Raw genomic sequence first — 72089 nt, forward strand, 5'->3', positions numbered from 1 at the left:
TTTCAATCCGTTATATGCAGTGAGGTTAAGAGGATGGCGACATGTTTCTGATTTGTCAGTCTGATGGGCTGTGGCTTGTTGCCAGGCACAGCAAATATCTTACACCCCCCAAATCTTCTCCACCTGCAACCCTTTAACCCAGATGCATGAAAATGTTTCACTCTTCAAACATTATGTATTAACTGATGTCTTTAGTAGGCTACTAAACAAACCAAATATAATTGAACAGTATTAACTTTCACTATGGAAATCAATTGATTAATTGTGTTCTTTATCATTTTGAAGGCATATATCCATATATTAAAAAATAAACCAAGGCAAACCATTTGGTAATGAACGACATGCCAACTCAACATGTCAGTATACAACCGATATAAAAACCATGAACTTAAAACTAAGACAGCCATCCTAGCACTGGATTATAAATCCCTTTATTGGATAAATCAAAATGCAGCATCTGTATTAAACAAAAGTATGGGCTTTGTTCCAAAGTATACAGTCACACCTCCCAAATATATCTTCTTACAGGGATCTTTCATTATGCGTGATGATCATGGAACCCCATCGGCTTCAAAACAGTCATGTGAAAAATAATGAAAGGCTCTAGGATTTCAAACCTATTTGATAAACAATAAGAGGAAAAAGTAAGCGTACGCCCTACCCAACAATTGCAGTTGTGGCATGGGACAAAAATTGTGAAAGATCAGCACAAACAGGCTGACCGGAAATGTGAAGGCTCACAGCAAGCCTCACTTTAAACAAGACCATGGCTTTCCTGTTACCAAAGCTCTCTAATGGATATTTGTTTGTTTATTAAGTACTGTTTCTAATATAGTTATATGTTGTTTGCAGTGCCTGCACAGATTGACATTTCCTTCCTTTTTTTTATATTTTCAGATATTTAGTCAAAAGGACTGAAATCCCTCTCAAGGTTTTCAGACTCGTCGTCATCAGAGAAGAAGTCATCCTCGTCTATGTCATCTTCGTCATCTTCATGCCATTCGAGGACTTCCTCATCGTCATACTCATCATCCTCCTCTGCCTCATCTCCACCTTCCTCCTCATTGTTGTTGTTGTTGTCAGAGTCACCAGACTCAGAGGCCCCAGCCCTGCAGAGAGAACACCAGTCTCATCGTGAGCACAGAAAATCAGGAAAAACATGCTACTAGATCCAGGTGGTAATGTGGAGATCCACTTCTCAAAATGTTCTGTACTCACGCTTTGTTGGCATCTGTGGTCTTAGAGAGATTTGAAGCTTGAGCAGATTCCTGTTCCTGTCCCGTTTTGGAGTTGTAGCCCACTCGAAAGTCCTGTGTTTGGAGAGACCAGACAGGAGGAAACCCTAATGATTTGCTGTTGATTGGACCACAATGCATCCAGTAAGTATTACCACCACACTTTGTGTTCTGCTCTTCAGAGTGTGTGCGCGCGTAAGTCCCTACCTGGGTCGAGTGTTGTAGAATGGCCACCAGACGCTCCTGAATGCGGCGGATGAGTTCCAAGCCAGTGTTGAGGTGCTCAGGCTTCAGGAGACGTACGCAGGACGCTAGATCAGTGCACTGCAACAGGGTCTCCTCTGGGGGGGGGGGGGGGACACCGACAATAACCTATCCATGATGCTTGAAACATCCTCAATAGCAATCTGCCTTGAAAAAAATCTTACTATGATTATCCTAGAATTCATTAAGGTCTTACCCAGCAGGATCTGTAGGGCATTGGTGTGAAGCTCCAGGGCTTCCATTTGCTGCTCCATCACATCCATCTTCTCGGTGTCCTGGTTGTAGTAGCTGTACACACACGAGTAGGCCAGCACCTACATGGCAGTCAGGCAAGAGGTCCATATTAGTCATATGGCTATTTACATTTACATATTTATATATATATATATATATATATATATATATATATATATATATATATATATATATATATATATATATATATATATATATATATATATATATATATATATATATTTTATACTACAGAAATTTGCAGCATGTGCTGCCCACATTGCGGGTCCTTTCGACTGTAGGCTATGCAATATTAAAACAAACAAAAAAATAACAAAAAAAACGACAGCTTTTATATTTTTTAGTAGCTAATTATTCTCTATGGCCAAATCATGATTTCTGGTGTAGTAGCCTATTTAGAATGATTTTATTGATTTCTTTCTAGACTGGAATATGCAATTCAATTTACTTTAGGGAAAGCTCATCTTCCCCTAGCCTTATGGACACGCCACCTATGCCTTTTAATGTGGTAGAAACACAACCAGTCATTGTGTTTCATTCGATTGTTAAACAATCACTTAACAAAGGCCTTCCTGTAGGCTACGCGCACATTCATCCACTTACAAAATAATTTCAGCATCCAAACCAACAGTGCACCCGCAATTTGATGAATTCAAAGAGACATCAGTTCCAAAACACCTACGTGTATTGTAATAACATTCTACGATTGTCAATGGGCCTACACTTGTAGCCTGAATTGCTGCATCCACTGTTGTCCACGCGCACCTCGGTCTCGGCCACTCATCTCCACTTTCCCAAAATGTAACTGTTCTCCTCAAACCACAACACATTTTGGAGCGTATACCACTCGGTTTCCAGTCAATTTGCTAATTTGTCATGCGGTTGACCTGCAGTAAGGTTAAATAATGGTGTAATAGCCTATAGTTTTTTGGGCATGTTTGTATGAATTGTGATAGGCTCACGTTTTACCGGTACGACTTATCCCCACTATTTATTTTCCCAGGACGCAGTACCGGACCACCTTACTTTCACCCAGGCTTGTATGTGAAATCACATGCTGATTGATTTTTCCAAAATGCTCTTTAACACAAGAGACACTGTATTGCTTCAATGTCGCTACAGATTAGTTGGTTATTTTCCTATTCGTTTACTTCCTCTTACCTTGCGAGCTTGAGCGAGTACTTTGCAGGCATCAATAACAAACGTCAATGATTTCATTTGCAGGGCTTCATTGATGGAGGAGACTTTGCTCTCCAGATTGATGGCGAAGTCCTTGGCCTGGTTGTGGAAAGTGCATCTCTCGTTGTAGTCTTGGAACTTCTTTTCCTGCCTTGCTGCTTTACTCACCTGCAGACAGAAAAATAAAGTATCACTGCATTGGAAATCAACAGAGCTTTTGTTTATTACAGAGTTTTGTATTAAAGTATGTAGGTTTAGATTGGTATGTGATATGATCATCCATGTCCAAAGGGGAAAATACTCTGCAATTCATGGAAACCCTTTGCATTTGTATTAAATCTTATGAAGCGCAAACTTAATTGAATCAAGTCATATGGACTCACCATAGCTGAGCAGTTGTAGTAATCTTTGTGGGTTGGTTTCCATGGCTTGAGACACCTCCAGCAAAATCCATGGTTACATTTGGCACAGGTCATACTGAAAAAAAGAAACATGGAGTGGTAGTAACAGTGATGCCTTTAAATCCCTACAACATACTTCTGGTAAACCTTGGCGGGGAGAAAAAAAAAATATATATATATTTTTTTTTAATCGACAGAACAGTGCTGAGGATTAAAATGTGTCCAGTAGCTTTATACTTACTGAAGGCAGCCTTCATTCTTCTCTATCTGGGCCTGGCAGCTGGGGCAGCGTTTGGAGATGAGTTTGGCAAGGTGCTTACTTTGGGCTTCCATGGTCATACCCTCGTAGTAGCCACCATCGTCCATCCACTGGGACATGTGACTGCAGCTGGCTGGGTAGTGAGCCTGGGGGAGATGGGGGAGGTTAAGCTGTACTCTGTTGCTTGCTTGAGTGTCTGGAAAAATATGTATAGATAGATTACCCTACACCAAGTTTGATCGCTAACCATACAAATATGGATTTCTGATTCAATCAGATTGAAGTAAAAAAAAATTACAAATAAACCCAAAAATGTTTACTAAAGCCCTATAACACAAATGAGAATGAAGACATGAAGCTGTGTACTGTATGACAGCTCAGTGCTAACCTCTGGGAAGTTGCAGCTAAAGCAGGAGGACCAGCAGCACTTTGAGCAGGTTCCCATGCTGCCGATGTTCTCCTTGCACAAGATCTGGTCACAGCCCAGGGGGTTGGTGCACCAGGTCAGGTTGGAGCAGCACTCCACGTAGCCCCGGAGGAGCGCGTTCTCATACTGGAGGGGAAACGGAGGACAGGAGTGGAGGGGCTCAGCGAAAGGATAGGTACTGCTGTTTTAAACTCACGAGACGCAAACAAACATTGTAAAACTGGACAGAAATGTCCATGCTAAACTGAGCCAGCAGTTCATATGACAACTAGACTAATGTGATATAACATTTTGGGTTAAAATAAGTGTTTCTCTCTCATTGAGTTGTGTGGGGGGCAGACCTTGGCGATGGTGTCTTTGTCAGTCAGGATGTTGAAGAAGAACAGAGAAGTAGGTTGCGCACGGCAGTCTGTGATTGGACAGTTGCAGTTCATCACCAGGTTCTGCTCAATCCTGGCCGTGAGGTACTCCTGCCAGCAAGACTGTAGGAAGGAAAAATACAGGGCCTTCGGAAAGTATTCAGACCTCGACTTTTTACACATTTTGCTAAGTTACAGCCTTCTATAAGGTATTCAATTTTTAAAAAATCCTAAGCAATCTACACACAACATCCCATGTTGCAAAAATACCTTCTTTACATAAGTATTCAGACCCTTTGCTATGATAATCAAAATTGAACTCAGGTGCATCCTGTTTTCCATTGATCATCCTTGGGATGTTTCTACAACTTGAGTACACCTGTGGTAAATTCAATTGATTGGTCATCATTTGGAAAGGCACACACCTGTCAATATAAGGTCCCACAGTTGACATTGCATGTCAGAGCAAAAACCAAGCCATGTGGTCGAAGGAATTGTTCGTAGAGCTCTGAGACAGGATTGTGTCGAGGCACAGATCTGGGGAAGGGTAAAACATTTCCGCAGCAATGAAGGTCCCCATCATTCTTAAATGGAAGTTTGGATCCAGCAACTCTTTCTAGAGATGGCTTCGGGACAAGTCTCTGAATGTCCTTGAGTGGCCTAGCCAGAGCCCACACTTGAACGCAATCAAACATCTCTGGAGAGACCTGAAAAGAGCTGTGCAGCAACGTTCCCCATCCAACCTGACAGAGCTTGAGAGGAATGGGAGAAACTCCCCAAATATAGGTGCCAAGCTTGTAGCATCCTACCAAAGAACACTCGAGGCTGTAATCGCTGCCAAAGGTGCTTCAAAGTACTGAGTAAAAGGTCTGAATACTTACGTAAAATGTGTTTTTTTTGGTTTGTTGTAAAAACCTATTTTTGCTTTGTCATTATGGGGTATTGTGTGTAGATTGATGAGGACAAAAAACAATTTAATCAATTATAGAATAAGGCTATAACGTAACAAAATGTGGAAAAAGTCAAGGGGTCTGAATACTTTCCGAAGGCACCGTAAATAATCATCAAATGAGTCCTTTGACAAACTGCACACATGAATTAGGAGATGTTACTACTCAGCATGTACAGCGTCATTCATCCTTAACCCCCTAGAGTTGATTCTCACGTAACGTCTGTAGCGTCCCAACAGTTTGACATACAAACTATTATGACCACTATGGAAAGGGGGAGACTTTCACGTACACAATGGTGGTCACCAACCCCCACAAGTGTCAGAGGACTCGTCTGAAGTCGGTACCGTTGACATGCAAATTTCTGTTTGTAGTGTCCAAACAGCTGGCTACAAACTAATGTGACCCACTACAGAAAGGGTCACAGGACTCGTCTGAAGGTAACCAGTACTGTTTAAAAAAAATAAAAAAAATAAATGGAAGTTTGAAGGTAGTTTTGTGCCTAACCAAAAAAGGAGTTAAATGTGTAAAAATAAATATTTCCTGAGCTTTCTTAGATCTCCTAGATAAGACAAACACTTGAATCCTGTTCCTTATGATTTGGTTTTTGACTGTCTTTTTTACTATTTATGAATGTGTTATTCAATGCGTTTCTCTGGGCTATAGTAGTAACTAACAAATTCAATATTTTATCAAATCAATATTTTATTCCTGAAGGGGTACTGAAATTCAGAATCAAATAGCTAAATGATCTATAGTATAACCATCTTAAAACAATTCCATGTCAGCTTAGAACCCTCACTCCCAACAGCTTAGACTTTAGAATTAAAGTATCCGTGCAAGATTTTTTTTAAATATAAAAGTTTGAAAAGGGGTAGAAATATCTGTAAGGTGACTGACCCGGCAGCAGTAGTGCATGCAGCAGAGGGTGGGGGCAGGCTCTGCCTCCCCTGTTTGGGAGATGAGGCACACGGGGCAGCTGGCCACGGGGCTAGGGGGCGGCTGGGGGTTCAGGCCCTTTAGCCCGGCAGCCAAAACCAGGGAGTCTGGGTCGTCTGTGTAGCGCTGGATCAGCACGTCCACGTTCCACTTGCAGTGGACCAGCAGGTGCTCAGCCCGGTCCAGGTCCAAACTCAGAGTGCCAGAGACCTGCTGGACAGTGCGCTGCATCAGCTGCCGGACTTCCTCCTGGTTCATGGTCCGGCCCATGGACAACAGGACAGCCTCCAGGACTCCATCTTCTGCACCCGGAGGGGCTGCACTGATGCCTTCCAGGCTGCAGGAGGAGACACAGTGGGTCACAAAGGTACTTACAACTATGGAAATCTTAACTTCTTAAAAGTGAGGGTGTCACAGTTTTAGTATGATTACATTGGAAATGCTCTCCTTTAAGAGAACAAGCATGTGTTACTTAAAGTGAGTAACCATAACATCCTTATAGACAAGCAAAACTTAGTCATCAGGTTAGTAGTAAGTGTGATTTTAATGACAGCGTGACTAATTTTGGAATCTTCGTTCGAAAATATCTCACCCCACACAACATTTCTAGACTATTTCATTATAACACAAAGAAAGCAACAAACATGGTTCAAAGTTGATAAATTGTCTTTATTTATAATAAAACATTCACTAGCATATTTTGCCTGTTTCTGAACATATTGTATAAGAGCCTAGATTATTTTTATGTTGCATTTATCGTTTGAGTAGAGGGTTGCCATGGGTTTCTTGGAAAGTAATGGCTTAGATGAACAGCATCAGTGGTCATCCTGAATATGAAATGACTGACATTGGTGGGCATTGCCATGCAGCCATAGTTTAGGTCAAAGTGCATTTAAAAGCTTAAGTAGGACAGAACGAAAACATATGTCACAAATACATGCTGTAACAGGACTGAAGACCTCAACCCAATTGGTTATTTATTAAAGCATTTATCCAATGCCTAAGGCAGTGGGACATAAATGGAAAAGGCCTGTTAATATAGTCTACTCTCCTTCCCTACAATTCAAAAACCAAACTGGGGAGATTCTGTATCTCGGGGCTAGAGGACACACCAGCCATCCACATTAAAATTATTTCCCCCCACTAGGTCAAGGCCAGTCCGCACACCTGATGTCAGCGTTGCTGCTGCTGGGGTTATTCTTCAGCTCAGCCTTGCTGAAGGAGAAATGCGCTTGGCCCTTCTGGGGAGTGGAGGGGTCCTCAGGCAGGAACTCCACGATGTGGGGGCTGTCCTCGTTGCGCCTGATGTAGCCCTTGCTGATGACATGCATGACGCAGGACAGCACGTCTGTAGTGCTGCAGCTGAAACGAACTGAGCCCGGGGAACGAGTCGCCTCCCGCTTCTGACACGTATCCAACACCTGGGGGAGGACAAGTGAGCAAAGTGGTACATAAGACACCGGCTGCTAGTATCTGGCCCATCAAATAAAGCTGGTCCTGAACCACGGAGGGATGGACGTCTATACTACCACTACATAGGATCAGTTGAGGATCTCCATTGGTCACACATGAAAAAGGACATGGGGAGGAAACATGGCCTTACTCTGAACACCAGGTTGTCTATGTGCATCTCTTTCTCAGCCTTCATGATCTGGATGATGAGGCAGTAGATGAAGTTCCTCTTCCTCTCCAGCGAGCGGGCAGCATCCTCGTCCACATTCAGGTAGGTCTGCTTGGGCAGCAGGTAGCAATAGCTGTGGTTTTCCAAACTCTGAGACTGAGCTTTTTTGTTCAATCTCAGGACTCCTATGGGCAGAGGACAAAACTATACATTCAGTGCGACGCCACCGACAAATGCCAACAGTAATTTCAAAATGGTCACTAAAATAAAATCTAACTGGGGAACAATGCAGGAGATGAGGTCTGTCAGTGTAAAAGAAATAAGTAAATGCAATGTCACAAAATCTGATGGATTACTGAGATCAACAGTAGCTCCATAGAATATTTGTGAAAGGCTAAGAGAGAAAGAGCTGGCCAGGGGAAGACAAAGAGCAGGAGCTCACCCTTCACAAGATTGTTGTCAGGGCTGTCTTGGGTGAGAATGCCCTTCCCTGCTGTGAGGGGAGACAGAGCATGGGCCAGCATTGTCGGGGAGAGGCCTGTGGCCTGCTGAAGAGCCTCCACAGATACATCCTAAAATAAAATACAACAGGAGGTAGTATCAGAGACAACAGCCCATTGTCAATGGAGAATATTTAATACATCAACTCCCCATAGTGCATTGCACTGTATCCCCCCGGTCATCTAGTTACCGCTTGGTGGTTGAACTGTAGGAGGATGTACATCTGCAGGGTGGAGACGTAGAGAGTGCAGGAGCCGTAGCGCAGCTCTGCATGGCCCAGCCAGGTCCACTGTAGACGCCGGGGCTTACTGTGGGTCAGATTGTACATGCACTGGCCTGCAGACAAACACACATCACTCAACGTTTAGCCTCAAGCACTTTCGTTCTGAAAGATGCCATTGTAACGGACTGGTTCTAATGAGATTTTGGCATGTGTGACTCATTTCAGGAAACTAGGCATATGTCGCTGAGATAATGGTTGGGCTGGACATGCCGGGAGATGAGTTTGGATTGGTCTGCCATGTAGCATGCTTCTTGCTATAACGTGAGCTGTTCAGTATGTGTTGACAGTCCTTCGTATCGTGCAATTTTTTTGAAAGATATAACGTTAGCCATCGAGAACTATAAAAGTTTTGCTACTTTTTTCAACAGGATTGATGCCCTGAATTTAGCAGGCGCTATTGACAGATCAGTTGGAAAAAGTGATGGGCTACTTTCTGCACACGCCACGGTAATTGTGAACGGGAGTGACTTCACAACTCTGGCCAAACAATGTGGCAACAAACAAAATGGAGTTCAAATGGTGCCAGTCTGCTATGACGTGTTCAACCATGTATACGGATAGATAAGAGACTAGCAACATTTTCAGATAAGTGTCTAATTTTGTGAGAAAGTCATTTTCATTCCAAGTTAAAGCGTATTGTTTGCTAGCAAACTGGCAATAATATTATTACACAAATCATACACGTAACGTTAGCTAGCAAGCTAACGTTATGTGTGTGATCTGTGTAGTAATATTATTGGAATCAGAAATCTATTTGCATTGCTAGTTATATCCTAATATTTACTAGCTAACATTGAACATAGCTAGTTGGTTAGCTTTAGCTACCTGCAGATTCATACTACAGCTATGACAATGTTTGTATTGGTGTTAGTAGTACGAGTTGGGATTACGCCGGTTTATTGTTTAGCTAGCTAGAGGTCTCAACAAAAGACTCCACTTCGCCAAATGATTACATGACCCATCAAGTTAGCCAGGTGTGTCTGATTACGACCATCTATTGTATTTCATGAACATGTGTACATGTCTAGACAATAGTGACTCATCCACCTAGCTAGATGTGGCTGGTTATAGCATTTCCTTCAAATGACCTATCAATTTATACAAGTGTGTCAGGTAAGAGTCATCTAATAATGATAAAATATTTTATCTGGACACTTTTTTTATATTGCTAGTAACCAATGTTCCCTCTAAGCTGCGCGCGTAGTAGCCCCGAGACTGCTGCGTAGAAATATCAGCCAACAGCGAGAAGCACGAGATTAAACTTCACTCAACTTTCTAGAGCAGTGGTCACCAACCGGTCGATCGCGATCAACTGGTCAATATCCAAGAAATTCCTAGTCGATCAGTAAATATTTATGTAAAAAACCCATCAGATGCAGGCACCATCAGCCCAGAGAAATAAAAATAAAAGCCAATTGTTTAAATGTATTCACTCAGCTGTGCTTCACAATTAATTTAAAAAAAGCTATATTACCAGTGTGATCATATAGCCTACCTCAAATTTTTTAATGCCCTGAACAATACATTCATTGGCAGGGCAATTCAAGCAAAGCCAGTATGTGGTTTATAAATTGGTTAATGTTGCAGGCTTACATTTTTTAAGTCCTATTAAATAATCTGAGCGGTAGATCTCAGCTTGCATTTTGACTCCGTGATCTGGACTCAGAAAATGTTGGAGACCACTGTTCTAGTGTTTTCCCTGTTAGGACTATTAACATCTCCCTTTACTGTGGCAGGTGTGATCGAATCAATGCAATATTAGCCACTTTCAATGCAACATATCAAAACATAATGAACTATGCAAGAGATTTTGTTGTAGGCAGAACGCATCGGAGTAGGATTCTATTGCATTGACATGCACTAGTCAGCCCGTACTCTACACAGACCGGTGCGGTATAAACAATCAGAGCTGCAGTAGGCCTATATGCAAATAGACCATTGCCGTATATGGATCTGTGCGATTCACTTCGTTTTGAGATCAAAGCAAGAGCTGCATGTAGCCACATGTGCACACTATTGTCATATCCTTTGGTAGCTAGTAAGTTATTAGCCCAGTTATAGATAATTTGTAGTCAGCAATAGGGGAGTAATTGCTTCTTACAAGAGAACAAAACATGTATATTTCTTGACATCTTTGAAAAGGCGGTCAGGTAAAGGAGCTTTTGTCTTAAAGAGGCAGTGTTGTATTTTGAGACCGGCTTGAATAAGCTAAGTAGCCAATAGGCAGAGGGTAGCATGATTTCTCAGATTCTATGTAATAATGGTGTGGGAATAATAATGCATTTTATATGGTAAAAGTGGTTACTTGCATCAAACACAACAACATTTTCAATCGCCTCATTGTCTGAAGGACAAGTGGATTAACAGGTTAATGTCAAGCCCTGCATGTTTGTTGTTGTAAGTCTCATGGAATGTAGGCTTACATTGAACACCACACATTGGCTGCTATTGTAGACTGAATGACAGAACAGCCATTTCCATGTTAAAATGTTATGGGATGCATTTCCTCCGTTGTTTTTTATGTAGGCCACTGGTTAAAACTAACTTAAAGCAAGTACAGCCTGCAGTGTTCACAGTAAACGCACGCTGAAAGTTGCACAGAATTTACACAACGTTCAAGTTTGCGCTCAGCAGACCTGAAATTTGCTCAGCACCTAATTTTTGTTGTTGTTGAGGGAACATTGCAAGTAACCATTTCACTGTACCGTTTACACCTTCTGTATCCAGTGCATGTACCAAATAAACGTGGATGTTATTTGATAGTGTGTTTACCAGGGACGTGAATGTGAAGAACATGACCTGCACCAAAGTCAGATTAGGACATAGGCCAAGGACTAGATAAGTGTATTTTACATGGATTCTTTCCTTATAGTAGGATACTACTTTTAACACTTAGACTTTAAGTAGTTTAGTAAACAACCAAATATTTGCTCTGTTTAGCACATGGTCTCACATGTCAATCCTTAAACAGAAGGGTGGGGCTTTTAAACTTTTAAAGCAGAATTACTTTCCCATTGTTCCTAAACTGTAGTGTATGATAACATTTTCTAGCTGAGTCTCTTTTATCCAATGTAAAAAAAAAAAAAAATTTAGCTACGAATCGAGGCGGTCAGTCACATATGAGAAATATTAAAATACATCAATATGAGGCAAACAAATTATTGCATACAACCAAACTTTTTGAAAAGAGATAACCGAAAGGGACTGACTGTTAGAGTAGAAGTCCGTGAACTCTGCCAGGTAGGTGCAGAGCTGCTTGGGGAAGTATCTGCTGTGGTTGTCCATGTAGCAGGGGGAGGAGACAGCCCAGCAGCGAGGAGACAGGATCAGCACCTTCACCTCACTCTCCTCCTCAGGCTCCGACGGCTGATCATCCATCATCTGTAGCACAGCAAAGGACAAAAATAGTTTGTTATGGGTTGGATTCCCATTAGCGCATATCACATCGTAACATGTGTATGCTGCTTTGGAAACGAGCATCAGCTATATAAAAAAAAGTTAAAACATTGCAGGGCCTGATACAATAGTGGCTCTCGTCCTCTGCTCACCTCCTCGTCGACATCCTGAAGGGTCTTATCCAGCTGCTGGAGGCGGTAGAGGTGGAACTCCTGCTGCAGCTCCTCAGACTCACTAAGGTTCTTCAGCATCTGCTGGGGGAAGCGGTTGGGGAAGCAGGTGCCTATCTGCATTATGACAGCACTCTCCAGCCACACCTTGCCCTGGCCTAGCAGCCTGTCACCCAGGTAGTACCTGCGGAGGAGGAAACGAGATGGATTGAGACTCGGGTACAATATGGCCCTTTCAGAATAATAAATGGTGTTAGGTTGACCTTACCAACTACAGGGATAGAAATGTGGCCTTACCTGTAAAAGTGCTCAAAGGTGTTGGCCAGCTCCAGGCCGGAGAGGAAGAGCATGGGTTCTAGGAACTGCTGCAACTGGTTAAGAGTCTCCACGTTGCCAGAGTCCACTCCACTCTCCTGGATCATCAAGTCGATGTACTGGGCAAACCGCTCGCTCACCTGCAAACACAGAGATGGAGAATTCAACCTACACAAAGAGCAGTGATCTGGAGAATAGATGTGTTACCGGTGCACTGCCGGGTTACGTTCATTAGGCACCAAACAGAAGAAAAATGACTGGAACGGGGAAGAACTGTGTGTGTTTTCCGTTGCGTGCCCTAATATGACCCAAGTAGTATTGAGTATAGGTCGTCTAGTATAACTCACGTGCATGGCGGTGAGGATGGAGAGCTGTAGGAGAGCAGCAGAGAAGCCGTGGCGGAGAGCCAGCACAAACGCTGTCTGTTGGCCAAACAGCTCCTCCATGGCATTCTTCAGACGGAGGTACATGTTCCTGTAGCGCTCCACAAAGTCTGGCAGGCTGCACGTAGAGTCCAAAAACTTCTTAACCTGTTAAACATGTGTCAAGTCATCACTCCAAAGTTTTTATTTATCTATGAGTTCCAACTTTGAAATCCTGCCAAAGACTCATTTAGTGATGCCATCTTGACTCAAAAAAATAAATAAAAATAAAATAAGTTTAAGAGTTACTACACCAACTTACTTCAAGGACATTAGATCAGAGTAGGTTTATAATAGGCCTCAGAGTTTAGAGATATAGGAGTGGCTTACCTGTCTCTGTACAACGCCCTGCCAACACAGTGCTATCCCTGCAATACTGCTGGTGTTCTTCATCTTCGGCTTGACAGAGTTGGAGGAGGAGGAAGAGGAGACAGCGGCTGCATCTTTGTTCTTTCCCTCTTTTCCATCTGAAAGTAAATGACGATTCAGTTACCTTCTAAACAAAAAGGTTTGAGATAAATCAGGGTAAAAACAATCTGCAGCCAAAAACAACAAAGAAACAAAATCAATAACACATCGTCCTGATCATTTTCAACTGAAACTGGAGGGTTGCGTGTGGGAGGAAAGCGGAATGTTGCAGTCATTAGTTATATATAAAAAAATATATATATATAAAAAAATAAAAAAATGGGGGTGCCATTGAGCTGGAAGAATAACTTAAAACGAAATGCAGTACATTAGCCTCTAAACTGTTACTTACTCTTTAAATCTTTGCTTCGGTTGATACCTTCTGAAAACAAAAGAAATACCTTGAAATACGGAAGACTTGATGGGTGGTGTCTACCAAATACTATAAGTAAATTAAGTATCAATACGCTCGCATTTCCAAATTTTATACTACCATGCAAAATCTAGTCTACTAAGACGTATTCTCAGCTCATTTTGATTGGCAATTCCCAGCACCCATTTCCAGGGGCAATAATTGTCAGTTCACTATTCTGAAGGTTGTGAAGCTGGACAGAGAAAAGACTCATAGCAGCCTTGAGTGTTTATCAGAAGTAAATGCGTGGTAAGGTATAGCGTTACAGGATTACTCACTGCACTTGATGGGCGGCTTGAGCTCCTCTGTGTCCACTCTGCTGGTATCCACATGGACCAGTAGGTGGGTGAGGCGACGGACGCGGGAGTTGAAGATGGCGGCCCGGCTCTTGCAGCGCCTGGCTGACTCTGCGTTGTCAAGGTACTCACTGAGCAGCCAGGAGAGAGGACTGAGGACTTGGGTCTCTGTTGGGAGTTGAGAAGAGAAGCAAGTTATTTGAACTACAACTGACTGAATCTTAGTTGATGAAAATGTATGACAGATAGACGCTAGCTGAAGTGCAGGAAGTGAGTGCGAAAGAGAGTGAGACAGACTCCAAAAGTTACCCGAGATGGTGATGCTCTGTACGATGGGGGTGATGAGGGCCTCCCAGCAGGTACGTCCCAGAGCCTCCGCTGCCTCGGCATCAGGCAGGAAGCGGTCAGCAAACATCTGCTCATGTCGCAGAGCGCTGTTCAGTCTGCAGAGACACACCAGGCCAGGTTAGCACAGTCAGGGGGTCAGTGTAGTTTGTAGTACCGTGTATAGTAGAGACAGGCTTACTTGTTGAAGAGCTGCAGCAGCTGGGCCTTGTCCTCCAGGATCTCCTGGCACCAGGTGTGGGCCTTAGTGGTGTAGAATAGATAGGTGCGACAGCAGAGCTGCTCCTTGAACACGGGCCAGAAGGTGGGCTTAGGCCCCAGCACCTCAAAGCCGTGGACCCTTGTGTCAATGCCACCCTGGTGGGAAGAGCAGGTTCAAAATTTAAAAGGAGACGCCCTGCTGACCAGGGTTGAGATTAGTACCATGTCAATTCAGGAAGTAAACTGAAATTCAAATTTTCATGATTCCACAGCCCACCTGCTGACACCTCTTGATCCTGATCTGCACAATGGACCAGAAGCGGGTCATGTTCTCCAGCAACACAATGCGATTGGCTGAAGGAGGCACATTGACCTGTTAAAACAAAGTGGGTGGGTGAGGGGCTTAAACCTTAAAAAGACAAGATGGTAAATTGAACCTACTTCCAAAAGTTTCCTACTCCTGTCGGCTTAATACAGCTACTTACTGTGTTCAGCTCTGTGTTGATGTTTGTGGGGTCGTCTCCTGCAAGTACTACCATGCGGGCAGGCATATAGCTGGAGTCTTCACTGGCCACAAGCACTGCCAATTGCCTGAGTTTAACAAGAAAAGGAGAACATTTACTTACAGTAAGTTCCCAATAGTTAAGAGTAAATCATTTTTTTAAAAGTACAAATATCAATGTCATTGAGGTAACCACAGTTGTTTACGAGAGCATGCAGTCTAGCATAAAAATCCACAGACACATGAACAAGGCAATAACAAAAGTTTCGGTATACAGGAAAGGTAAAAGTGAGCAACTCAGGTGTGCTTCATTTTCAATTGTCTTTAAAAAAAAAAAAGTGCATACACCAAGATTAAAAATGACAACATTCTAAACCCTCTGTATGGCCAAAGTGATGTGTGGACGTACCTAATCACCACCCCCTTGTGCATGTAGATGTTGATAAAATGGGAACCTGTGCAGCCATTGGACTCCCAGTACGTTTTGGGGTTCTTGTCAGTGAGCTTGTTGGCTCGATGGTGATTAGAGGAAACCTCCACTTTCTCCCAGCACTTGTCCTCCTTGAGTTCCACACTTGATCCTGTTAATGGTCATAGACAAAGTATGACAGTTTAAGACAAGTTGTACTTTAACTTTCAGAGGCTAAATAAAAACTTCAAGGGATGTTTGGTTAAAGTAAATAAATCTACAGTACTCATTTGATTTTATGAAGAAGAAAAAAATACAAAAGTAATGACATTATTTATTTTGGCACCATTTCTATGCAAGGCTGGTATTCACTTGTGATTTGAGTCAGCTAAAGTGAGATATAAAATAATTTAAATAAACACACCTTGGCACAGATTGCGCAGAAAGATGTCAAAGAAAGGGATGTTAATTGGTTGGTGGCTTCGCCGATGCTCCTCTATTTGGCCCAAAACCATCTGTATTTGGTTAGAAAGGACAGCAGATTACAAATGAGCTATTAGCAACAGAGTAGCGTGACACTTGCAAGCCAAATGTGGCACCCACTATTGAAGGAACATTTCAAAGACCTACAAGTAAAAACATTTTTTTTTAAACAATATAGAATTTTACAATATAGAAACCTAGTCTTGTAACTGACTGAATAGGTAAGATAGTAGAATTTGTATTAAACCTGTATGCAACCAGCCAGAACGCTGGTGGTCATTTTCTTGTAGAGACTGGCATACTTCTCACAGTCTGTGATTAAGTCCCGCAGCTCTGTGACCAACAGCAGGTTGATACTGTGCTTGTCTAGCGCCTTGACCAGGGCGTCCTTCGTGCCCAGACGACACATCACCACAGCATAGTCTTTGTTCACAGAGGCCAGGCGATACAGGAAGCGGATGAGCAGCTGGACAACCTAGACGAAACAACCTTGTGTCAATTACATGACCATTAATTGAATACATACCTAACATAGAAACGTAGAGGATTATAACTACGTGCCTTTCGGTTTATAATCATGGAGGATCTTTCCTACCTCACGGTCATTGATGAATGCGGTCATAGAAGACAAGCATGGTTCTATGCTCTCATGCCATGGAAGCAGATCCTCCAGGTAATTGTCCAAGAACTTGTTCAATATTCTACAGGAGAGAATATACAAATGTTTGTATATTCTTGAAAATAAAATACATGCATTGCATACATAACATGCCCTTTGGAGGTTCATTACACAGTACACTGATGACATGATCGAGGCACTGACATGACATTCCAACAACTAAACCCTGTCGGTTGGCAGCACAACAAGCACCTCCGTCTCACCTGAGGATGGAGAGCTGCGCGGCCCGGTCAGCTCGGTGCTGGTCCATGAGGCGCACCAGGTCCTGGTAGGTCTCTCGGCTGCGGGTCACCTGGTTGCGCTCCTCCTCTAGCTGGGAGGCGTCGTCGCACAGCAGCTGCTCCAGCGTCAGGATCACCTCCTTGGTTGCCGTCATCTCCTTCAGGCTCACCACCAGCATCTTCAGCTCTGTGTCCTTGAAGTCCAACTCATCCTTTGACTCTGGAAAAAATATCCAGAACAGAATTTATTTACTTAATCTTCTTTGTCCCCATTAGGACATAAGCCCACAAGAAGAGGACAATAAAATGTTCTTTATCATTTATTGTGGGAAGAAGGATCTATTATAGGAATGCAAGAGGCATGGCATAAAAAGCATATGTGCAACTAGCTAGCTAGGAACCCCTAAACATAACCGGAAGGAGTGTATTCAAACAAGCAATGAAATCGTACCTTTTTTCTCCAGCTTGTGGACCATGGAAATGTGGTTGAGGGCAATGATGGCCAGCATGTTCACTGGCCGCGAAGCTGTGAGGCACTTCTTGAGCACAGCGCTGACGTCACAGGCCACCAGCTGTTCCGCCAGGCTCTTACTACTGGAGATCAGCATGATGATCACCAACAGACCATTCCTCACCGACAACATACACCTGGTAGGAGAGAGAGAGCAGATATCCCTTAGCCGCCACTGTGACATAGCAGTGTCATCATAGGAAACAGTGGAGTTGGGCATGTTAACATTCCCTTTGAGAGCCAGTCGGGGTGTAAAAGACATACCTAGGTGTGTTGAGCATCAGTTCAATGCCAGCGGGGATTGCAGCCAGCAGTCCCTTGGAGCCCTCGGCGGTGGCAGAGCCAATACTGGCAAAGACCCCGAGCATCATGGGTGTGCCAGACTCGGGGAGAGGAAGATAACAGCTGCTCATACTGCCCAGGTCATGCTTACTGGCACCTGTGATAACCATCAGAGTCTAGGGAGGAGGGGGAGAAACCAACACACACACACACTATGTAAGTGTGGACAGAAACATGATAGATAACTTCACAGCTGCAGTGTTGTCATGACTTGTCATCCCCTAAAACTATAAGGAAACATGTGCTCTTTCATTACAAAACTAGCTAGATAACAAAACGGGAGTAAAAAAAAGAAACAAAGTGATTGAGAACTCACAGCCAGAGCGACTTGCTGGACCTGTGGGACAGTGGGGTATTCCTGCATACAGGAGAGGATAACTTTGACGCCACCTTCAGTGGCGAAGGAGACCCTCCACTCGTACTTGACCATGAGGGCGCGGGTGAGACGCAGGGTGCTGACCACGTTCTCCTTGGGCTGCCCACTCAGTATCTCGACCAAAAGCTTCAGGACTTTATCCCTGGGGGATTCAAAGATCATGTTGGAGAACACAAATGTTCGAGTTCAAACGTGACCCTAAGAGAATAAAAGTGTGCAGGCTGCAGCCTTACCGTATGGTCTGGACAGCGTCCGTCCTGAGGGTGCTTCTCTCCTGAGGCCCCTCGTCCTCTAGGACCTGGATGATGAACTTGATCCCAGCCAGCTGCTGGACTGGATCTGAGCCACTCTTCTTCATGATGTCAACCACCTCCCCCAGCTTCTCCAGGGCTGTCTTCTTGCCCTGCACCTTGGGGTTGTTAAACACTGGTGGGGGAAAAAAACACAAGGCAAAGCATGTTCGAGCAAGAATGGCTGTCAATATTTAAAATCAGGCTAGAGTGCAACAGTGTGAGGTAATAAAAACACGCCTGTATTCTTGGGCATGTTTATGGTTTCACTTGTCTTTCTCTGGAAAAAGGGGTTGGCTACAGCTAGAGGTAGTTTGCCAACAACAAAAACAAACAAAGTTCAAACAGACTGCCACACCTTTCATCTTTTCCATCAGGTCTTCTGGGTAGTTAGACTCATCTTCCATGGGCAATTCAGACTCTGTGTCAGAGCAATAGTCCGTAGGACTCTCCTTCTTGGGCTTCTTGGACAATGAGCCCATGGCAGAGGAGGAAGAGGCGGCGGCGGTAGCATCAGATGAGTTGCCCCGTCCTCCACCCAGGCCAGAGGATCCGAGGGAGCCGTCGGGCAGCAGCTCATCGTCTTCCAGGCCTCCCCCACCGCGCCGCAGGTAGTGTTTAGAGAAGGCATGGGAGCAGAGCAGGTCCCACAGACACGAGTTCTGCAGGGTCTGCTTCAGGTAGTGGAGCAGCTTCCGGGCCACCTCGCCTGGCACCGACAGCTGGATAAGAGTGGCCTCGTCTACGTCTGACATCTGACAGAGCAGAGAGAGGCAAGGCAAAAACATGAAATCTACTCTCAACATCCATGGGGGGTGAGCGTCATGAAAAGAGCAGGAAGAGTGAGAGGATTAGAGAGTGGGAAATAAAGACGAATGGGGTGGCGGGGGGGGGCTCTATTTTCACTCGAACATCCATCAAAACACTTAACACGGTATGTGCTTTTACAACTCACCTCACTGTGATTGCTCAATTTGAAGAAAGGAGATCATCAATAGTTTGAAACTGAGTGGAAAACATGGCCGTTGTGAATGTTGTTTCAGAGCCTAACAACAAAATGGACAGCACTTTCTAAGGTGAGGATTAATTCAAATCACCCATATGCATATTGGAGCTTACGCATAAGCCTTTATGAGCCCAAGACGAAAAGAAAAAAAACTGATTTCAAATGGATTGTGCTGTTACACAATACATAGCCAACCACATATTACACCTGGCAGAAAGACATCTTTGGTCTAGCCTAAATTAAACAAATTCAGATTTAGCCTACACTTAGTGAATTTGTATTTTATAGTGAATATATTTTTATATTTCCATAATAGCCAGACATTACCTTTAGCAACAGAATATCTCACCACCGTGAGTTTCCATCTCCTCCCCCCTCTCCTTCATTCCTTTCTCCAGCACGCAGAGGGACTGTCAGTTTAATAAGATATGTTTTGTTGTGAAAACATGTAAAACATACCGGCGGGGAAGTGGCTTCCATTCGCTACTCCAAGGCATACGGATGACACACCTTTTTTGTCTTGCCCATTTAAAAAAATGGGCCATTAAAGTAAAGACCAGATTAAATTGAGAATATTCTGACGGGTGAAAATATGATCACTTGAGAGAACACCGTGTGCAGCCTGAGACAAGGAACAGAGTGCAAGCTTTTTTGTGTGACTTTCTCAAAATCATCAACAGCCTATAGGTTGCATCATGCAGCTCATATTTTGTGATTTCTAAGGCATTCTAAGGTTTGCATCACTCACAACTAAAGTTCCTAAATAACTCTAAATCTAGCATATAGTACATGTTTCAAATGATCACTTACGCTCAACATAGCCACTTCATATGGGCGCACTCTCGCTCCGAAAAGGGAAAACTATCCATTCTATTTTATTCAGCTAAGTTCAAATATGTTCCTCTTATTATAAAATAATGGCACGGGACTTAAGAACATCTTGTCTGGTAAATTAACAAGCCTACAGCATGGTGCATAGTCAGATAACATACAGTAGGGCAAATCATATTCTGTTCTTCTGAAATACATTTTCTTCACATCATGTTTCTTTAGACCTAAAATAAGTAATGCATTTATTGTGATAATGTGTATATAATTGATTTATTATACTGATTTTAAAAATGTAGATGATCCAAAAGGCTTGTATGACATTAACCGGCTGACAACATTTCATGCCCGCCACAGCCAGTGATGGGCACTTGCCTGTTCATCGAGGCTCTGACACAGGATGTTGTTGATCTCCTGCTGTTGCTTTGGTTCTAGCTTCTTGATGAAAAAGAGCACTTCCCACCACTCGGCCCTGCTCAGGGTGGCGCCGTCAGACTGCAGCCCCTCAGCCAGGTAAGGCAACGAGTACAGCCCACCAGGAGGCTTGGAGAATAATGTCTGACTCACTGCATACAAGGGAAGACAACAATATTAGACAACAGTTTCTAATAAAAACATTATGGCAATTTGTTGAATTTACAGAATACCCTGTGTGTGCATTAGGGCTCAAAGTTTGTGTTCTTTGGTGCTTCGGAGCCAAGTTACTGTTAAAAGTCACTTACATGAGTGAGTCTGTGGTTGCAGGGGATTCTCTTACCAGTCGTGAGCTTGATGGTCTCAGTCAGGGTGGAGGCCTTCTCCTGGGCGTCTTTCTCACCCTGTCCACTGGTGCCAGTGCCCAGGATCTCAACCATGTGCCAGTGCACCCAGTAGGTTCGAGACAGGGAGGTCCAGTACACCTGTGCACAGAAAAACAAGAAGATAGCAATAGGTCAATCACTTTACAGCAAATCTGACCTAACAGCGTTAATGTTTTTTCCAAATCCGTCGCCACTCAACCCTAACTCAAATTGCAGGAGCCTGTGCTGTGTGATACAGTCTAGGCTGATACAAGGTGTGATTTTTTACCTGCACTGGTGGCGAGCCGTCATTACTGTAGCGGAAATCCCCCTCATCACCAGCGCTGACCTCCTCATAATCTTCCAACATACGGACCAGCATGCCGCTCTTCAGGTTTTCCTGCACATATTCCACGTAAGCCGAGCGGCTTGCGAAGTCTGTGCGCGTCTTGAAGCCGTTGCCGGTCTTCTTCTTGGGTGGTGTGGCGGCTGCCATGTTAGAGGCGGCGGCAGCGGCAGGAGAGGCAGAAGCAGAGGCAGAGAAGCGGGGCTGGAAAATAGAACGCACCACACGGCGGGGCGTCTCGTCCTCCTGGTCCTCCCCGCAGACGCTGCCCTGGACCAGGCCGGCTGATTGTGGCGGCTGCCGATTGCGGTCCCAACCCATGACGCGCACCAGCTCAGAGATGAGGTTAGCCATGGCCATGGTGAACTCAAACTCTCGTTGGACACGCAGGTTCTCCGGCTGGTGGCCTGTCCCTGAGGAGCCTGCTGCGTCTTGTCGCTCAGAGCTCGACTCCACCCCTGCCGTGTTGAGCTTGTCCATCAGGGACGTCACACACAGGTAGCGCTTCACCAGGGAGAACAGCAGCTTCCCTGGGATCTGGAGCACAGGGGAAACGTCACATTACATCTCAACGACCGGTAATTCACTGGTTTGATCTAGAGGTACATGTAGGAACCCATCGGTAAGTAAGAGTACAGTACAGAGACATGGAATATTATTTGGTAGCTACCTGAGGGAGGTGGATCCCCTCAAAAGAGATGCCATGCTCCTCAGAGGAGGTGGTCTCTGCAAACAGCTCCAGGAGGGTGTAGCGATTGTCAAAGTCCATGTGCTGCTCAATACCGTCCTGCTGGCTGAGGGACAGGAGCACATAGGCACGGCTCCCTGTGGGAAGACAGGAGCACCATTATTTTATGTGGACACTATATTTTAAGCTTACCTTCTGAATCGTCACTGCTTGTTAGTCTCATGACACCTAGTATCTAATGAGGTGGTTACCACTGTCCCAGGAGAGTTGCATATGCACACACCCCTCTACCTGATTAACAACCATGTTTGGTTGCACTCAATTTGAACTCCAAGACATACTCTAAAAAAGTGAGGTAATGATTCACTGCTTCAGTCCCAGATACAAATATGTTTAAGATACAAGTGCATCGGTCCGCGGGACCCAAACCGGTCCAAGTGTAGAATACATTGGTCAGAAAATGTATTAATATGTTACAAATTGCCAGTTCACTAAAATGTTTCTCATATTACATTCTACCTTACGAAAATACCGCTCATCTTGTGACAACTGATGCATCCTCTCCTTCAGTGTCAAACTGCATGTAAATGTTGACAGTCATTAATCTAGTCATGCCCCCAGGCAGCATCAGTAACGTAGTCAAACTGAGCAATGTTCCCAGCGCAATGCTGGGTAGGCGGCCTGTTCCTGATATCTGACACCTGTGTGGCACATTCAGCATTCAAATGCTAAAATGGCTTGAGTGATATTAGGTTGTCACTCAAATAAAGCTTATGTAATTTGCTAGGTTATCCTCATCTACGCGCGGTTGAAAATAGTGTAATAAAAGTAAGCTACCGGAGACAACGGCTACTTAAAGCTGTCGTCAACACCACTACCAAGGTGCTGACTGATCTCGTTCGCAAGATCTGGGAGCATAATATCATATCACAAGACTGGAGAAAAGGACTTATCGTCAAACTGCCAAAGAAAGGAAACCTCTGCGAATGTGACAACACTCCTCTCCATCCCCAGGAAAATCTTCTGCAGGATAATCCTCAAACGAATTGGCACTGCTGTCGATGACAAACTAAGACAAGAAAATGCAGGGTTCCGCATAGGAAGATCTTTGCCCTGCACAACGTCGAGCAGTGCCTCACGTGGAATACACCCCTCTAGATAAACTTAATTTCAAGAAGGTAATGGATAGTGTTCACCATGAGAGGTTATGGAGAATCCTTGGAGGCTACAGAATACCACCCAAGATTGTCAACCTCATTTGAACTTTGAATGTAGCATCATCCTTGATAGTTCTCTTACTGGAGTCACTTCAACTTAAGTCTGGTGTCAGACAAGTCTGCATCCTTTCTTGTTACCGTTGACTGGGTAATGTGTCAAACATCTGACCATGCCCGAGGAATCCAGTGGACCCTCGTCTTCCATCTAGAAGACCTCAACTCTGCTGATGATCTGGCCTCTATATCATCCAACTCCAGGAGTAGTCAGACTCAGCATGTATGCTAAACAGACTGGTCTCCATATGAACATACAGAAGACCCAAGACATGTACATTAATACACCGCCAATTACCATCGATGGAGAGACGCTTGAGTATGTCGACAACTACCTATCTTGGAAGCCTAATAATAAAAATAAAATAAAAACACACATCAAGGCCTGACTAAACAAAGCCAGAGGAGCTTTCAGTCGACTACGTCCCATAAGGAACTCAAAAGTATACAGCCTTAAAACTAAGATCAGGCTCTATAACAGCAATGTGAAGTTGCTGATTTTATATTGCTGAGTGCTGGCAGGTAGTCAAGACTGAGTTGAGCAAGGTTGATGCCTTACACAATAGTTGCCGCTGCAAGATCTACATCAGCTTCAGGCCAAACAAAAACCTGTATAGGAGGACGGTTAGAAGAGAAACCTGGAAATAAAAATACAATGACAGAGGGGTTGCCCAAAGTTGCCCGCAGATGGATAACTGGAAAGAAAACATGGCGACAGACAGTGGTGGCTGAGCTGGAAGAGATGGGTCTTTCAGGGGACAGGGTGCAAACTGTAGCCAAAGACAAATTCCAGTGGCAGAAGATTGTTGCAGCCTTATGTCCCACCCAGGACAAAAAGAAGAAGACTAAGTACCCGAGACGACTCGTCTGGCTATACCTGCTGAAAGGAGCATACAATAGATGTTATTGTAATTGTTCAGGTTCACCATCAGCAATAGTTTTGGTAGTTCAGCTTTAAACAGTGTATATGGTCATTTGATATACAGGGGGAAGTTAATAATTTCATAAGGAGGACAGCGATCACTTTTGCGAGGCACACTGCATGGCCGAAAAGAGAGAGATCACTCGGTAAAACCTTCCAAACCACTCAAATTTAAGATGTGGTGAAATTCAAAGTTTAGCTATATACCTCACAGCTAACAAGTAAACAATAAATATATTACTAGCACACACAATCTGCAAAAATGACAAGGTAATTAGCGGGTGATGCTGATTTACGAACCAAAAGGGCAGACCAAAAAATATATATATTAAAAAAATAAACTACATTGCCCCCCTGTAATCTGATAGTGGTAATGGGGTGGTAGATGCCTATTCTCCCTTATGGCTGAGCCCAGGTGCCTACATAGTACATATAGTACCTATAGAAAGTCTACACCCACAAACTAATTCACATTTTGTTGTGTTACGTGAGATTTAAATATATTTAATTTTAATTGTCAGTACTCCATTTCAAAATGTAAAGAAAATTCTACAAATTGACATGAATAAAAATGCAATAACTAAAATAGTTACTGAATAAGTATTCATGGCTTTTAAGGCAAGACAAAATTAGTTCAGAAGTACATTTTGGCTTAACAAATCACAAGTTAAAATGGACTCAGTGTGAATAGGGGTTGACATAACTTGACAACACCATTCCTTTGTCCCCCATACATAGAGTGCCTTCGTAGTAAGTACTCAGACCCCTTGACTATTTCCACATACAGCCAGCCTTATTCTAAAATGGATTAAGTTGTCATGTTATCGGTCGACCTCTACTTAGCGCCATGTCAAAAGGTCTCAGGCAATCCTGATAGGGGAGTCACATTTAAGAGTCCACAAGGTTGGACCGTCATGGCCCAAGGAGTGGGAATTCCAAAAGTACAGAAACCGAAGCGCAATACAACACTATAACTGTGTTATTCCATTCAAGACAGAGCAGACAGTTTTTTTTATTTTTGTTGTAAGGAAAATTGTGAGTGGCTTAATAAGAGAAAAAGTAACCTACCATAACAATCAACAACCCAACCAAATTCAATGAATGTTGACTGTTTTCATAAAGCATGTTCAAAAAAATATTTCTTATCAAACATGAAAATGTTATCCATTTCCTCCAGCAAACATAGTTGCTAAGAAACCTTAAAACAAACATTCCAATCAGCCAAGGTGGCCGACGTGGCCTCTTTATAAAGGGAAGATGAGTAGGCCCTTCTTTTTTTTACCATTCATTGATGACGCATATGAGAAAAACCTCAACAGCTCTACAACTGGGGAATTCTCTGTAATCTGGCTACATCAAATTGCCAAAAAGGGTCAGTTGGAACGCAAAAAACATGGTAAAGAAATGCTTGGTGGGACCTGGTACAAGGCTTTACCAGTACCACTAATCTTTCAGTGTTTTGCATTGTACAGATTGTCATTGCATCAGTGAATTGTCACTGACCACGTTTCATGGCTGTCAACTGCTACAGACTTAGCCAATGTCAACAATTCAGAGTATATTCAAATGAATAACAAACAGCTGTAACTGATCCGGGTTCACATCCGGACTAGTTGCACAGAATTCCAAGTTACAGTTACAGAGTATTCATGTCATGACTAAAGGGCAAGTACAAGAGCCCATAGTTAGGCTAACCATTGCCCACAGTCTAACCATTACCCAAAGACTCACACCTTTAAAATCAAACCGGAAGCATTGTTGGTCAAATAGAAAATGCTACGCAAACTAAGGCCATCAGCCAAAGGTAAGATTAACCAGTGGAAAAACTGCATTGCTAAACCCAGAATTCAAGCCCCTCTTCAGAAAATAAAGCTATGAGTAGTTCAGAAATACCATTACGTAGGCCAATGATGTTTACAGAAGAATATCTTTGAACCTTTATTAATATCACACAGACCTAATGACCTATTATTTGGGATATGAATATTTCCCGTTCAAGACAATTCAACACATTTCTAAGATTAGATGTCTTCTCAGGTCCAACAAGCTTTCCTCCCTGGACCCTACCTGAATAAATGTATGTTTTAAATCTGGAGACCCGGTCCAAACGGACAACCAGACCCAGCCCTGTATAGACCCTGTCAAATTCAGACCCGGCTGATCTGAATCGAATGAGGGAAGCAGCAGAAAATACATTGTTTTTGCTATGTTATAAACTGAAGCTTTTAAATGCACAAACTAAAGGAGAGGAAAACTGAGCTGGCAGCAGGTGGGAGAAAAGCCGTGCTGTGTTTGTGACTGTGGCTGAGTAGCACAAGGAGGAAGAGAGGGAAGCAAAGAAGCCCACTTGTACTAGTTACTAACTTCTAGCTGCTAGGTTATTTATCATCCACTGAATACATAGCACTCGTTTTTACTGCATCAAACCAAGAAGAGAAGCTAGTTAAAACTAGCTAATCAAAGATTATAGGCTGCACTTTCCCCCGTCCTACACAATAACTTAATTCAAAGTTGTAAGTAGCAGCCCACCTGCTGGCTCTTGGTCATTGAAACATATCCTTCTCATTTAACGGCATCATTTTAATTCAATCTTCCAGTGATATCCTAACTTGCTTGCCACGACAGTCAGAGACTAGTGCCACTGATGATTGGCCGACAAAAACAAGCTACATGAGAGTCCTGTGAAAAWCACAATGTAGTCCGTTTTTTTGTCCCCCACACTTTGGTTCTAAAATCCCCATCATCCAATAATTATCTGGTAATTTGTGCAGATTAAGTGTTTGAGCAAGTAATGTATCAACATTTATAATTTACAAATTAGCCAGGACATAACCAATGAATATAGAGCACAACTACAGATTTCACCCCCATGGAATGGCTTTGACCGCTTGGAAGTTTACTCAGTCATCTTCTTTTCTCGCGTCATGCAGTGCACCTCAAATTGATTACTGTCCTTACGAAACTAATCAACTTCACCCTGTATATCAAAAAAATTACCATATACACTGATTGTTTAAAGAAAAACTACCAAAACTATTGCCGATGGTAAACCTATAGAAATTTCAAAAGGCCCTCGCACATCTGAGCCATCTTTTTTGCAGGTGCATGGTAACAGTTGAATAAAATGAGAAAAGAAACCTGCACACTGCTCTTGATAGCATCACTGCTCTTTAATAAGCTTTACATATCGACCTCAGCACGTATATCCAAATGAGTTGTGTCTCCAGTAACTTTCTTTTATTCCGGTAAAGCACAATTTAACAGCACAGAGATAACAGGGTTTTGTCTGGATTGAAAGGGGGCATAAGTGGTGGGCGTGGCAGGGGGCGCAATTGGCCCGCCGGCAGTGGTGAATTTTAGAGGCCCCCATCTTGGCGGTGTAGACAATTTCCTGCAAATTCACATTTCTCCAACAAGCTGGGAGAATTTTTTCCAGTTTGAAAGCACATTTCCTGCAATTCTACCCATTTTGACATGGAGCCGAGAGAAAATGTTGCAGTTTTAAAGCTAATATACTGCAATTATAGGCATTTCGCCATGGCTAATACTGTGTTCTTTTGATCAAACATGAACGCAATACTGCTAAATTAACTGTCAATTCTCCCTGACTAGCTTTTATTTGTGAATGTTAGTTCAAAGACTATATTTAAGGGCCTCCCAAGTGGCGCAGTGGTCGAATGGACAGCATCACAGTGCTAGCTGTGCCATTGGAGATCCTGGTTCGAGTCCAGGCTCTGGGAGACCCATGGGGCGGCGCACAATTGGCCCAGCGTCGTCCGGGTTAGGGGAGGGTTTGTCCGGCAGGGATGTTCTTGTCCCATTGCGCACTAGTGACTCCTGTGCCGGGCGCAGTGCACACTGACACGGTTGCCAGGTGTACGATGTTTCCTCCGACACATTGGTGCGGCTGGCTTCCGGGTTAAGTGGGCATTGTGTCAAGAAGCTTGTGGTTGTGTTTCGGAGGATACACGGCTCACAACCGTCACCTCTCCCCAGTCCATACAGTAGTTGCAGCGATGGGACAAGACTAACTACCAATTGGGGAGAAAAGGGGTAAAAATAAATACAAAATATGTCCATTTTCTTTTCTATATAAAGTTAAACTGAAAGCATTTTTCCATTCCTAAAGTGTACCAGTGTAATTAAAGACTAACACCGTTTAGACAAGCGTTTTTGGGCCACCTAAGAGGCCCGCCTAAGGATTTCAATGGCAGAAAAATCCCTGGATAACCTAACAAATTACATAGGTGGTTACTCAACTAATAAGGTCTAATATCACACAAACCATTTTAGTATTTGAATTATAAAAAGGTGCCACACGTGCATCAGTCAGCTGTTATTTGTAATAAACTTGCAAATTTCTAAAAACCTGTTTTCACTTTGTCATTATGGGGTATTGTGTATAGATTGAGGATTTTTATTTGATTTTAATTCATTTTAGAATAAGGCTGTAAAGTAACAAATACACTACACGAGTAGTCAATTTATTAATTGTCTTCTGTTTGGGGCGCTCCTGTCAATCTTGAGTAAGGACACGCACTTGATTATGCATAGAAGTAGGCCTAGGTTACCTGGACTGCCCACAAATGTAGGCCCATAAAAATGTGCCCATTTGGGGATCTGATACTATTTAGGATTGTCTTAACTCACCGCCACTGAGAAGCTTAAAGTAAATTTGTCTTGGCCTCAAACAGCAAAGTATTTTTACATTCATTGATAACGACAATAATTCCTCAACGTAGCCTATTTCAAAAACATCTTTCCAGCCCTCTCCTCTTCCAACAACCACTCAACATGAAAGGGGGAAAAAAATTAAATGCTCTGATCTGGTGGAAATGGCATAAAATAGACCTACCCGATTACTTATTATCCCTTGCGCAAGTAGCCTACAGCTGTGGGAAACTGAGGGGCCAAAATATTTTATACAATGTTGCAAGCACATGCTTTGGGCTGGACCAAGTTTATACAATGTTAAGTTCCTTGCAGACAGGCCATGCATAGCCAATGTGATTTCTAGGATATTTATTTTTAAAACCAGGATATTTTCTACCTACCGAATGCAATGTTTTTATTTGTTGGCTGTATGTATGCTATTCTTACATATTAGCGATATTTACTTTTCGAATTGTAACATTTTGATTGACCACATGACATTGATTGAGATATGAAGACGATTACAAATTAAACTGTTCCATAAAATTGTGCATATGAAAATCATAATCATATCAATAGAAATGGTCAAATAAATTGGCACTCCAAATGGAAAAGGTTGTTGACCGCTGGTGTAGCCTATTACCGGCACTCACTAAATGCAGAAAGACCAGCCGCAGCAGGCTGGGGGGGGGGGGGGTGTCAGGAACAGGTTTTTTCTTCTGGTTAGGCTTATTGATCTCAGGTTCCCTCAAGTAATTTGTGTGTCTTCATTTTAAATCATAGTGCTTAAACGCATCAGACAAGCTCAGTAGCCTACATATAGTTGATTTTATTAAAACATAAGGTGTCTAATATATGGAGAAATAGGTTAAACATTGACCAATCGGTCAACAACAAAAATCGGGGGGGGGGGGGGGGCAGTCCTACTATAGTGCCCCCACTCTATGAAAGATGCAAGTGTTTGTGTTCTCAGAAGGCAACTAATCAGTCTCCATTCCACAAATACCAGGGCTCACAGCTTTTAGAAACATGGATTTTCAAAAAGCAGACCACCAAAATCTGTTCTAAACCATTTCACCAGCATTTCATATTGAATGAAAGTGTTTTTTGGCTTCAATAGAGTAATACGGGGCATAAAACTCTAGTGTAACACATTCAGTAGAAAATTGTTTTCATCAGATGACAGCAGAAGTGAAACGCTGTTTGGCTAGCAGCAACACATGTAAATTAGCTTACAATGAAAAAGCAAGGTATTTTTTGGTAAAACAATGCTTGGCCATCATATATCTAATGGTTATCATTAGAAAGAATTTCACCAGCTACATTTCTAATATTTAGTTTGAATTTAATTTTAACTTGCTACCAGAGAAAAACTACACAGGAGGAAAGTACTGTAGAAAAGTAGCCTACACAGTCAAGAGTGCTGTATGGAGATCCAATGAAGAGCACAAATATATTTGATCCAAGTGGAGAACTGCAACTGAAGAACAAAATTATTCGTACTTTCACGATTTGGAGCGAACCCTGACTGAAGCCGAGCAGAATTTACAATAAGCAGACTTTTAGATTTGCGTTAAAAAAAATGCAGCAAGATCGTTTGTGTTTTATCTTTCCTTTTCTGCGTGAAGGCAGTCCTGCATTAACTTGACGCCTGAATATCGAATCCGAGTTGTCGAATAGTAGCAGAAGACGTGGGTTGTTTTCAACTAAATATATTTAAGTCACAGTATTTAACTAACTTTAAAAGTAATTTTTTAGGAGAGTGCCCACTCGTTAATGGCAGTGCAAAGTTGCTGGATATTGGCAGGAACTGGACCATGCGGTCGTACATGTCGATCTAGAGCATCCCAAACATGCTCAACGGGTGACATGTCTGGTGAGTATGCAGGCCATGGAAGAACTGGGACATTTTCAGCTTCCAGGAATTGTGTACAGATCCTTGCAACAAGGGGCTGTGCATTATCATGCTGAAACATGAGGTAATCGTGGCAGATGAATGGGATGACAATGGGCCAGGATCTCGTCACAGTATCTCTGTGCATTCAAATTGCTACCAATAAAATGCAATCGTTTTTTGTCCATAGCTTATGCATGCCCATACCCCCAGCATGGGGCACTGTTCACAACATTGCCATTAGCAAACCTCTTTACCAGAAGGTGCTCATTAGCAACATCGGTAAAGGCTACATAGTGTAGACATACGCGCACAACACACATTCCTGTGCCGTTTCAGAAAGTTGCAGGAAAATACAAATCACTGATGCATTTTGTTCATGTCTTATGATTAACTTGGGCAAATTAATGAATGATCTAATAAGTTACATATATTTAGTTGATTTCCTACTAAGTTCAATAAGTGTTTTAATATTGGTTGAATTACAGATTTTATAGAGCCCTAGTATAGGATAGTCTAGCTTAAAAACAACAGGGCAGAAACCCTCCCTAGCCTACCAGTAAGCCTGATTTTTCTGTCCAGTCAGTGATCTTGAAAAGGTGATAGGTTGGAAATGTGTTAAATCCCCTTCCACAGCCTCAGTCTCTCTACTCTCATTTCCTACATGGCTGACACTGGGACAGTCTGAGAATGAAACTATCAAAACCCCATACCTGCGTCATGAGAGGCCAGAGCCCGGAGCATCTTCCCAGCACTTCGGCGGGTTTGTCGCTCTTTGTTGCAGAGCAGCTCCATGAGCAGGTCCAGGGCACCCGTCTCCTTGAAGACGCCCACCAGTGAGCCGATGCTGGCGTAGGCACTAAGCACGTGGATGGTGTGTGTGATGCTGATGGCAAAGTCGCTCTTCTTGGCCATCTGCTTGCGGGCCCTCGTGACCAAGTTCTTGACATCGTCCTTCATGTCTGAGAGCTCCACCTCGTCAAAGGTGACATCAGCAGGGAACTCTCCACTGGGCCTCTCCTCCTCCTGGAGGGGCCGCTGGGTGTCTGCCTTGCGCTTGCCCAGTAGCGTGGGGCAGTTGGCGTAGACATCCTCCGTTGACATCCACATCAGTATGTTCTCCGTCTTGCTCTCGCCTGAGGTTGAGCCACTGGAGCCACCTACCCCTGAACTGCTTCCCCCACCTCCTCCTGCCTCATTGCTCCCTCCACCTGAGCCACTACCGTCGTCTATGGCCAGCAGGCACCAGCGGATCAAGTACTCTGTCTGGCCATCGTGAGTCCGCCGCTGCCGGATCAACTCCTCTGGATAGGCCTGCAGCTTCGTGCCCAGCTGGACAAGTAGGTTCCCATTGCGGCGTTCGCCTACCATGATTGCTGTAAGGAAAATATAAAGGAATGCTTAATATCAATATACTTTGATATCTGCATATATAAATAAAGAGCTGTACATTAGTTTTGCACCTGAAAAGTAATTTTGAATCAGCAATTAAGACTATGCCAATCAGTGAGATACTGGATGGGCAAATACTGTACTCAGACAATGATGTTATAGTTGTTGAAGGCTTAGTTGCATTTAAGATTTACCCTTCTTGGGAAGGATAGACATGATAAAGCCATTGGTTAAAGGACAACTATACATTTCTGAACTTTCCTTTTCACTATGAGTTATTTGAACATCCCTTTTTCAAGGCAAAGATAATTAGCGAAATGACGCCACACTAAAAAGCCAGCTAACAGGTTATACTAGCCAGCTCAGCTAGTCGTGTTGAACAATAATATCGACTAACATGTAGACAGTAAAGTATTTTGTTAGTTAAACCAACTAAATTACCTAAATAACGTTAGTTAAGAACATCGTTTGAATCATTTGCATAAGAGATTGAGTAACAGTTAGCTAGCTAGTTCGCTAGCAGTTGCAAATGCTAACTACAGTCGTTAGCGCATTGCATACATGGTAAACGCTGGCTGCTGCAGTTAGCTAGAAAACGCTAACTAACATTAGCTTGGTAACGTTAGCTAACTTTGAACTTGAAACATCTGATTGTATCAGCTGGGAGGTAAGTCAACTCTACTTTTTAAACACTAACGTTATCCTCATATTTACGGTGAACAGGTGTGGCTGCCAATGTCGCTGATTAACTCCAACACAACAGTTTACCTACAGACTGCCTCATTATCAGCAGGGGCCCGTTTTGACAAGGCAAGCCTGCCTCAACTAGCTAGCTTGCCAGCATCGCTCAGTAGCTAGCTAGCGGGCTACGGAAAGCTGGAATAGTGCGGCCTAATAACACTATAATAACAGGGGATACCTCTTACCTCCAGTGTTACAGGGTTTCCCCTTTTCACTGTTTTCCCGCTCCTCTGTCGATGGAATGTTCTTCTCCGTTGTAATATGTCGTTTCCCAGTCTGGAACTAGTTTTTAGCCAGCGTTTGATACGGGGTGCGCACGTGACAGGTAGGAATTTCCCCACGTTCACGTCATGTCGAAAACTCGGTAACTACGAGTCAAATTAACATAAGTTCTTTGTATAGGCCGTATAACTAGCTATTGGTTGATTCTGATACCTCCCAAGTGGGGAAACTCGGAATCTAAGTCTTTCGCTTAGCAAACAAGGGAGCAGATTTCCGGTCACCGGACTTTTATCAATTCGATTTGCTAACCTCCTGCGTCATCTCTCGACTCTTTTGAAAAAAGGTCGAAGTTAATCGAGGAGAGCGAACGTGGTTGGAAATGCACTTGCTTGAAACGATATGGTCCTTCTCCATCACTCGCGCTTCATTCGGCAAATTACACTGCTCAAAAAAATAAAGGCAACACTTAAACAACACAATGTAACTCCAAGTCAATCACACTTCTGTGAAATCAAACTGTCCACTTAGGAAGCAACACTGATTGACAATAAATTTCACATGCTGTTGTGCAAATGGAATAGACAAMAGGTGGAAATTATAGGCAATTAGCAAGACACCCCCAATAAAGGAGTGGTTCTGCAGGTGGTGACCACAGACCACTTCTCAGTTCCTATGCTTCCTGGCTGATGTTTTGGTCACTTTTGAATGCTGGCGGTGCTTTCACTCTAGTGGTAGCATGAKACGGAGTCTACAACCCACACAAGTGGATCAGGTAGTGCAGCTCATCCAGTATGGCACACCAATGCGAGCTGTGGCAAGAAGGTTTGCTGTGTCTGTCAGCGTAGTGTCCAGAGCATGGAGGCTCTACCAGGAGACAGGCCAGTACATCAGGAGATGTGGAGGAGGCCGTAGGAGGGCAACAACCCAGCAGCAGAAGTCTTGTAGAATCCATGGAGGCAAAGGAGGGGTCTGACCTGGCACTAGATGGGTGTACCTAATAAACTGTCCTTGAGTGTATATTTGTGTTTGTGAATTAATTTACTTCTGCCAGATGCCTTTTATGATGTTTTTGCGCTTAAAGACCATTGCATTACGTTTTTCCCCATTGAAGACCAAACACAACGTCAAAATTCAAAAGCTACAGGATTGAGGGGCAGTCACTTCCTGGTAACTTTCACCTTATGTAGCCCCGCCCACTTAACCCAGTTTCAGGGGTGTGTCGCTTCTGCATTCACTTCATGTCGGAGTGATCGGAGGAACGACTTGAAGCGTTCGGAGCAAGGAAGGAACTCAAGAACCATTCTCACCATTGACATCCAAAATGGCAGTCAAGTTTGTTGCCATTTCAGTGTTGCGTGACATCAGAGTACAGCATGTGGGAAACATCAGATCTAGACATCATACCTGAGTTTCCTAGTCGTAATTACGAGTTGAAGGGACGTTCACATTTATTTTTTCCAGTGGGAAGGACGTAATTACGAGTTCCCGACATGATGTGAATGAGGCATCAGTTCGTTTCATCTTTTGCTACGATGCGTGACGGTTTGTACTAAACACGTTTCCCCTAAACGGTGTGCACCGTTCTTCAACAGCATTTACGCTTGCTCCTGTTTGGTAGGTGTGGCCTGATCAATATAGGTTTGACTGTCTGAAATAGGAAAACCAGTGCAACACCACCATATGGTAACTGTCCGGACAAACTACATTTGCCTCAATGGCCATACCTCTGACTCCGCTGATGTCACTCAGGGTGACATGTTTCAAAATAACATGTTTAAAACATTTCTAAAAAATTTAAAACAGAAAAGTGATGCGTGCATGTGTATTCACCCCCTTTGCTATGAAGCCCCTAAATAAGATCTGGTGCAACCAATTACCTTCAGAAGTCACGTAATTTGTTAAATAAAGTCCACCTGTCTGCACTCTAAGTGTCAAATGATCTGTCACATGATCTCAGTGTATATATACGCACGTTCTGAAAGGACCCAGAGTCTGCAACACCACTAAGCAAGGGGCACCACCAAGCAAGCGACACCATGAAGACCAAGGAGCTCTCCAAACAGGTCAGGGTCAAAGTTGTAGAGGAGAACAGATCAGGGTTGGGTTATGAGAAAATATCCGAAACTTTCAGCATCCCACGGAGCACCATTAAATCCATTATTAAAAAATGGAAAGAATATGGCACCACAACAAACCTGCCAAGAGAGGGCTGCCCACCAAAACTCACAGACCAGGCAAGGAGGGCATTCATCAGAGGCAACAAAGAGACCAAAGATAACCCCGAAGGAGCTGCAAAGCTCCACAGCGGAGATTGGAGTATCTGTCCATAGGACCACTTTAAGCCGTACACTCCACAGAGCTGGGCTTTATGGAAGAGTGGCCAGAAAAAAGCCATTGCTTAAAGAAAAAAATAAGCAAACACGTTTGTGTTGCCGAAAGCCATGTGGGAGACTCCCCAAACATATGGAGAATGTACTCTGGTCAGATGAGACTAAAATGTAGCTTTTTGGCATCAAGGAAAATGTTGTCTGGTGCAAATCCAATACCTCTCATCACCCCGAGAACACCATCCCCACAACAAAACATGGTGGTGGCAGCATCATGATGTGGGGATGTTTTTCATCGGCAGCGACTGGAAAACGGGTCAGAATTGATGGAATGATGGATGGCGCTAAATACAGGGAAATTCTTGAGGCAAACCTGTTTCAGTCTTCCAGAGATTTCAATCCAATTGAGAATCTGTGGTATGACATAAAGATTGCTGTACACCAGCGGAATCCATCCTACTTGAAGAGCTGGAGCAGTTTTGCCTTGAATAATGGGCAAAAATCCCAATGGCTAGATGTACCAAGCTTATAGAGACATACCCCAAGAGACTTGCAGCTGTAATTGCTGCAAAAGGTGGCTCTACAAAGTATTGACTTTGGGGGGGTGAATAGTTATGCACATTCAAGTTTTCAGTTTTTCTGTCTTATTTCTTGTTTGTTTCACAATAAAAAATATTTTGCATCTTCAAAGTGGTTGGCATGTTGTGTAAATCAAATGATACAAACCCCCCAAAAATCTATTTTAATTCCAGGTTGTAAGGCAACAAAATAGGAAAAATGCCAAGGGGGTGAATACTTTCGCAAGAAACTGTAACTAAAATGCAATGTACAGTAGTAGAAAAATTTGAATGAGCTGTTGAATACAGAATTTAAATACCCAGTACAAACCCCATTGCAAAATGAATAGAATTGCAGGAAATTAGCTTCTGGACTAGAGTCTGAAATACTAATGCAGTATATATGTATGTGAATGGTGTGTACAGACAATATGGACAGTATGTGAATAGAAAAGGTATGTATAGCAGTAGTTACATAGGATGAGCCATGACTAGAATCGTCATGCCAAAGGTGCTTCAACAAAATACTGAGGAAAAGGTCTGAATACTTATGTAAATAAGGTATTTCTGTTTTTTATTTTTGATGCATTGGCAAAAATGTCTAAACCTGTTTTTGCTTTGTCATTATGGGGTATTGTGTGTAGATTGATGAGGGAAAGAAATATTTAATACATTTTAGAATAAGGCTGTAACGTAACAAAATGTAGAAAAAGTCAAGGAGTCTGAATACTTTCTGAATGTACTGTATAAATAGGGTAAAACAGTGTGTAAACATTATTAAATTTACCAGTGTTCAATTACTCTATGTTCATATGGCAGCAGTCTCTAAGGTGCAGGGTAGAGTACCAGGTGGTAGCCAGCGAGTGACAGTGTCTAATGTTCAGGGAAGGGTACTGGCTGAAGGCCGGCTAGTGGTGACTGTTGGCCTGGAAATAGAAGCTGTTCATCAATCTGTCAGTCCCAGCTTTGATGCATCTGTACTGTCTCTGCCTTCTAGATGGTAACGTGGGTGAACAGGCTGTGGCTCGGGTGGCTAAGGTCCTTGATGAAGCTTTTGACCCTCTCCACTGCAGCCCAATTGAGGTAGATGGGGGTGGCATGACATGCCCTGGGGGGAGGATCACAGCCTCTCTCTTTCTCTTTCTCCACAGTTTATGACAGTCGTAAATACTCTGCTTCTGGGTCTGTAGTATTGAGATAGCAATGTGTGACTGTGGGACCCAGAGAGAGACTTGGTCAAACTTCTAATCCCCAAAATGGGATAATTAAACAATATTTCTACTTTTGAGAATGTGGGAATAGTCCGGGGACGCTTAAGGGACAGTCATGACGAGTGTGTTTCATTTGGTGATCTCATGAAGGACAGGAAACACACATGACTATCTCTGAAAGTGTACATTTACCAGCTGTCAGGTTTACATCTAAATATTATGAAACGTATGGGATTAAACATGGAACTACTTGTGAAAGATGTAATGTGATGTTAACCTTCTAAATGAGAGTATGAATTTTCATATAAAGATTAACTAGTCAGTGGCCACACCCCTGTGAGCCCAGACATCACATGAGGCATCATAGAACCGCCCCTTTTTCCACAGAGTATAAAACCCACTTCATACAAAATGTACAGGAAGTCAGAGAACGCAGAGACAGAGTTCCCACTTTGGAATGGCTACAATTCTATAGATCATTGGACCATACAGCTGTAGTTTTGGCTACACAGCTGGAAATGGTTCAACTCAGACTATCGATCACTACAGAATAAGAGCAAATCAAAGACATACAATTACTAGTCTGCGGCGAGAAAATACATAAGTCTAGAACGAGAAAACCGACAACCGCCGAAGCATCTATTCAATGAGAACATTTCCGAATGGTACTCTGAAGTAACCATTCTAACCACCTACAACCACAAAGGACATTGTGACTTCTGGGGAAGATAACCAGTGACTCTCAGATGAACTGACTCTCCAGCAGATGGACAGACATACGGGCGTAAATATATGCATTGCAATTATTCCCGAATGAGCGACGGTTCATGTGCGAAGGATTAGCATTTCAGTGAATATAATTATCCTCTGTGTGTAGTGAATCCATTTTGTCTTTCCCGCTCTTTCTCAGTCCCCACCCCTTTCCTTTGTCTACCAAGCCATCATATCGGCATCGTCCGCTAGGGACTTTTTCTTTGTATCATGTAGTAACCCAAATATCTACTGTTTGTTATGTAAATATGTGTGATTATTTAGTTAGTTAGTAAATAAATAATTAAGCCAATTTGTATATCGCTGATTCATGATTTAGGCTAGGGTTCATGCAGATATCCAAGAGTTTGTGACTTTCTGTAATGAGAACTGATGAGGTAATAATAATAACTCATTAATAGAAGACTAATTGATCAGATATTAAAATATCTGAAGAGTTAGATTCGGAATATTATAACTCTGTAAATCTCCACATTTTCAGTGGTGCCCCGACTTCCCAGTTAATTCATGTTTACATGATTAGTTTAATCACATAATAATTCAACCTAGAGAACTGATTTTATATAAATAAGTCTTCACATTTAATGATAGTCCAGACACGACAGGGGCGTGCTCTCTCTATTGTCTTCTTTTGTCCACAATCAGCTCCTTCCTTTTGTTGACGTTGAGGGAGAGGTTATTTTCCTGGCACCACTCCACCAGGGCTCTCACCTTCTTCCTGTAGACTGTCTCGTCGTTGTTGGTAATCAGGCCTACCACTGTTGTGTCGTCAGCAAACTTCATGACTGAGTTGAAGCCATACGTGACCACGCAGTCATGGGTGAACAGGGAGTACCGGAGGGGGCTGAGCACGCACCCCTGTGGGGCCCCGTGTTGAGGATCAGCGTGGCGGAGGTGTTGTTGCCTACCTTCACCACCTGGGGTTGGCTCATCAGGAAGTCTAGGACCCAGTTGCAAATGGAGGATTTTAGTCCCAGGGCCCTGAGCTTAGTGATGAGTTTGAAGGGCACTATGGTGTTGTAGGCTGAGCTGTAGTAGATTAACAGCATTCTTACATAGGTATTCCTCTTGTCAAGGTGGAATAGGGCAGTGTGCAGTGCAATGGTGATTGTGTCATCGTGGATCTGTTGGGGTGCTACGCAAATTGTAGTGGGTCTAGGGTGTTGGGTAAGTTGTAGGTGAAATGAGCCTTAACTATCCTCTCAAAGCACTTAATGATGACAGAAGTGAGTGCTACACAGTGATAGTCATTTAATTCAGTGTCCGCTTTCTTGGGTACATGAACAATGGTGGACATTTTGAAGTAAGTGGGGACAATGGATTGGGATAGGGAGAGATTGAATTTGTTTGTAAACACTCCAGCCAGCTGGTCTGCACATGCTCTGAGGACGCGGCTTGGGATGCCATCTGGGCCGGCAGCCTTGTGAGGTTTAACACACTTAAATGTCTTACTCACGTCGGCCTCGAAGATCAGGAGCACGCAGTTCTCATGAGTGCTGGGGGCCCACTTCGATGGCTCTGTGTTGTTTTCCTCAAAGCGGACAAAGAATGTGTTTAGCCTGTCCGGGAGCGAGGTGTCTGCGTCCGCGACGTGGCTGGCTTTCCCTTTATAATCTGTGATTGTCTGGAGCCCCTGCCACATGCGTCTCATGTCTGAGCCGTTGAATTGTGACTCCACTTGGTCCCTGTACTATCGTTTTGCTTCTTTGATTGCCTTACGGAGGTCATAGCTGGTCTTTTTGTACACGTCCATGTTCCCATTCACCTTGCCATGGTTAAATGTGGTGGTTCGCGCTTTCAGTTTAGCTGATTTGCAAAGGGAGGGCGGGGGAGGGAGGGCCATGTAGTCTGTCCTGGAAGGTATTTTTTCAAGCGTGTTCTCTCTGCGTGTAGCACAGGAGATGTGTTGATAGAATTTCAGGAGCGTTTCAGAAGATATTTTAAAATGATATTCCCCAGCTACAATAAATGCTGCGTCAGGATATGCGGTTTCCATCCTCTGATGTGACCCAATAAAAACAATTGTTCACAAAAATATAAACACATCTGAGACACACACATGCCTTCAGTGCACACAATCTGCAGCTTGATGCATCCCAGAATTTCTGATCTCTTGTTCTATCAGTTAATGGTGACGTGCATAGCTTCCCTAGCGCTTGCTGCCCTTTAATGGGTGTACACAACCTCTACAATAAATTCACTAGCAACAATAACAATTGTTATTTAGTACAAATAAGAGTGATTATCAATTTCTGGTGGCACTAAGACCTTTTTGTCATGTCAGAATATGAAGAATCATCCAGACATACTCTAAAGGGGATTTGGGTTAGGGCATAGCTCAATGGTAAGAAGTACATGTAGTAGGTGGTGACCTATGCATGTACTGTACAGTGCATTCAGAAAGTATTCACACCCCTTGACTATTTCCACATTTTGTTGTTACAGCCTGAATTTAAAATGTATTAACTATATTTGTTTTCTCACCCATCTACACAAAATACTACATAATGGCAAAGTGAAAACATGTTTTTAGAAAGTTTGCTAATTTATTGAAAATGAAATACAGAAATATCTAATTTACCTATGTATTCACACCCATGAGTCAGTACCGAGAAGCACCTTTGGCAGCAATTACAGCTGTGAGTCTCAGGGTAAGTCTCTAAGAGCTTTCCACACCTGGATTGTGCAACATTTGCCCATTATTCTTTTCAAAATTCTTCAAGCTCTGTCAAATTGGTTGTTGATCATTGGTAGACAACAATTTTCAGGTCTGTCCATAGATTTTAAAGTAGATTTAAGGCAAAATTGTAACTCGGCCACTCAGGAACATTCACTTTCTTCTTGGTAAGCAACTCCAGTGTAGATTTGGCCTTGTGTTTTAGGTTATTGTCCTGCTGAAAGGTGAATTCATCTCCCAGTGTCTGGTGGAAAGCAGGCCGAACCAGATTTTCCTCCAGGATTTTACCTGTGCTTAGCTCCATTCCATTTATTTTTTATCCTCCCCAGTCCTTACCGATGACAAGCATACCCATAACATGATGCAGCCACCACTATGCTTGAAAATATGGAGAGTGTGACTCAGTAATGTGTTGTATTGGATTTGCCCCAAACATAACACTTTGTATTCAGGACAAAAAGGTAATTGCTTGGGCACGTTTTTTTCAGTATTACTTTAGTGCCTTGTTGCAAACAGGGTGCATGTTTTGGAATATTTGTATTCTGTACATACTTCATTCTTTTCACTTTGTCAATAAGGTTAGTATTGTGGAGTAATTACAATGTTTTTGATCCATCCTCAGTTTTCTCCTATCACAGCCATTACACTCTGTAACTGTTTTAAACTCACCATTGGCCTCATGGTGAAATCCCTGTGTCACGACTTCTGCCGAAGTCGAAGCCTCTCCTTGTTCGGGGGGTGCTCGCCGTTCGACGTCACCGGTCTTCTAGCCATCATTGATCCATTTTTCATTTTCCATTGGTTTTGTCTTGTCTTCCTACACACCTGGTTTCAATCCCATTCATTACCTGTTGTGTATTTAACCCTCTGTTTCCCCTCATGTCTTTGTCAGAGATTTTTTGTTATTCAGATTTCGTGTTGTTTGTATTGGTGCGCGATGGGTCCTCGTACCCACTTTGTTTTATTTTTATTCATAATTTTGGAGTTATGTTTTGTTTACAGTTATTAAACAACTCCATTTCATTAAGTTTGATTCTCCTGCGCCTGACTTCCCTGCCACCTATACACACACGACTCTGACACCCTGAGCAGTTTCCTTCCTCTCCGACAACTGAGTTAGGAAGGACGCCTGTATCTTTGTAGTGACTGGGTGTATTGATACACCATCCAAAGTGTAATTTATAACTTCACCATGCTCAAATGATATATCTACCAACAGATGCCCTTCTTTGTGATGCATTGGAAAAACTCCCTGGTAGTTATGGTTAAATCTGTGTTTGAAATTCACTGCTCGACTGAGGGACCTTACAGATAACTGTATGTGTGGGGTACAGAGATGAGGTAGTCATTTAAAAATCATGTTAAACATTATTATTGCACACAGAGTGAGTCCATGCAACTTATGAGACTTGTTAAGACATTTTTTATTTAGGCTCGCCATGACAATATCATTCCACTTTGACATTATGGGGTATTGTGTGTAGGCCAGTGACAAGTAAAAACTAAATGTAATCAATCCATTTTAAATTCAGGCTCTAACACAACAACATTTGGAAAACATGAATACATTACAACAAGCTCATGCATGCATGTAGATCTTGAAGGAAAGCATTTGATTAGAATAAATCAGCAAAATCAAACAAGCTGATATTTGAAGCTGATTGGTCACACTTCAATCAGGATGTTTACACGATTTCATAATCACTCATGATGATTTTTCTTTTTTGCTTAGCTTAGTTCATAATCTATTTTATCTGTAAATTGGAGCTGTCTAGTGCTGAAATATATTGTCTTCTAGATGTCAAAAGTCTATATGCAAATATATGCAAAAATGATTCATTCTTTGAATTGAATTTCTGTTCAACAAGAAATTCAGTAATATTTAAAGTAGCACCTCTTGTTGTTCAAGCACAGATACACCTGGGGGCAGCATCCGATTATTTGATACGACAAGCAACAGCAAGCAAGAAACTGAGGTCAATAATGCTTCCTTCAACAACCACAACATTACATTGTCATATTTGTCAATATAAAATGAGGTATAGGATTTACCTAATATAATAGTAGCAGATGGGTTACTAAACCATGGTTCATTGATATTGATGGTTCATTGATAATGTAATCCTCTTCAAAAGCCCTATATTTCTGCATGAAAAAGTATGAAAACGAGTTGAAAGACCCCGCATTCTTTAGGACCATGGGGTAAACTGTCCCATTTTGCTTGGAACCTTCATCCAACACTAGACTGATAGCCTAGGTAAGGTCTGAAAGGTTGCTATTCGACACTTTCACATACAAAGCACAGTGCAGCTGCCTTCGCTTCACAAGTAAGATGCTCTTGTGGTATGTCTGTAGCTTGTGTTGCTTGTATGCTGCTGCATCTTTTCCCCGCTGGATTCATCCAGTCTGAGCAGAAGCCAACTGCAACACCCCCATTGCAGGCACACAAAAGAAAAGTGTAATTGACTGATGTTTTTTGCTCTGCTTTTTGGAGGGTGGAAATCGGACTGTTGAGGCTTCGGTTTAACACTTTTGGCCAGATTAGGCGGAGACTCGGAGTTCTGGCTAGATGTATATGGGTTAGCTTGTAGAGAATTACCAGAGAAAGGGAACGAGCCCTGACGGATTGATAAACCCTCTGTCCACTTATGTTTCCCACGGGATCCAGCCTATTCGCCGCAGAACGCCCTTTCACCTTGGAAGGTAAGTGTGTGTGAATGCCTTGCCAGTCAGATCACGAACATGTAGGTTACAGCAATGAATGATTGCACCAAGATGACACTACAAAGATGACACCAGCGCATAACCAAATAACACTGTCTTCGTAAATTATTCACAATTCAAATATAAGTATAACCTACATTTGTCCATTTTATTCACGGCATTGGGTTTTAAAGAATTGAGGAGACTGCGAAGAACACAAGCAAGCCTATAAATGTTAGTTAGCCACTGGGAAAATAAGTAATTTAAACGTCTAGTTTTGATTTACATTAGGTTGAGATGTAAACTAATGTGAATTCAGCGTGAATTCAACAAACATTTCACTATGTCACTGGATTTAGGTTAAAGGTTGGGTGAAAAAAAGACGACATTCCCTTATGTTGATTACTTTTTGCAAATCCAATCAGTTTTCCACGTTGATTCAACGTCATCAGATGTATTTTTGTTGTTGTTGAAATTACGTGGAAACAACGTTGATGCAACCAGTTTTTGCCCAGTTGGTATTTTCATTGATTCGTTTTTTTGGGGCGATGCAGATACATTTACCAAAAGGGTAGGCTACTAGCTTTTTTGAATACATATGCTTCACGTGCCACAATAACATCAACGATATTGCCGCATTTCCGCGTGGGCTGTATATCATATAAGACTGATTTTGTTTCAAGACGAGTGATGGATGTCTGGGCCCTGACGACCGTCCCGTACTCATTACAAACAAGGTAAACAACGGACCTTGAAGGACAGCACCATGGATAGCTCCTCCATTCACCGGAGGAGACTTCGTGCAGCTATTTTGTTCCGGTGCTGACCATGTTTTAGCCTACTTCTCCATTCACCATGTGTCATGTCCAACACTTGGATTAGTTTATACTCTAATTCATTCAAATGGACTAGGTTATTTTACTGAACCAGCATTGCATGCACGATGTATACTATGAAAATTCAAGGAAATTGGCCAACCCTTAGCCCGGCTATGTTGCCCGCTGCACATAACCCACAAACGGAGATACTGTATATTGCTTTCATGGAAAGTTAAGTTGTCGACTGGTAGGCTACCCTAACACTCATTATTTGAAAACGTAAACATTATCTGGCCTGATTGATAGCTTCCAAACATATACTTTTCTGTATAAAAAAAAAAAATGTCAATAGAGGTCATTGGAATGTATGAAAACATGATCTTCACTGTTTCCATTGTATTTTAGTGTTGCAAGGGGGGACCAATTGTCACTTCATTTCACATTCTCAATTCATTGACGTCTTGTCAACAGGGAGATATAGTCCCTTTCAAAGTGGCCCATCTAGTATCTTTTCAGGAGAATGACTGTCCCATTATTGTCTGTATTGCAAGGCAAGTTATGTACTCCAATGGTTTCAGAGGCTCAGTGCTGAGTTAAGCTTTTTAAAGCTTGGTCCTGTGAGGGCCAATTATGGTCATATGCTCAGAGATAGCACTGTGTTGTGACTGCCACTGAGCCAAAACGTGACCAGCTAGATATTCTCATAATGTAAATAGAGATTGCAATGTTGAACAGTTGAAGGACTATCCCTCCAATAGGCTTTAGCTTTGACATTAGCTTTGAGCATTGAAGGTGATAGAAAGGGAACAGTGGCAGTCCATTTTAATTCCACTGGAGCCTTTAATTAGCTAATTAAAGCAAGAACATGCTTTAAAGCTGTTGGTTAACTTTCCCTGAGGCCATGAATGCAAAGCAGGTCATTGAACTCTTCAGCAAAAGACGAAAAGCAAACAAATAAAGGATTGCAATTAAGCCAAGGGAGTCCCAATACCTCCCACATTCAGTGAGGCGTTTAATTGGTCACAGGGTTCTGCACGGGAATCTGTTCTCACAGTCTGTGGCAATACACTCAAAAACTGACCAGGATGTCATGTCCATTAGAGCCTCCCCTGCAGTGGCCCGTTTCTCATCCTGCACACAGAGTTTACTGCTGAACCTAGCAAAAATTGCCTTTTCATTCCAGGCCTTGGCACGGTAGAGCATGCCGATAGATTATCAATGGCTCTGACATGAAACGTTACTGCATATGCAGGGACTACATTTGCATGGTTGAGAACCAAAACCTTGCAGGCTGAGAGAGGGATCGAGGGTGAGGCGTGTGTGCTGTGCATGTGTGTGTTTTTGTGTGTGTATGTGCATGCGGGCATGTGTGTGTTTGCCAACAAAATGCATTTGTTGGTACATACCCCACCAGATAAAAGGCAAAGTGATGTAGGTTGGGAGTTAGAAGTGCCTTAGGCAGCAACGAACACCTTGGGATTTAATGCTTGGCAGGGTTTATGTTTTGTAACTAGCAGCTGTGCCATTAAATCTTCACAGAGATGGTGGATGTTAATTGACAAAACACTCCTCTTCACTTTTTCTTAAACCCTCTACCTGGCCATGTTTCTGACTGAGCTGGATCCACCAAAATAAATCAACACAATTAAAAATACATTTACATGCGCAAGACTACATGAAAATAGGCAGAAAGCCCAACACTGATTTAAAAAATAGTTTTTCCTCATTTGAAATACCAATTCAGTAACCTAAATAGAGGAAGTATGAAAGGTTTAAAGCGTTGTCTGGGTTTATACTGCTTTTGATGAAAACAAACAAGGCAAATTGAATACAAAATACCTTTTTATCTGCTAAACCATTTTAATATGACCTCCCACAGGAGAGTGCAGCCTACCATCCCATGCCTTCCCCAACCCAAGGCCCCTATGAGAGAGGCCTTTAAAGAGGAGGGGATTTGATCAAACAATCCAGCTCTCTAAGTCAGGATGGAGAGTGGACCAGGACAGGGAGCGGGGTCGGGCTCCAGCCAGGCTGTGGAGGCTGAGCCCCCCACCCAGCGGACGACTTCTCCAATCGGGAGAGGAAGGAATGCAGGGCTGGCCTCCTGCAAGCACAACGGTCTGATCAACACCCGCAGCTTGATGGTAGAGACTAAGGAAGGGCTGGTGTCGGTGTACTCGGCCCCCCAGTACCAGGGTCACATGGTGGTCAACCTGTCCCCTCAGCAGGAGCAGAATGGTCAGGGGGTGGGCGGAGGAGGGGGACCCCCACAGCTGCTCAACCCCAGCGCTCTGCCCCAGGGCATGGACCCCCGCTTCAGGCCCAACCTGATCCTGTACTCTGAAAACATGCTGCGGGCCTGGGGGGATGGAGGAGTCGGGGATTGCTGTGAGACCACCTTCATAGAGGACTTGGCATCCGGCTCCTCTGCTGCCTCCAAGGATGGGCTGATGCTTGCCGATGGAAAGTTCCTGGAACTGTCTGTGGAGGATGCAAAGATCCAGACCCTGTCTTATGACATTGACGATGATGATGAGTTCCAAGAGCTGGAGGTAAGGCTCGGGGGCGCTGTCTTTTATCATAACACATTAGAATGTAAACATTTTAAGGGATGGCTATATGTATGAAACACATGAATGTATTTCTGTATGGTTAGAAGTTTTCTATATATGTTTCTATTATTGCATTTAGAGCCAAATACAAATGGACCAGATGGATTTCAAAAGTTTTTGTCTGAAGGACGAAGATCACTTGGGTCCTTGAAGCTGTTCACTGAGAGCAACGTTTTATGCTTGAGATCTGATAAATATCAGGCTTTTCAAAGGCTGCCTCAGCATGAAAGAGGCTCTGTTGAGAATTCAGAGAGGCTAGAATGGAGAGAGGGGAAAGAAGATGATATGGTGAAAGGAGACAGGGGAGGAGAKATGATAGAGGAGAGGGGAGAAGAAGAGAAATAGGAGGAAAGGGGAGAGGCAGTCTGAACCACTGGGTATCTGCTGCGTCTGACTGTCTCTGCCAACTGTTYTGATTCAGGTGTAGCACAGCCCAGGCATTACCCTGCTCAGGAGGCTTCTGGACAAACCAGGCAGGAGAAGACATGTACTGTATGTGGGCTCAGATGGCTATCTTGTGGATATATCATTTCCCTATTCCTGTGTTTATGTGACCTTCAAAGACTAGTTATTTATATACTAAATGTTTACAGGTCAACACTAAACTGTTGGTTTCTGGTATTGCCATGGTTTCTGGTGGTTGTCACTGGAGCAGTCAAGGTGAACACCCTTTTTATAGCGCATTCTTTATTTGAGTTAATAAGATCTTTATTACGGTATGTTGTAATACTTTAGAGAAAGCAAAAAAAAACTCCCCTTCTTCATTTGGCCCTTATTCAGTACAAAATTAGCTCTGTGCATTCTCAACGTGGGTTCTTTGAAATACACAGCAATGTAATAATATACAGTTGAAGTCGGAAGGTTACATACACTTAGGTTAGAGTCATTAAAACTCGTTTTTCAACCACTCCACAATTTCTTGTTAAACAAACTTTAGTTTTGGCATTTCACAGCCTACCTCCAAACTCAGTGCCTCTTTGCTTGASATCATGGGAAAATCAAAAGAAATCAGCCAAGACCYCAGAAAAAAAAATGTAGACCTCCACAAGTCTGGTTCATCCTTGGGAGCAATTTCCAAAAACCTGAAGGTACCACATTCATCTGTACAAACAATAGTACGCAAGTATAAACACCATGGGACCACGCAGCCGTCATACCGCTCAGGAAGGAGACGCGTTCTGTCTCCTAGAGATAAACGTACTTTGGTGCGAAAAGTGCAAATCAATCCCAGAACAACAGCAAAGGTACTTGTGAAGATGCTGGAAGAAAACAGGTACAAAAGTATCTATATCCACAGTAAAACGAGTCCTATATCGCCATAATCTGAGAGGCCGCGCAGCACGAAAGAAGTCACTGCTCCAAAACCGCCATAAAAAAGCCAGACTACGGTTTGCAACTGCACATGGGGACAAAGATGGTACTTTTTGGAGAAATGTCTTCTGGTCTGATGAAACAAAAATAGAACTGTTTGGCCATAATGACCATCATTATGTTTGGAGGAAAAAGGGGGAGGCTTGCAAGCCGAAGAACACCATCTCAACCGTGAAGCACGGGGGTGGCAGCATCCTGTTGTGGGGGTGCTTTGCTGCAGGAGGGACTGGTGCACTTCACAAAATAGATGGCATCAGGAGGAGAAAATTATGTGGATATATTGAAGCAACATCTCAAGACATCAGTCAGGAAGTTAAAGCTTGGTCGCAAATGGGTCTTCCAAATGGACAATGACCCCAAGCATACTTCCAAAGTTGTGTAAAAATGGCTTGAGGACAACAAAGTCAAGGTATTGGAGTGGCCATCACAAAGCCCTGGCCTCAATCCTATAGAACATTTGTGGGCAGACCTGAAAAAGTGTGTGCGAGCAAGGAGGCCTACAAACCTGACTCAGTTACAACAGCTCTGTCAGGAGGAATGGGCCAAAATGCACCCAACTTATTGTGGGAAGCTTGTGGAAGGCTACCCGAAAAGTTTCACCCAAGTTAAACAATTTAAAAGCAATGCCACCAAATACTAATTGAGTGTATGTAAACATCTGACCTCCTGGGAATGTGATGAAAGAAATAAAAGCTGAAATAAATCATTCTCTCTACTATTATTCTGACATTTCACGTTCTTAAAATAAAGTGGTGATCCTAACTGACCTAAGACAGGGAATATTTACTAGGATTAAATGTCAGGAATTGTGATAAACTGAGTTTAAATGTATTTGGCTAAGGTGTATGTAAACTTCTGACTTCAACTGTATGAGGTGCCCACAGAATAATTATTGTGGATTACTATCCTTAAAATGAATAACAAATACTGTACCGCATACGTAACATGATTCCCGTGGKTTTATGTTATTGGACTGCCCTTTACAATGTTCTTACAGTTCTTGTGAGGTAAAACATGTCTAAGCCTTCCAAATTTACATAGGCTGTCTAAGTTACTATCTAAGTCCCTTCAATTATCATATATCATTTACTGTGTACTCTGATATTTTCATAGAACATTGAAGTGTGTCTCAGAATCTAGTTAATGGAGCATTTGACTCCTCTATTATGCAGCCACATTTCTGACTCCATTACCGTCGGATTTAGGCACTGTGTCTGGAATGAGATTTGTGAATTACATTTTTTGGGCGTCTTGCTCCGAATCCATCTGAAGTTAATTAGCTAGAGTTCTGAAGAGGTGCAATGATTTCTTGTCGTGTCCTGCTAATCCACCCTCCAGGACAAGAATGTCCTCATAATTAGGGCCATGCTTTTTTTGGCTTTTTTTGGGCACTTTGCTTTCACCAGTATTTCCAGCATGAGTCAGTGAAACCAACCATGGAAGTATTTTGCATTTGGTTTGATTGACTCTCCCCTTTAACTGCCCCTAACTGACCCATTTTTAGCTACAACTTACTAGTCCGTTGGAAAGGATCAGCTTGAGCAAAGTGAGGTTTAGAATCACTGAACTACAAATAGTATTCCCTGACAAATAATAGGCTTTGTGCAATTAATGTCACAGAAGTACGCCGCCGCTGACTTAGGCGATTCCCCCACCAAACACACATGCACAACCAGACATTGATTGATTGATTGACTGGAGACAATTCAAATAACATTTCCCAGAACTTTCTACCTGCAGCAAACCTAGTGGATCATGCTGGAAATTAAGGTAAAAGCAACTTAAAAAAAAAAAAAGCCCATAAAGCATGTCCCTACTTACAGCCTGAATTCAAAATGTATTCAATCTTCACACGATACCCCATAATGAAAGAGTTGAAACATGTTTGTAGATTTTTTTTTCTTCAAATTTCTTCAAAATGAAATATTTAATTTACATAAGTATTCACACCCCTGAGTCAATACATTTTAGAATCACCTTTGGCAGCGATTACAACTGTGAGTCTTTCTGGGGAAGTCTCAAAGAACTTTGAACACCTGGATTGTACAATATTTGCATATTATTATTAAAAAAAATATTCAAGCACTGTCAAGTTGGTTATTGATCATCACTAGACAGCCATTTTCAAATCTTGCCATATATTTTAAAGACGACTTAAGTAAAATTTAACTAGGCCACTCAGGAACATTCAATGTCATCTTGGTAAGCAACTTCAGTGTATATTTGCCTTGTGTTTTAGGTTATTGTCATGCTGAAGGGTGAATTTGTCTTCCAATGTCTGTTGGAAAGCAAACTGAAAAAGGTTTTCCTCTAGGATTTTGCCTGTGCTTAGCTCTATTCCATTTCTTTTTATCCTAAAAAACTCCCTATTCCTTGCCGATGACAAGCATACCCATAACAATATGCAGTCACCACAATGCTTGAAAATATAAAGAGTGATGCTCAGTGAGGGATGTGTTGGGTTGGATTTCCCCCAAACATAACACTTTGTATTCAGGACATAAAGCTAATTTCTTTGCCACATTTTTTGCAGTTTTCCTTTAGTGCCTTATTGCAAACAGGATGCATGTTTTGGAATATTTTTTGCTCTGTACAGACTTCCTTCTTTTCACYCTGTTATTTAGGTTAATGTTGTTGATCCATCCTCAGTTTTCTCCTGCCACAGCCATTAAACTATTTTAAATTCACCATTGGCCTCCTGGTAAAATCTCTGAGCGGTTTCCTTCCTCTCTGGCAACTGAGTTAGGAAGGACGCCTGTATCTTTGTAGTAACTGGGTTTATTGATACACCATCCAAAGCATAATTAATAACTTCAGCATGCTCAAAAGGATACTCAATGTCGGATTTTTTACCCATCTACCAATAGCTGACCTTCTTTGCGAGGGATTAGAAAACCTCTCTAGTCTTTGTGGTTCAATCTGTGGTTCAACTTCACTGCTCGACTGAGGGACCTTAGAGATAATTGTATGTGTGGGGTACAGAGATGAGGTAGTCATTAAAAAATAATATTAAACATGATTATTATTATTAAATTCAGGCTGTAACACAAAAAAWTTGTAAAAGTCAAGGGGTGTGAATACTTTCTGAAGGCACTGTGTCGCAGAGAGCGAGAGAGAGAGCGAAGTGGTGGGTTGTTTTTTGCCCATTATTGTCCAGCTGGCATGGCTAGTCGTGCCCCYGTCTGGGTGAACATATGTACAGGGCCCTCCCGGTGCAAATCGACTGCTAGAGAGCCCAGCTGTGCAAGCTGTCAGTGTATTTACAAACCTGTGCTGAGGTGAGGAAAACAAGAGGTCATCTGTAGTCTATAAAGACAGAAAATCATTTCAACTAAACATTAGCAAGGCCACCCTATGCTGCGCTACAGTGCAGTCTTCTGTAGACCTCTCTCCTTTCTTGACATGCAGTGTTCACTCAAAGTATTAACTCTTTGTGCTTTCACAGAGCGAGTACTCGAGCGACTCGGAGAGTGAGGACAACTTCCTCATGATGCCACCGAGAGACCACTTGGGCCTGAGCGTCTTCTCCATGGTGTGCTGCTTCTGGCCCCTGGGGATCGCTGCCTTCTACCTGTCCCACGAGGTAAGGACTACTGTAMTGTCAATGACTCTACACTACGGCTTGGTCACCACAAGCATTTATAGTAAATATCAAGTCAGTCTTAGGAGAATGTGTATAACATCAGACAATAAATAACCGTTTATAAGTCAATAATTTATAGAATTACGTTTTGTTTATTAGGACCCTCATTAGCTACTGCACATGCTGCAGCTACTCTTCCTGGGGTCCACATAAAATGTAAAAATACATGACAAAGTACAGAACAGTTAGAGACAAGAACACAAGATGTGACATTAAATTCAAACAAGAGTTATATATTAGAAAGACACCAAGAGACAACAAAAATACTATTTCACATTATTCATATATACAGTGGCTTGCGAAAGTATTCACCCCCTTGGAATTTTTCCTATTTTGTTGCCTTACAACCTGGAATTAAAATKGATTTTTGGGGGGTTTGTATCATTTGAGTTACACCACATGCACCACACTTTGAAGATGCAAAATATTTTTTATTGTGAAACAAACAAGAAATAAGACAAAAAAACWGAACTTGATCGTAAGTATTCACCCTCCCAAAGTCAATACATTGTATTTTGCACCTTTTGCAGCAATTACAGCTGCAAGTMTTTTAGGGAATGTCTCTATAAGCTTGGCACATCTAGCCACTGGGATTTTTGCCCATTCTTCAAGGCAAAACTGCTCCAGCTCCTTCAAGTTGGATGGGTTCTGCTGGTGTACAGCAATCTTTAAGTCATACCACAGATTCTCAATTGGATTGAGGTCTGGGCTTTCCAAGGCATTTAAATGTTTCCCCTTAAACCACTCAAGTGTTGCTTTAGCAGTATGCTTAGGGTCAATGTCCCGCTCAAGAATTTCCCTGTATTTAGCGCCATCCATCATTCCTTCGATTTTGACCAGTTTCCCAGTCCCTGCCGATGAAAAACACCCCCACAGCATGATGCTGCCACCACCATGCTTCACTGTGGGGATGGTGTTCTCGGGGTGATGAGAGGTGTTGGGTTTGCGCCAGACATAGCGTTTTCCTTGATTGACAAAAAGCTACATTTGTGTCTCATCTGACCAGAGTACTTTCTTCCATATGTTGGGAAGTCTCCCACATGMCTTTTGGCGAACACCAAATGTGTTTGCTTATTTCTGTCTTTAAGCAATGGCTTTTTTCTGGCCACTCTTCCATAAAGCCCAGCWCTGTGGAGTGTACGGCTTAAAGCGGTCCGATGAACAGATACTCCAATCTCCGATGTGGAGCTTTGCAGCTCCTTCAGGGTTATCTTTGGTCTCTTTGTTGCCTCTCTGATTAATGCCCTCCTTGCCTGGTCTGTAAGTTGTGGTGAGCGGCCCTCTCTTGGCAGGTTTGTTGTGGTGCCATATTCTTTCCATTTTTTAATAATGGATTTTATGGTGCTCTGTGGGATGTTCAAAGTTTTGGATATGTTTTTAGAACCCAACCCTGATCTGTACTTCTCCACAACTTTGTCCCTGACCTGTTTGGAGAGCTCCTTGGTCTTCATGGTGTCGCTTGCTTGGTGGTGCCCCTTGCTTAGTGGTGTTGCAGACTCTGGGTCCTTTCAGAACAGGTGTATATATACTGAGATCATGTGACACTTCAATTAATGCCACCTGTGTGCAATCTAACTTATTATGTGACTTCTGAAGGTAATTGGTTGCACCAGATTTTAATTAGGGGCTTCATAGCAAAGGGGGTGAATACATATGCACGCAACACTTCTCCGTTTATTTATTTTTTTGAATGTTTTGAAACAAGTTATTTTTTTCATTTCACTTCACCAATTTGGACTATTTTGTGTATGTCCATTACATGAAATCCAAATTAAATTAAATTAAAATTACAGATTGTAATGCAACAAAATAGGAAAAACGCCAAGGGGGATGAATACTTTTGCAAGGCACTGTACATATTCATATACAGTACCGTTAAATTGGATATTTAGAAAGAGGTGAGGCGCTGGGATACAAGAAGATTTTGTATCTGTTTTTTAAAGCTGGACTTGCTTTTTGCCTGAGTAACCTATGGAGGCAGAGCATTCCACGATGACATGGCTCTATGCCAGTGGAGGCTCCTCAGAGGAGGAAAGGGAAGACCATCCTCAGTGAATTTCATAAAAATACAAATAGTGAAACATTAAAAAGTCACCAAATAATTGATTAAAACACACTGTTTTGCAATGAAGGTCTACGGTAGCCTCAACAGCAATCTGTAGGGTAGCACCATGGTGTAGCTGGAGAACAGCTAGTATCCGTCCTCCTCTGGGTACATTGATTTCAATACAAAACTCGTGGTTCTCACGCCCTTCCATAGACTTACATAGTAATTATGACAACTTCCAGAGGACGTCATTCAACCTATCAGAGCTCTTGCCGCATGAACTGACCACCCAATGTTGTCCACCCAGTCAAAGGATCAGAGAATGAATCTAGTACTRAAAGCATAAGTTACAGCTAGCTAGCACTGCAGAGCATAAAATGTGGTGAGTAAAGTTAGTTGACTCAAAGAGATAGAAAGACAATAGTTGAACAGTTTTGAATAAATACATTTCTTCAAAAATAAAGGAGAAGCAAGCAAGAGAGATWGAGAGAGCTATATTTCGTAGTATTTTTATTTTATTTGCTTAGCTAGTGAATGCAGCTAGCTATAGCCTACTAAAACACCCGGCTCAAACAGAGAGAGATACTACGTTAGCTAGCTGGCTATGACTATCCAACTCTGGAACTCTTCCTAGTCAAGGTAAGCTTTTGGTTTTATTAATTTATTGCCAACGGGGCCCACCGGTATAACTGTTTGCTGCTGATTGTACACTGTACTGCATGATTGTAGCAGGTTAACTAACACGTTAGTTCTAGAAGCTATGTTGACTATGACGTTAATATGGTGACAATGATGTAGGCTGTGTGTAGCAGTTMTAATATGAAGATTTGGCTTGGAAAGGTTTTTTCGCCTGGTCACAAACAGCTGACGTGTTGTGCACTGAAGTCCACAAGCGAAGGGAAAAGGTGAGAGGAGAAGAGGGTGTAGATGTGAGAAGGAATTATACAATGATCAAAGGGATCATGCTGTTTGTATGTGGCTGCTATGAAAGTGAACTGTGTTTGTGGATGAACAGGGGTGTATTCATTCCGCCGATTCTGTTGAAAAACTTGTATTAAACAGATTGAAACGGGGATAAACATACCGGAATTTAGTCAATAGAAACTCTCGTTTGCAACTGTTGGACAACCTCATGATGGGTATAGGAAAAATTAGAGTCATGTAGTAGCCTAAACCTATCAATGTTACATTGAGCTGGGTGAATGGAATATGATTAACAGTCATCTAATATGCTTTAATAGAAATAAGGCCATGCTCCTAAAACTCATTTATCGTCCTCTCTCATCTTAAACGGCCCTGGCCGGCACTGCTCTATACATAACTAAGCGACCCATTAAATCTGTTTTTGGTTTGGTACCGTGAAGAAACCCATAGTGGCATGTCTGGTGGGGTATGTACACTGAGTGTACAAAACATTAAGGACACCTGCTCTTTTTGTGACATAGCTTTCACCTGGATTCACCTGGTTAGTCTATGATACCTTATTGATGTTACTTATTAAATCCACTTCAATCAGTGTAGATGAAGGGCAGGAGGTTAAAAAATGTTAAGCCTTGAGACAATTGTGACATGGATTGTGTATGTGTGCCATTCAGAGGGTCAATGGGCAAGACAAAATATTTAAGTGCCTTTAAACAGGGTATGGTAGTAGGTGCCAGGCGCACCGGTTTGTGTCAAGAACTGCAACCCTGCTGGGTTTTTCATGCTCAACAGTTTCCGTGTGTATCAAGAATGGTCCACCACCCAAAGGACATCCAGCCAACTTGACACTACTGTGGGGGTGCAACTCAATATTAGGAAAGTGTCCTTAATGTTTTGTACACTCAGTGTATGTCTGTTTGAAGTGTATGCAAATAGATTATACAAGTGGTTAGGCATTTTCAACACACAAATATTTCTTAAAATCCCATATAAAAACAACATGAATTAACCTTGAGAGGAAGATAAGAGTGGACCTGATGAAGATGGTAGGTAGTTGTTTTCCCCGTGTGTGTAATGATCTCATATCTCTGTGAGCTGCTCGAAGCCTCTGGCAGAGGCCCGCTACCCACACTGCATCACTCTGGTCTGACTGCACATCACGACTCACACCTACATCTCTCTTATTCTCCAGCTTAAAAAAAAAAAAAAACTCTGCTCGGTTGGCATGGGCAACACAGCCCACACTAAAATCAATTCCCTAAAATCCAACTACAAAGCCTAGCAGACGCAGAATAAAAAATGTAGCAGGCTGGATTTAAAACGACATCGCCATGGTGGGAGGTTTTGAAAAGCTTTAGGGTATTATCAAAGATAAGCTATTCAAAGCAGCCATTGAAAGATCCTGAAAGGAGCAGGACAGGAAAACATTTTGAGCCTCAGTGATTTGAAAACACATGCACAAACTCATGTTAAGTAAATCTCTTCTGATCATCTTCCTTCTTTGAGTTGTCCTCAATTGATACTGACACTTTGGGTTTTAGGAAAATCAAAGGTGGTCTGCAAAACATAATGAAGGAAAATGCAGCCTTGATAAAGCAACCCACGTACACAAAATAGATGTCGAAATCTTCACTTCATCATTAAAAAAAATACTATAGACACAATTTCCTGTGTGTGCAGAATGGATAGGCACGGATATAAGTGTGTTTATTGGATCTAAAGAGTTAGAAGCCAGAACCTTCTAATTAAGAACATTGTTAGTATTTACATTTATGTAAATGTCACAATGTGATATTTGGATGGGTAACCATGCATAGATCGATAATCTTAAAGCAAGGAACTGCTGCAGTACGGCTCAATTTTCTGCTAAAGTCTGTATTTATGTGTACTCTAGATAAACCATGTTGTCTACCGCCCACACATACAGGGTTTCTGCCATAGCATATGTTCTCTTTCAACACCTCCCTCAGGAGTTTGTGTTTCAGATATCAGTCACCTTAACCCATTTGTTACCAAATTTTTGCCACTGTGCCACTATGCAAATCTAATGCCATTAGTAACCTTAAGGGGGACCTTCAATGCTGCAGACATGTTTTGGTACCCTTCCCCAGATCTGTGCCTAGACACAATCCTGTCTCGGAGCTCAACGGACTATTCCTTCGACCACATGGCTTGGTTCTTGCTCTGACATGCACTGTCAACTGTGGGACCTTATATAGACAAGTGTGTGCCTTTCCAAACCATGTCCAATCAGTTGAATTTACCACAGGTGGACTCCAATCAAGTTGTAGAAACATCTCAAGGATGATCAATGGAAACAGGATGCACCTGAGCTCAATTTCGAGTCTTATAGCAAAGGGTCTAAATACTTATATAAATAAGGTATTTCTGTTTTTGTGTTTTTATACATTTGCAAACATTTCTAAAAACCTGTTTTCGCTTTGTCATTATGGGGCATTGTGTGTAGATTGCTCAGGATTTATTAAGCAATTTTAGAATAAGGCTGTAACATAACAAAATGTGGAAAATGTCAAGGGGTCTGAATACTTTACGAAGGCAGTGTACATACCTCACATGCAACCCATAATAAAACAATGTAATTAATATTACCAAGTCTATTAAAACTGAATATCTGACTCTATAAAGCTGAAGGATAAATAGGAATATGCAACCAATTTTCTTAAAGAGACACAAGAATAATAACAAGAAAGGTCTGAGAATGGAATAAAAATATTCTATATCAAAGGCAGATATTTAATATCATTGTAAAATTAATGAAATCACATACAAGGCACAAAGCTTAGGTTACAAGGCAATACTGACATTAACAAAACAACGTATTGAACAGGCATTAACAAAACATTGAAAATGAAGGCACATACTGTATGTAAACTAGACCATTTTAACATTATTTTTGCAAAGAAAATATTAAAACATTTCAACAACGTATTTGTTTTTTAAGCTGTTAAATACAGCTTGGAGAAATTGTGACCATTTTGAGAAATCATATGAAACTTCTGKGAATCATACTAGACACCTTAATGCATAATATGATACATTTGTTTAGAGGTACAACTTTAACTTCTCTGGAGCTTGCAAAGTACAAAAGCTTTATGCTCTCACTTTTGTGACCCATGGGATTAAATAGGTGCACTTTAATCAAGATCAGGTTACTGCTTATTGTCTCTTTCTGTGAAAATGTGCCCTCAAAATCTTACGCTCAAAGCAAAGCAGACCAGAAAGCAGCTTCTGTGTCAATGGTAGGACGTCAGTAAGAGCTGTGTTTCGAGTGTTGTACTTTGGTTTCTGCATATTGAGAACAACTGTAAAGGCCGTAGCCATTTGAATTGGTTCCCTTTACCTTTTGTACTGCTCAACACTCCAATTAATTTCCTCCTTTCAGGAGGAACAAAGCAATCAATACACAGCTCTTTGGGGCGACAGGGTGTAGGAAAAAAGCTTTAACCACAACAAATCTAGATTTCATGGGTGAGATTGCAGGGGACCCCCCACCCCGTAAACCAATCTGTCAGAATGACTTTGATTTTAGCAATTCATTTTGGCACATTGTTAGCTGCAGTTATTGTACTGAATGAGATACAGGACATCATCATCATCATGATCGTTGTCAAAATGGTCATCTTGTCTTTCTTCCTCCTGTTCTTCATCATTATTGCATTGGTACCCCTGATAGTTTTTACGTCTTACGTGGTAATGATGCCATTTTCTGAGAGCAGTTAAGTGTTACAACTATATGTTATTATATCGATCAACAGCTCCCAGCATCCTTACTCCTTACTCTTATGTTACTGTCTCAAACTCAAAGGACATGCATGGATTGGCTTTTATCGAAGCGGAAACACCCAGACTGAATCTAAGGTCATTACGCCGAAACATAAGCCTGTTTGTATGTCCCTTCAATCTATACTCCAATCAATACAGACACAGAGTGACCATTTTTCTTTATGTTTTTGCGGGATTTTCGAGTCCCTCAGTCAAGCTCCTGATTCCCTTTTTTTTCTCGATCAAGCTGGGCGGAAGCGTGTTTTGGTACGCTTTCTTTCCACTTTCATTATTATGACACCAACAGTGAAACAGTTGATRATGACTATGTTCCTCTGACTCATCTGGCAGAGTGGAAGAGCTCTGGTCATCATGCATATTGCAACCACCACCACACTACTTCCCATCTGTTCTAAGGCTTAAGAGGAACTATCAGAGAGGGTAGATTGTGAAATACATATTCAAGCAAGRGTTGGTCTCTTCTATAGATGTGCACCAATCCAAGAGCAACCTGGTGGAGAACAAGGGCCAATCTGTCCATTTATCTCTGTAGTTAATATGACCGGCTGAGAGCATTTTTTTATTGTAATTGCCACCTTCTACTGCCTGAAGTGCCTGCCTGGTTGCCAAAATTGTTTGTGCATTAGCACACTCTCCCGACTTTTTTTTTGTCAAACCAATCTAAAGCACAAACAACTCTGCGACCAGGCTAACTAAAAGCCATTACACAGAGCATAAATCAGATCTGCACGCTCCATTGATCCACGGAGAAATACTGCTGTGTAAATGGACATGCATAACTCTTTGAATATTTAAAGTGCTTTGCTTTGAGGSTATTTCCCTGGTTTGAATAAGCCTTAAGGTGTTTATTTACTTTCTCCAGGGCAATATATAACTCTGGTTCACTAATGAAATAGTTGTTTTCATGAGGATCCCTCTCTCGGCCCTCACCATCGTTCTAGTGACACATTACATGGTTGGACCCAGACAGTTTTAATCAACAGCTGTCGCTGATATATTGCAACTGTGCATCGACAAGACCAAATTGGTGCATTGTGTTCCCTCTTTCTACCCAGCAAGAGCAAACAACATGTGTCCACGACTATTATCACATAACCCACTTCAATCGCTGTGGTTAAATGGACAGCTTCATCTTTATGCATGTGCCCATTTACCGGCTCACAGATTCATTAAGCTGGGGCCAAATACAGATTGAACGGCCTGAACACAAGAGACCAGAATGAGATCTGCTGGAAATGAAACATCCTGACTGGTCATTCAGCTGCTGTATAAGAATAAGTAACACCTCATTTAATTTTGGTTGAGACAGGTATCGTGCTTCTCCACAGGATTACCATTGTCAAAGCCACAGACACAAACAAATAGGAATAGTATTTTACTATTACCTGTACCACTCAAACATTTCTTCTGTTATTGGCGGATTTTGTGATTTGAGTAATTGGTTTTGCCACGGATTATTGTATTGGAATTGTTATTTATCTATTTTCCTGAGCATACCAGGTCATTGTTATTCTCTGAATTAAGGTGTTGGTGTATACAAATGGTGTGATGGAAAAATAYATTATGTGCAGCTGAATAATTCCCCTGTTTTTTTGTCACGGTGAGATATTAATACTGTAGATCTTATTTTAATTAAGCTCCATACTATCACATGGGCAAAGTTGAATAGGTCCCGACTCCCTAGAGAGGAGGTCTCTCACTGTTTCCGATACCAAACTGCAACAATCTGTTTTTGCTAAACCAGTGTGCATAATTCACTGCTTTTAGAGTTTACTCCATACAAATGGAGTAAGCTTTTTATATAATATTTTGGCTAGAGAGAGTGTGAGAGTGGGCCTTGTATGGAATAAGCTGGGAACAAATACCTTTCCTGGGTGATGGCGATGATCCACAAAGCACAAATTCTTTATTTACTGTATACCACGGATGGGCTTTTATGTCCTTTCCTCTTATCCACAATGACCTACTTCTCTATACTTTCATGTAGTGTATACAGTACATTTATGTCCCTGTGGACAATAGTGTAGGAGTACTGTATTTAAGTTTGTTTTTGAAATGTGAAAGATTATTTTCAGGAAACACCTTCAGATCACAAGGGTAGAAGATAATTGTGTAATGTGTTTTGTAAAAAACATTCATCCTCAGTCGCAAAATGACGTGGCGGTTTCTCTTTTTCTCTTTCTCCGTACTGCATCTGAAGAACTGCAGTTGCTCCGTGGTTAATTCGTTTTTGCTTTGATTTTAATTAATTATGCTGACTTGAATTGAACCAGTAATTACAAAGAACTGTCTCTCGCCTGCGCAGAACAATAGGATTGTTAATCGTATTTGCATACTTAGTATGCTCGTTCAATTTATGGAGGGCTGGGTGGAAAATGGGACTGTGTCTAAGATTTTCCCAAGACTCAACAACACCCTATGTGGCATCCTCTAGTTTAAACAGATGATAGTTAGAATAACGAGACACAGACTGGCAGCACTGTGGCTCATTTTGATGCATTTGTCAGTCATCTGAAACAGTCTGTATTTTTGAAGGGCTCCTGAGAGTTACTGAGGAATCTTGATCTAACTGTCTTATACTTTAAACAAAAACATCGAAGCCATTCTATAGAGATGTCTCTCATACTGTATATTCATAAACAGTCATTTTCAGGCCCAACTGAATGTTTCATTGTCCTCATTACAATTCGGCCGGCTGCAGCCAAAACAACCATGTCCTGCTAACCTTTCTAAGCATGCAGAAATTACTCGTCTTTTGTTTCAAATACTGTATGTAACATCATAGACATAACAACACAGATCAATTATGGTTCATTGTCATGTTAACAAAGGCTATTACCTTCGCATAGCTCTGCGAATGGTTCAACTGTGCATGTATCCTCACTATGTGATGAAGATAGATGGGCTCCCGAGTGGCGCAGTGGTCGAAGGCACTGCATCTCAGTGCTAGAGGCGTCACTACAGACCCTGGTTTAATTCCAGGCTGTATCACAACCGGCCATGATTGGGAGTCCCATAAGGCGGCGCACAATTGGCCCAGCGTCGTCCGGGTTAAGGTAGGCCGTCATTGTAAATAAGAATTTGTTCTTAACTGACTTGCCTAGTTAAATAAAGGTTAAATATATATATATTTTTAGAAGGTAGTGAAGGTACATTTTTGTGTCTATGCCCGGCTTCCCCTCCCCCCTGGGGAAATGTGTGTTACATCAAACACAGAGACTAGAGTAATCAAAAATGCTTCAGATTTTAGATGTCACTGGGGCAGCGGGGCCAAGGCCCACATCTTTCAGCTCGATGCACACTAAATCTGTAACATGGCCTGCAGTTACTCTGCTCAGGTCTGCTATTGATCTTTAAGGTCTCTGTGGAGGCTTATATTTTGGAGGATGGTGGGGGCTGTGGGTGGGAGTTCTCTTTATATGAAATAATACCATCAAGCCCAGATTATCCATGGATTAGGGATCCCCACGCAGGGGATGATAATCAGCCTTTGGACCTCATGGTAGCATTGTTTGGAGTTGGACAGAGAATGTGTGTGTGTTAGTGTCTGTCTCTTATACACATCTAGATGTGTATAAGAGACAGTCCAGACACTGTAAATGTAATATATTATATTAGAGAATAAATTTGACCTCTCAATACAAAGCAGCAGCAAAAGCAGAAAATCATTATTTAAATTAACTTGATCCTTTGCTTCCATGAACAATGCTTTTTGACTAATTGGAGAAATCATCATGCTTCCTTTTTTTTTTTTAAGATTACCTCGTTTTGTATATCTCCTCATCTGTAATGAGTACTAGGTTTAAGATCATATTACCAATGTTTCATTTCACAAAGTAGGAGGCTTTTTAATCGATCTGAAAATGAAGCGATTATTACGTTGCATGTTATTAGTCTTCTTCGTGGTCTGTCTTGTAAGTGCCTCTTTAGTATATTTGTCAGTCAGTGATGTGGGCAAGAGAGTAAATCTTCTATAAAACCTATTACAGTTTGGAGTATCAATAAGTTCACAAGAGCTAGGGTTAGTCTTGTTGATATAGTGAGCAGTTAGGTGATGTCCTAAATGATTCAAGCACATTTTAACCATGGTGACTCATATTTTTGAACATACTGTACTTAATGAAAATAAGATAGCCTTTCACGAAAGCTTATAACTGAGGCTGCAGTTTGTGAATCCAGACAATGTGTGTGGCTAAACCTCATTCTCTGTTCCTCAGGTCTGGACATGGCTGAGGTAGCTATATGTCAGTAATATATAAATGGATCACAGAACAGGAGAAAACAACTTGCTGCTTGGGCTCAAGGACTGAAATATATATCCTGACAAAAAGCATTACATAAATCCTTTTGAATTGAGTTTGTATTGCAGGGCCATGGGGGAAAGTGTGTGGAGGAGCCTTATGTTATTCTGCTATCCAAGAATAGCAAAGCACCCTTTACTGGCTCAAACAGCCAACCAATCAGCCTGTTACCAACCCTAAGTAAACTTTTGAAAAAAATGGTGTTTGACCAGATACAATGCTATTTCACAGTAAACAAATGTAACAACAGATTTTCAGCACGCTTACAGGGAAGCGCATTCAACATGGACGGTACTTACACAAATGACTGATGATTGGCTAAGAGAAATTGATAATAAAAAGATTGTGGGAGCTGTTTTGTTAGACTTCAGTGCAGCTTTTTACATTATCGATCATAATCTGGTGCTGGTAAAATGTATGTGTTAGGGCACATCGCCTGTTATATTGTGGATTGAGAGTTACCTGTCTAACAGAACACAGAGAGTGTTCTTTAATAGAAGCCTGTACAACATAATCCAGGTAGAATCAGGCATTCCCCAGGGCAGCTATCTAGACCCCTTACTTTTAAAAATCTTTACTAATGACCTGCCACTGGCTCTGAGTAAAGACACTGTTTCTATGTATGCTGACTATACACGTCAGATACCACAGCAAGTGAAATCACTGCAACACATAACAAAGAGCTGCAGTCAGTTTCAGAATGGGTGGCAAGAAATAAGTTAGTCATAAATATTTTAAAAACTTAAAGCATTGTATTTGGGACAAATCAGTCACTAAACCCTAAACCTCAACTACATTTTGTAATGAATATTGTGGAAATTGAGCAAGGAGACTAAACTGCCTGGAGTAACACTGGATTGTACACAGCTAACATCAATATGTCAATCTCTCCTGGCTCAAAGTAGAGATTAACTTCATCACTACTTGTATTTGTGAGTAGTTTTGACATGTTGAATGCACTGTGCTGTCTGTTTAAACTACTAGCACACAGCTCAGACACCCATGCATACACCACACAACATGCCACCAGAGGTCTCTTCTCAAGTCCAGAACAGACTATGGGAGGCACACAGTACTACATAGAGCCATGACTACATGGAACTCTATTTCACATCAAGTAACTCATGCATGCAGTAAAATCAGATTTAAAATAAAACTATAAAAATACACCTTATGGAACAGCGGGGACTGTGAAGAGACATACACACACACACACAGGCACAGACAGACGCATATACACACACACACATAATAACATACGCACTATACACACACGTACACACAGATTTTGTGTTGTAGATATGTAGTAGTAGAGTAGTGGTCTGAGGGCGCACACTTAATGTGTAGCGAAATCTGTTACGTAATGTTTTTAATTCTATATACACTACATTACCAAACGTATGTGGACACCTTCTCGTCGAACATCTCATTCCAAAATCATGGGCATTAATATGGAATTGGTCCCCCATTTGCTGTTATAGCAGCTTCAACTCTTCTGGGAAGGCTTTCCACTAGATGTTGGAACATTGCTGCAGGAACTTGCTTCCATTCAGCCACAAGAGCATTAGTGAGGTCAGGCACTGATGTTGGGCGATTAGGCCTGGCTCGAAGTCGGAATTACAATTCATCCCAAAGGTGTTCGATGGGGTTGAGGTCAGGGCTCTGTGCAGGCCAGTCAAATTCTTCCACACCGAACTCAACAAACCATTTCTGTATGGAACTTGCTTTGTGCACAAGGGCATTGTCATGCTGAAACAGGAAAGGGCCTTCCCAAAATTGTTGCTACAAAGTTGGAAGCACAGAATCGTCTAGAATGTCATTGTGTGCTGTAGCGTTAAGATTTCCCTTCAGGCGCATGAATGATCAGTTCCTGAAGGAAGTTTCAGAACGGCGCAAAGTTCTCTACCCACTCTTCAAAGTGATAGAAACGTGTAGCTCTCGTAGTTGATAAACTGTACATTGATAACCAACTGTTCTGAGACACCAAGACTACTCCATGGCTATTCTAGATAATAGTTCCCATTGAKGAGTCGAATAATGGAACACCCAATACTATCCATGGTAGGGATTGTTATAAAAACAGGAAAACAATCAAATACAACAATTGATAAAGAAATACACTATACCATTCAAGATAGAGAATGTTGTAAAATAATATTTATAAATAGATAAAAGACAGCATTAGACGAAAGGACAATTATTGAAATAATACATCTTAAAATATAAGGAACTGGAACACAAAAGTACTCAAAAGCCCGAAATTAGGTAGGAATCAACATAGTAGAGGTAAAAACACAGCAAACAGAGGACATAGAAGGAACAGTATGTGGGTATGTGCGGGTGTGTATGTGGGGGGAGTGTTGTTGTGATGGAAGATGGGGTGTGTGTTTTTGTGATTGGGAAAGTGTGGTGAGTTAAATGAGTGAAAAAGGAAAATGGAGCCCATGTGTGTCTGCGAGCAGAAGTTGTGACAGAGAGAGTTTTCAATTTTGTGCAGATATGGGATATACAGTAAATGTTTTAATAAATTACAAATATAGTCTATTTATTTATTGTCCTATCATGATGGAACGGTCCCCAACCCTATACCTAGACACCCACCTGAGCGACCCACAGACTAAAGAGAAGTCCTCATCCGTTTTATAGGCCTACTGTAAGTAGCCTACACGCAGCCAAGACAGAAAGATGAACGCGGTCAGAGACCCACTAAGCAGCACCGCCACTCAAGATCTGAGCCTGCCTGGCAGGGTTGGTCCAACAAAGCCAAAGCCCCGGGTGGGAGAGCATAATATACAAGGAATTTGCTAATAAGAACTTTTATGACCTTGTCCCTAGCCGGTAGGAATTCTGGTGGAGACCATCAACCAAGTAGTGGTGGTGCTGGCAACACTAGCTGCAGTAACCCATGGAGAGGGGGTTACACTCGGACAATCAGATAGGGGGCAAATGATTGTGACCCTGGCGGCACAAAATAATCAAAAGGTCTGACTGCACAGAGATGCTTGGGAAAATGGTCACAAYGGGGTACCAGCGTGTGTGTGTTTCAGGGGAAAGGGGTGTATCTGAGTTCCATCMGCTAGGACTTGACATTTGGTTAATCAAATCTCCCCATTCTTGCATGCCTTCTCAAACAACTACAACTGTCTATGCAATCGCACATCAAGTCTTCTCTTGAGTTGGGCTCTGGGATGGAACAACTGTTGAACATCTGAGCTTGTGGTTGTTTGTGGGGGAAGGGTGGGGAGAGTGTGCATGTATCCCACATCTGTTGCTAAGGGGTATTTGTTGTGAGGGACAGCATAGGATAAATCACAATAATTGTTTCCCAAAATAATWATTGCCCACCCAAAAAATTGTTATAGGTAACAATCCTTCGTATGAAGTGCCTACATTATTACGCATATTATTGATTAATTGTGGAAATAATTTAAGATATGCAGTATATAAGTGTATATATTTTTTTAATAACAGTATATAATACAATAGAGGTGAGGGCGTTGGAAATGCTTTTGGCTGTTCATCTGCTTCTGTTCTGTAGGTGCCACTGTGTGCGCTTTTTAAAGGATGGGTCCCAATCTCTTAAASGCCCTAGGATCCGGGTGGACAGGGGTGGTCTGCCAGTCACCGGGATGACAACCCAATTTGGGATAGAKGGAGGTTTTAGCAKGTGGAATAGTGGAGAACAATTTGGAGGTTTACTCACTAGTAGTGCAGATATCAAGGTACAGCTATATGGACACTCAATCATCATGGTACTGTTTTTATGGTAAGTTTAGAAACATATATTATGATAAATAGAATTTAAACTTGGATCTCATTATGGTAAATGGTGAAATAAGTATAGCCAGTTATAATTGTAATGGYTTAGCAGATAATAAGAAAAGATTATCAGTATTTACATGGCTAAAAGAGAAGGAATATAATAATACAGCTATTGTTTACAGGAAACTCATTCAACACTTTTAGATGAAGTGGTGTGGACAAAGACCGGGGGTGACGAAATATACTTCTTCCATGGCAAAGAGACTCAAAATGGGTGATGATATTAATTAACAATAATTGTGATCCAAATGTGCAAATTGTCCAAACAGATCCGCAAGGTAGATGGATTATTTTAAATATGTTATTGGACCATAAACAGATTTGGCTCATTAATCTAAAGGGTCCAAATAATGATGATCCACACTTCTTTGAAAATATATAAAATAATTGATCAAGCCTAGACTCTATTACTATGGTGGGRGATTATAATACGGTTTTAAATACCTTCATGGATCGTAAAGGAAATCAGTAGTTGGAGGCGTAAATATCCTGAACTAGCCAAATCAAACTTGATTTGTCACAGGCTCCGATTACGACAAGTGTAGACCTTACAGCAAAATGCTTACTTACAAGCCCTTAACCAACAGTGCAGTTCAGGAAGAGTGGAAGAAAAACCTAATGAGAATTAATAAAAAAAGTAACACACTAAAATAACAATATTTGGTAGAGCATGGCGCTTGCAACGCCGCAGGGTTGTGGTTCATTCCCACGGGGACCAGATGAATATGTATGAACTTTCCAATTTGTAAGTCGCTCTGGATAAGAGCGTCTGCTAAAAATGACTTAAATGCAAATGTAAAATGTAAATGCTATATACAGGTCCCGGGTACCGGTACCGAGTCAGTGTGGGGTACAGGTTAGTTGAGGTCATTTGTAACTGTAGGTAGGGTGAAGTGGACTATTCATAGATAATAAACACTCGAGTAGCAGTAGGTACCAAAACAAATGGAGGGGGGTCGGGTTTGCAATGTGATTAATATTAATTGTTCAGCAGTCTTATGGCTTGGGGTAGAAGTGTTAAGTAGCCTTTTGGTCCTAAGACTTTGGTGCTCCAGTACCGGCAAGCCGGTAGCAGAAGAAAACAGTCTATGACTGGTGACTGCGGATTTTGACAATTTTTTGGGCCTTTTTCTGACACCGCCCTAGTGTGTATATGTGTATATATATATATATATATATATATATATATATATATATATATATATATATATATATATTTGCACCGGTCAGGATGCTCTCGATGGTTGCAGCTGTCCAACTTTTGAGGATCTAGGGACCCATGCCAAATCTTTTCAGTCTCCTGAGGGGGAAAAGGTTTTGTCCGTGCCCTCTTCACGACTGTCTTGGTGTGTTTGGACCATGATAGTTTGTTGGTGATGTGGTGATGTCGATATTTCCTGAGTCCACGATCAGCTCTTTGTCTTGCTCACATTGGGGAGGGTTGTTGTCCAGGCACCACACTGCCAGTTCTCTGACCTCCCTATAGGCTGTCTCATAGTTGTCGGTGATCAGGCCTACCACTGTTGTGTCGTCAGCAAACTTAATGATGGTGTTGGAGTCGTGTTTGTCCACGCAGTCGTGGGTGAACAGGGAATACAGGATGGTACTAAGTACACACCCCTGAGGGGCCCCAGTGTTGAGGATCAGAGTGGCAGACGTGTTGTTGCATACCCTTACCACCTGGGGGCAGCTCGTCAGGAAGTCCAGGATCCAGTTGCAGAGGGAGGTGTTTAGGTCAGGGTCCTTAGCTTAGTGATGAGCTTGGTGGGAACTATGGTGTTGAATGCTGAGCTGTAGTCAATGAACAGCATTCTCACATAGGTGTTYGTTTTGTCCAGGTGGGAAAGGGCAGTGTGSATTGCGATTGAGATTGCGTCATCTGTGGATCTGTTGGGGTGGTATGCGAATTGGAGTRRGTATCTTTGCTTGTTTGATGGTTCGTCTGAGGGCATAGMGGGATTTCTAAAAGCGTTCAGATTAGTGTTCCGCTCCTTGAAAGCGGCAGGTCTAGCCTTTAGCTCGACGCGGATGCTGCCTGTAATCCATGGTTTCTGGTTGGGATATGTACGTACGGTCACTGTGGAGACAACTTCRTCGATGCACTTATTGATGAAGCCGATGACTGAGGTGGTATACTCTTCAATGCTATTGAATGAATCCCGGAACATATTCCAGTYTGTGCTAGCAAAACAGTCCTGTAGYGTACCATCCGTGTCATCTGACCACTTCTGTATTGAGCGAGTCACTGGTACTTCCAGCTTTAGTTTTTGCTAGTAAGCAGGAATCGAGACAGAATTATGGTCAGATTTGCCAAATGGAGGGYGGGGGAGAGCTTTGCATGCATCTCTGTGTGTGGAGTAAAGGTGGTCTATAGTTWTTTYCCCTCTGGTTGCGGATGTGACATGCTGGTAAAAATTTGGTAAAACTGATTTAAGTGGGCCTGCATTATTAAAGTCCCCGGCCACTACGAGCACGCTTCTGGATGAGAATTTTCTTGTTTGCTTATGGCCTTACAGAGTTGGTTGAGCTACGAATAATATAGATGAGAACTCTCTTGGTAGATAGTGTGGTCTACAGCTTATCATAAGGTACTCTACCTCAGGCGAGCAATACCTCGAGACTTCTTTAATATTAAACATCGCACACCAGCTGTTATTGAAAAAGAAACACACACCCCCACCCCTCGTCTCACCAGACGTAGCTTCTTCTCTGTTCTGCTGGTGTATGGAAAATCCAGCCAGCTCTATATTATATTAGTGAGATATACATGGTGGAGATATACTTGACTACTTTCGTATGTCATCCTCGCTGCCACCAAAAGTTTAAAAAGTGTTGATAGAGGACAGAATGAGGTCAGACACTTATTTAGACCTCATGGCTTGGTTTTTGCTCTGACATGAACTGTCAACTATGGAACATTATATAGACAGTTGTGTGCCTTTCCAAATCATGTCCAATTAACTGAATTTACTACAGGTGGACTCCAATCAAGTTGTAGAAACATCTCAAGGATGATCAATGGAAACAGGATGCACCTGAGCTCAATTTCGAGTCTCATAGCAAAGGGTCTGATTACTTATGTAAATAAGGTATTTCTGTTTTTTGTTTTAATAAATTTGCAAAAATGTCTAAAAACCAAGCCATGAGGTCGGAAGGAATTGTCCGTAGAGCTCTGAGACAGGATTGTGTAGGGGGACAGATCTGTTGAAGGGTACCAAAACATTTCTGTAGCATTGAAGGTCCCCAAGAACACATTGGCCTCCATCATTCTTAAATGGAAGAAGTTTGGAACCACCAAGACATCCTACAGCTGGCCGCCCGGCCAAACTGAGCAATCGGGGGAGAAGGGCCTTGGTCAAGGAGGTGACCAAGAATCCGATGGTCACTCTGACAGAATTCCAGAGTTCCTCTGTGGAGATGGGAGAACCTTCCAGAAGGACAACCATCTCTGCAGCATTCCACCAATCAGGCCTTTATGGTAGATTGGCCAGACGCAAGCCACTCCTCAATAAATAGTTGATGACAGCCTGCTTGGAGTTTACCAAAAGGCACCTAAAGGACACTCAGACCATGTTTTTCAGCGGCAGGGACTGGGAGACAAGTTAGGATCGAGAGAAAAATGAACAGAGCATAGTACAGAGAGATCCTTGATGAAAACCTGCTCCAGAGCGCTCGGAACCTCAGACTGGGGGCGAAGGTTCACCTTCCAACAGAACAACGATCCTAAGCACACAGCCAAGACAACGCAAGAGTGGCTTCGGGACAAGTCTCTGAATGYCCTTGAGTGGCCCAGCCAGAGCCCGGACCTGAACCTGATCGAACATCTCCGGAGAGACCTGAAAATAGCTGTGCAGCGACGCTCCCCATCCAACCTGACAGAACTTGAGAGGATCTGCAGAGAAGAATGGGAGAAACTCCCAAATACTGGTGTGCCAAGCTTGTAGCATCATACCCAAGAAGACTCAAGGCTGTAATTGCTGCTAAAGGTGCTTCAACAAAGTACTAAGTAAAGGGTCTGAATACTTATGTGATATTTCAGTTTTCGTTCAGAAAAACCTCTTTTTGCTTTGTCATTGTGGGGTATTGTGTGTAGATTGATGAAGATTTTTATTAATTATTTCCATTTTAGAATAAGGCTGTAACGTAACAAAATGTGGAAAAAGTCAAGGTGTCTGAATACTTTCCAAATGCACTGTATATATTTAAAATAACATATTTATTCAAAAAAGGCATAGGTTAAGTCCTGAGATTACAGACTAGTACTAAAACACTTGAAGTAGGCATTCTAGAGTTAAGTCAACATGTTACAWGTAAGGGGGATTGGAAATTATACAGACAATTACATTGATAGAAGTACTGTATATGCAATATTAATGCTGTTCCACCCGCTAAAAAAATTTGATTAATAAAAATAAAGGATTTCCCTTCACTGGAACTAAGGGGCCTAGCCCGAACCATGAAAGACAGCACCAGACAATTTTTCCTCCTTTACCAAACTTTACATTTTACATTTACATTTAAGTCATTTAGCAGACGCTCTTATCCAGAGCGACTTACAAATTTACAGTTGCCACTATGCATTTTGGCAGGTAGCGTTCTCCTGGCATCCGCCAAATTCCAGATTCGTCTGTCTGACTGCCAGATGGTGAAGCGTGATTCACCACCCCGGAGAACACATTTCCACTGCTCCAGAGTCCATTGGCAGCAAGCTTTACACCACTCCAGCCGACTCTTGGCCATGGAAAGCCTTTTCATCAAGCTCCCAATAATCAGTTTTGTGCTGAAGTTACTTCCAGAGGCAGTTTGGAACTCGGTAGTGAGTGTTGCAACCAAGGACAGACGATTTTTACGATCTTCAGCACTCGGCGGTCCCGTTTTGTGTGCTTTTGTGGCCTACCACTTTGCAGCTGAGCCGTTGTTGCTCCAATAACAGCACTTATAGTTGACCGGGGCAGCTCTAGCAGGACAGAAATGTGACTAACTGACTTGTTGGAAAGGTGGCATCCTATGACAGGGCCACTTTGAAAGTCATTGAGCCCTTCAGTAAGGCCATTCCACTGCCAATGTTTGTCTATGGAGATTGCATGGCGGTGTGCTCGATTTCATACACCTGTCAGCAACGGGTGTGGCTGAAATAGCTGTATCTACTAATTTGAAGGGGTGTCCACGTACAATATATATATGTATAAAAGTAACTGCCTAAATTTGTCTGGAAGAGTAGCTGCTGCCTTAGCTCTTTAGCCACACACACCAGTGATGTGTTTGGTGTTAAAAAGGGAACTGTACGAGAGAAAATGCATGTTCAGTTAGC

General features: G+C 42.2%; 2 protein-coding genes across 4 annotated transcripts in view; one reads left to right on the forward strand and one right to left on the reverse strand.

Annotated features, from left to right (window-relative positions):
* Positions 1-406: 406 nt before the first annotated feature.
* Positions 407-33269, reverse strand: LOC111978419 (cullin-9). Of its 3 annotated transcripts, none has more exons than XM_070448429.1 (41): positions 33157-33269; positions 31552-32214; positions 22081-22235; positions 21354-21947; positions 21043-21184; positions 20661-20851; positions 18810-19206; positions 18395-18587; positions 18102-18303; positions 17708-17901; positions 17384-17580; positions 16915-17152; positions 16628-16733; positions 16280-16507; positions 15974-16064; positions 15550-15721; positions 15124-15229; positions 14916-15011; positions 14619-14794; positions 14402-14535; positions 14075-14260; positions 13737-13763; positions 13307-13443; positions 12902-13084; positions 12537-12694; positions 12222-12423; positions 11883-12054; positions 8581-8726; positions 8332-8461; positions 7872-8074; positions 7436-7689; positions 6230-6605; positions 4362-4502; positions 3982-4146; positions 3576-3739; positions 3317-3410; positions 2916-3101; positions 1696-1813; positions 1443-1576; positions 1219-1310; positions 407-1109 (listed from the first exon to the last, which is right to left on the reverse strand). In XM_070448429.1, the coding sequence occupies exons 2-41, from the start codon at positions 32207-32209 to the stop codon at positions 902-904; spliced, it is 7746 nt and encodes a 2581-aa protein (XP_070304530.1). In that variant the 5' UTR covers positions 32210-32214; positions 33157-33269; the 3' UTR covers positions 407-901. The 3 variants fall into 3 exon arrangements, with proteins under 3 accessions (XP_070304530.1, XP_023864251.1, XP_070304531.1); XM_024008483.2 differs by having other exon boundaries at positions 13737-13766; XM_070448430.1 differs by lacking the exon at positions 13737-13763.
* Positions 33270-42993: 9724 nt separating this feature from the next.
* The window catches only part of LOC111977433 (synapse differentiation-inducing gene protein 1), a 32549-nt gene continuing 3453 nt past the window's right edge, over positions 42994-72089 (forward strand). Inside the window, exons 1-3 of the mRNA XM_024006849.1 lie at positions 42994-43439; positions 46137-46809; positions 51686-51823. Of these exons, the coding sequence (XP_023862617.1) occupies positions 46243-46809; positions 51686-51823 (705 nt within the window). The 5' untranslated portion in view covers positions 42994-43439; positions 46137-46242. The remainder of the gene's footprint in view (positions 43440-46136; positions 46810-51685; positions 51824-72089) is intronic.

Source organism: Salvelinus sp. IW2-2015, linkage group LG18 (assembly GCF_002910315.2).
Source record: "Salvelinus sp. IW2-2015 linkage group LG18, ASM291031v2, whole genome shotgun sequence".
NCBI classification, from domain to species: Eukaryota; Metazoa; Chordata; class Actinopteri; order Salmoniformes; family Salmonidae; genus Salvelinus; species Salvelinus sp. IW2-2015.

Coding starts and splice junctions, on each gene's coding strand:
- LOC111978419 (XM_024008483.2), bottom strand. CDS start 32,209: ATGGTAGGCGAACGCCGCAATGGGAACCTACTTGTCCAGCTGGGCACG. Junction 15,230..15,549: donor CACAAGGGGGTGGTGATTAG/GTACGTCCACAC, acceptor TGTTAAACTCAG/GCAATTGGCAGTGCTTGTGG. Junction 6,606..7,435: donor AGCAGCAACGCTGACATCAG/GTGTGCGGACTG, acceptor CTCCTCCTGCAG/CCTGGAAGGCATCAGTGCAG.